Here is a 51,269-nt window from a genome sequence, read left to right as displayed (position 1 = left end):
AGGTGTTTGGCAACTTGATACAATTCTTTAAAGTCTTTATATCAAAAATTATATGATAGGGACAATATCATATGCGTCACTTAAATTGATGACGAGGTGTTTGGCTACAGGAAAAAATCATTTATTTATCGAATCATCAAGCAAGGATAAGCTTCAGTGGATCGCAGTATGGCAGCTGCTCAACCACTTACAACACCTTGCCTGTTACAAAAGTCGTTTACAATGATTCTAGGCTTTGTCATTGTATTAAATAATCTTTATATGTAACTAGCGCGGCATCAGGTGATCGAAGATCCTCCTAATTTACTATGTTACAAATTACATTGGCATCACATCCATTGTCGTTTATAAAATAAATTATAAACTTTAAATGGTTTAGAAGCCATTACAATGCAAATTGCCCCTTATTTATCATTGCAGTCCAGCACTACGATAGGCTTCAGGCATAATCCAACGGACGTAGCTCATACCACTGTTCGCTCGAACAAGTATTGTGCCATTGGTCCGTACCTGCGGTTCCTCTCGTACTACGCAGGAATGCTGTCGCAACAACGTTTTGTCATTAGTAGGGTAAAAACTAACCTGTCTCACGACGGTCTAAACCAGCTCACGTTCCCTTGCATGGGTGAACAATCCAACGCTTGGTGAATTTTGCTTCACAATGATAGGAAGAGCCGACATCGAAGGATCAAAAAGCGACGTCGCTATGAACGCTTGGCCGCCACAAGCCAGTTATCCCTATGGTAACTTTTCTGACACCTCTTGTTAAAAACTCTTTAAACCAAAAGGATCGATAGGCCGAGCTTTTGCTGTCCCTGTGTGTACTGAACACCGAGATCAAGTCAGCATTTGCCCTTTTGCTCTATGTGTGGTTTCTGTCCGCACTGAGCTGGCCTTGGGACACCTCCGTTATATTTGAGAGATGTACCGCCCCAGTCAAACTCCCTACCTGGCAATGTCCTTGAATTGGATCATACCTGAGTAATTGAGTTATACCAAATTTTCAATCAAAAATACATAAATGCATCGTTTTATTAAAGAATTTGTTTGCGAGTATATAACAAACTCGTGATACTTTGATCAAGAAGCTTGCATCAAAACCAATACCATAAGATATAATAAATATATCCGTATAATGGCTAGGAAATGATACACGTTCCATTTAATCAAGTAAGTAAGGAAACAATAAGAGTATGGTATTTCATTGACGATACCAAACCGAGGTCTAATATCTCCCACTTATTCTACACCTCTTATGTCTCCTTACACTGCCAGATTAGAGTCAAGCTCAAAAGGGTCTTCTTCCCCGCTAATTATTCCAAGCCCGTTCCTTGGTTGTGGTTCGCTAGATAGTAGATAGGGACAGTAGGATCTCGTTAATCCATTCATGCGCGTCACTAATTAGATGACGAGGCATTTGGCTACCTTAGAGAGTCATAGTTACTCCGCCGTTGACCCGCGCTTACTTGAATTTCTTCACTTTGACATTCAGAGCACTGGCAGAAATCACATTGTGTCAACACCCGCTAGGGCCATCACAATGCTTTGTTTTAATTAGACAGTCGGATTCCCCAAGTCCGTGCCAGTTCTGAATTGATTTTAATTGATAATCTATAATTGATAAGAACTAATTGGTTTAACCCAAATAGTATTCTTAAAAATTTTAGCAAGAAAGTTCACAATTGGCTACGTAACTAAACTATCCGGGGAACAAGTAACTAACATAAATGCTAGAAACTCTATTTACCCAGAACGAGCACATAAAACCATGTTATTGTTTCCCAATCAAGCCCGACTATCTCAATCTTCAGAGCCAATCCTTATCCCGAAGTTACGGATCTAATTTGCCGACTTCCCTTACCTACATTATTCTATCGACTAGAGACTCTCACCTTGGAGACCAGCTGCGGATATTGGTACGGCCTGTTGAGAAGTTTGCGTGTCCCCACCATAAATTTTCAAGGTCCGAGGAGAAAATATCGACACAACAGTATATGTCATGCTCTTCTAGCCCATCTACCATATCTCTCTGCGAAAGACTTCCATGGTAGTACGGCTATAAAACAGAAAAGAAACTCTTCGATATCTCTCGACGGCTTCTTTATGGTCGTTCCTGTTGCCAGGATGAGCACGAGGCCCTATTTAATAACAAACGGATACTCAACAGGTTACGGAATTGGAACCGTATTCCCTTTCGTTCAAATTATTCAAGTGTATTATATTCGCTTTGTTTATATAGTTAGCATTTTTGTTTACTTGAAAATTTTCGGCTTTCGCCTTGAACTTAGGACCGACTAACTCGTGATCAACCACTGTTCACACGAAACCCTTCTCCATTCAGTCCTCCAAGGTCTCATTCGATTATTTGCTACTACCACCAAGATCTGTACAATGGCAGCTCCATGCAGGCTTACGCCAAACACTTCTACGCATACATTGTACCTTCCTACTCACTAAAGTTTCAAAATTTATATCACAAGTAATATAAATCATCTACTTTAGCGGTAATGTATAGGTATACAACTTAAGCGCCATCCATTTTAAGGGTAGTTGCTTCGGCAGGTGAGTTGTTACACCTCCTTAGCGGATTTCGACTTCCATGATCACCGTCCTGCTGTTTTAAGCAACCAACGCTTTCATGGTATCTGCATGAGTTGTTAATTTGGGCACCGTAACATTACGTTTGGTTCATCCCACAGCGCCAGTTTGCTTACCAAAAGTGGCCCACTGGGCACATTATATCATAACCTTGAACTTCATATCAAGAAAGTTAAGGTTCTTACCCATTTAAAGTTTGAGAATAGGTTAAGATCGTTTCGACCCTAAGGCTCTAATCATTCGCTTTACCAATAAGATTATTTTATATAATATTAAAATGCACCAGCTATCCTGAGGGAAACTTCGGAAGGAACCAGCTACTAGATGGTTCGATTGGTCTTTCGCCCTATACTCAATTCTGACAATCGATTTGCACGTCAGACTGTTTCGGTCTTCCATCAGGGTTTCCCCTGACTTCAACCTGATCAAGTATAGTTCACCATCTTTCGGGTCACAGCATATATGCTCAAGGTACGTTCCAGTTAGAGGCATAAATAATATAATATACATTATACATAACTATATAGAACGCCCCGGGATTGTGTTAATTAGCTATAAATAGCTAAAAAACTAATCCCATTATTAGTCAAGTTAATTACGCTTATTAGGTTTACATCCCAATAACTTGCACATATGTTAGACTCCTTGGTCCGTGTTTCAAGACGGGTCCCGAAGGTATCCTGAATCTTTCGCATTGTTAATCATACAAGAGCATATAATAAACACAAAAATCAATGATAATTATGCCATTATATAATTCCGAAAAATTAACGCTCTGTAATAATATAAATCTATCAGCACTTTATCAAATTAATAACATTTATTCTGTGTTAAAATGCAAGCAATTTAATTGGAATAAACTATAAGTTATATTTTATGATAAATTTGGGATATGCTAATAGATTACAATGTCCTTATATGGAAAAATGCACATTATTCTTAATAATATTATTTAAATATTACAATTTTAATGATGAATTTTCCATAACGGATATTCAGGTTCATCGGGCTTAACCTCTAAGCAGTTTCACGTACTGTTTAACTCTCTATTCAGAGTTCTTTTCAACTTTCCCTCACGGTACTTGTTTACTATCGGTCTCATGGTTATATTTAGTTTTAGATGGAGTTTACCACCCACTTAGTGCTGCACTATCAAGCAACACGACTCTTTGGAAACATCATCTAGTAATCATTAACGTTATACGGGCCTGGCACCCTCTATGGGTAAATGGCCTCATTTAAGAAGGACTTAAATCATTAATTTCTCATACTAGAATATTGACGCTCCATACACTGCATCTCACATTTGCCATATAGACAAAGTGACTTAGTGCTGAACTGTTTTCTTTTCGCTCGCCGCTACTAAGAAAATCCTTGTTAGTTTCTTTTCCTCCCCTAATTAATATGCTTAAATTCAGGGGGTAGTCCCATATGAGTTGAGGTGTATATATAACTATATTTTGCCATAAATTCTTTATATATAAATGATAAAACAATCAATTAAATTCGTTATAAATAGTTCCAATAGTTCTTGTAAGCAAAGTTATTTTTTATCCATTTAACGAACCAACGAAGAATAATAACATAACAAGTTTTTTTTTTTCGAATCATTAATAAGAGACAATTCTAGATGAAAAATATTTCAATTTTTTATGCTAGACATTTCTCAGTATTATTTGATTGAAAAAGAAAATATTTCTCTTCGTTTTTCACATTCAAATGTGAGATAATGTTTTTCATTTCTTTTTTAATATTATGAATAAAATCATTATTTAATCCAATAATATACCATATGCTTATAAAAAATTTATAAACAACTTAATTAGCATAGTCTTACAACCCTCAACCATATGTAGTCCAAGCAGCACTATAAAATTAATTAAAGTACATAACAGCATGGACTGCGATATGCGTTCAAATGTCGATGTTCATGTGTCCTGCAGTTCACACGATGACGCACAGTTTGCTGCGTTCTTCATCGACCCATGAGCCGAGTGATCCACGCTTAGAGTTTTATAATTCATTTTTATATATGTCAATATTGTTTTTATTGAAAGAAATTAAAAATACACCATTTTACTGGCATATATCAATTCCTTCAATAAATTTATTTTTATACCTAAAATAAATGTTGCGAAATGTCTTAGTTTCATATAAGCATTATGTATCATAATAATCTGGTTATGGTTTGCTATTTTGGGTGACACATACTGCAAAATTATATAAAACATTAACCTGATGGATGACAGGTACAAACATTGTATATTTTAGGTTGTGCATTAGCCAACGTATGCTCATAACATAGATGAACAATACATATTCGCAACGCGTGTATATTATGGTCCATATACACACAAACTTATTTCGATTACCACATTCAAAATTATTTTAATTTTAATTCGACTTCCACTTTCGAATTTAGTTTAGTTTCTTCGATTTCCATTTTCGAGAATTTGTTTTTATAGGAAACGCCGTTGTTGTAGTAAGTACTGCCACAAATACGCACAACAACATTAATAATGTTAAAGTCTTTTTATGAGGTTGCCAAGCCCCACATATAAATAAAATAAAAGCCATCTACATTTTATTTTCACTTTAACTTTTGATTCCGTAGAATCATTTTGTAATATTTTTATTTTGGTAAATTGTATTTATTTGTATTATAACAAATGTTTATTAACGGTAAGGATATTATACAATAATGATCCTTCCGCAGGTTCACCTACGGAAACCTTGTTACGACTTTTACTTCCTCTAAATAATCAAGTTCGGTCAAACTTTTGCGAAACAACCGTAACACGCAAGGCGTCACAGTGATCACGTCCGGAGACCTCACTAAATAATTCAATCGGTAGTAGCGACGGGCGGTGTGTACAAAGGGCAGGGACGTAATCAATGCGAGTTAATGACTCACACTTACTGGGAATTCCAAGTTCATGTGAACAGTTTCAGTTCACAATCCCAAGCATGAAAGTGGTTCAGCGGTTTACCCGGACCTCTCGGTCTAGGAAATACACGTTGATACTTTCATTGTAGCGCGCGTGCAGCCCAGGACATCTAAGGGCATCACAGACCTGTTATTGCTCAATCTCATTATTGCTAGACGCAATTTGTCCATTTAAGAAGCTAGTGTCCTTATAATGGGACAAACCAACAGGTACGGCTCCACTTACATAAACACATTCAAACACAATAAACATTTTACTGCCACCATGAATGAAGGCTACATAAGCTTCAGCACCATAATCCTGAAGATATCTATTTAATATATTGAGTCTCGTTCGTTATCGGAATTAACCAGACAAATCACTCCACGAACTAAGAACGGCCATGCACCACCACCCATAGATTCGAGAAAGAGCTATCAATCTGTCTTACACACTTATGTTCGGACCTGGTAAGTTTTCCCGTGTTGAGTCAAATTAAGCCGCAGGCTCCACTCCTGGTGGTCCTTCCGTCAATTCCTTTAAGTTTCAGCTTTGCAACCATACTTCCCCCGGAGCCCAAAAGCTTTGGTTTCCCGGGAAGCGACTGAGAGAGCCATAAAAGTAGCTACACCCAATTGCTAGCTGGCATCGTTTATGGTTAGAACTAGGGCGGTATCTGATCGCCTTCGAACCTCTAACTTTCGTTCTTGATTAATGAAAACATCTTTGGCAAATGCTTTCGCTTAAGTTAGTCTTACGACGGTCAAGAATTTCACCTCTCGCGTCGTAATACTAATGCCCCCAAACTGCTTCTATTAATCATTACCTCTTGATCTGAAAACCAATGAAAGCAGAACAGAGGTCTTATTTCATTATCCCATGCACAGAATATTCAGGCATTTGAAGCCTGCTTTAAGCACTCTAATTTGTTCAAAGTAATAGTACCGGCCCACAATAACACTCGTTTAAGAGCACTAGTGCAGGTTTTTAAATAGGAGGAACATATGAAAAAATACAAGTATTTAATCACATATAAGAACTCCACCGGTAATACGCTTACATACATAAAGGTATAGTACTAACCATAATTGTAAGTTGTACTACCCGTATGAAGCACAAGTTCAACTACGAACGTTTTAACCGCAACAACTTTAATATACGCTATTGGAGCTGGAATTACCGCGGCTGCTGGCACCAGACTTGCCCTCCAATTGGTCCTTGTTAAAGGATTTAAAGTGTACTCATTCCAATTACAGGGCCTCGGATATGAGTCCTGTATTGTTATTTTTCGTCACTACCTCCCCGAGCTGGGAGTGGGTAATTTACGCGCCTGCTGCCTTCCTTAGATGTGGTAGCCGTTTCTCAGGCTACCCGTTGCAACCATGGTAGTCCTAGATACTACCATCAAAAGTTGATAGGGCAGACATTTGAAAGATCTGTCGTCGGTACAAGACCATACGATCTGCATGTTATCTAGAGTTCAACCAATATAACGATCTTGCGATCGCTTGGTTTTAGCCTAATAAAAGCACATGTCCCATAAGGTTCATGTTTTAATTGCATGTATTAGCTCTAGAATTACCACAGTTATCCAAGTAACTGTTAACGATCTAAGGAACCATAACTGATATAATGAGCCTTTTGCGGTTTCACTTTTAATTCGTGTGTACTTAGACATGCATGGCTTAATCTTTGAGACAAGCATATAACTACTGGCAGGATCAACCAGAATAATGTTTTTCCTTCATATTCCATTCATATTTTTTGAATCGAAATAAGCAATATAATAGATATATGGATTTTTCACTTTATATAATTCCATGATTTTTATTATATTGAATAAAATTCAATATTTCGCCTTTGGGTAAAATTTTAAATATATATTTATAAGTAAAATATCCATTCGATTACGGCCATTTTTATATAGCATTCGTAATCCATAATTTCATTTTTAATTTATACTTGTTTTACCAATATAACAAGAATTTCATATAATTATTGTAATATATATGTTTCTATAATTATATCTTTTTATATATACATATTTCATTATAAAATATCATTTTATTTCCAACATACATAATTATTGTATCCACACATGTACAATTTTTGTTTAACCAATATAAATATTAAGTTAAATCATTTGCATTTTGAAGATAAATTTAAAATTTATCTCTTTTCATATATCTCTCTGGTAATATATAACATAAAACCAAGCGCATATGATAATATTTCCACATTTAATATATAATTTTATATTTCTTTCATAAGAATCCATATTTGTATTATACCGTAACGATATAATAATCCAACTATACGGCAGGTAATAAATAAATATTTGCCTGCCTCCAAAAATTAACGATAATATATGGAAACGATTTGTTATTCTATATATAATAGAAACTTGACTTTTGTTTCAACGATATTATCTAAAAAGCGTATATTCCTATTATCCGCGGAGCCAAGTCCCGTGTTCTATAGAACTGAGAAACAAATTTGTACGGATAATAATATACTTTATTGTATGTAACCAATATAAACATAATCCGAAATAAATATTTCGAATAATGCGGGAGGTCGGCAACCACTGCCTACCTATAGTAGTTTTTGAACCCGCTGTCGTCAAAGCGGGTATTTTCAATTCCGTTTGCCACCCAACATACGGGCTATTCTCTTATATATTAAGAGATTATATGAACATTTCATTTTTTTTTCCATTATTCATATATAATATGATTATTTTTTTCTTTATACATATAATACATATTAATTTTCATATGTTTATTATTTAATTTACTCATATTATTGCCAAAATCATATGAATACATAAGTTTTGAACAATATGAGAGGTCGGCAACCACTGCCTACCTATAGTAGTTTTTGAACCCTCTGTCGTAATTCCGGTCGTTTACACTACTATACCCTCTCCCTATAATGGCTTTTCTCTATAATACTAAGAGAATGTGGGAATATTTCAGCATTTTTTTCCTTATACATATAATAATTAATCATTTTCATATGTATATTATTTAATTTACTCATATAATTCCCAAAATCATATGAATTCATAAGTTTTGAACAATATGAGAGGTCGGCAACCACTGCCTACCTATAGTAGTTTTTGAACCCTCTGTCGTAATTCCGGTCGTTTACACTACTATACCCTCTCACTATAATGGCTTTTCTCTATAATACTGAGAGAATGTGGGAATATTTCAGCATTTTTTCCCTTATACATATAATAATTAATCATTTTCATATGTATATTATTTAATTTACTCATATAATTCCCAAAATCATATGAATACATAAGTTTTGAACAATATGAGAGGTCGGCAACCACTGCCTACCTATAGTAGTTTTTGAACCCTCTGTCGTAATTCCGGTCGTTTACACTACTATACCCTCTCACTATAATGGCTTTTCTCTATAATACTGAGAGAATGTGGGAATATTTCAGCATTTTTTCCCTTATACATATAATAATTAATCATTTTCATATGTATATTATTTAATTTACTCATATAATTGCCAAAATCATATGAATACATAAGTTTTGAACAATATGAGAGGTCGGCAACCACTGCCTACCTATAGTAGTTTTTGAACCCTCTGTCGTAATTCCGGTCGTTTACACTACTATACCCTCTCACTATAATGGCTTTTCTCTATAATACTGAGAGAATGTGGGAATATTTCAGCATTTTTTCCCTTATACATATAATAATTAATCATTTTCATATGTATATTATTTAATTTACTCATTTAATTGCCAAAATCATATGAATACATAAGTTTTGAACAATATGAGAGGTCGGCAACGGTCTTTCCTCTATAATACTAAGATAATATGGGAATATTTCAGCATTTTTTCCCTTATACATATAATAATTAATCATTTTCATAAGTATATTATTTAATTTACTCGTATATAATTGCCAAAATCCTATGAACACATAAGAGAATACAATATGAGAGGTCGGCGCAACCATAATATAGTAGTTGATGACGAGGTGTTTGGCAACTTGATACAATTCTTTAAAGTCTTTATATCAAAAATTATATGATAGGGACAATATCATATGCGTCACTAAATTGATGACGAGGTGTTTGGCAACTTGACACAATTCATTAAAAGTTTTTATATTAATTATATGATAGGGACAATATCATATGCGTCACTAAATTGATGACGAGGTGTTTGGCAACTTGACACAATTCATTAAAATTCTTTATATTAATTATATGATAGGGACAATATCATATGCGTCACTAAATTGATGACGAGGTGTTTGGCAACTTGACACAATTCATTAAAGTCTTTATATTAATTATATGATAGGGACAATATCATATGCGTACTAATTGATGACGAGGTGTTTGGCAACTTGACACAATTCATTAAAGTCTTTATATTATTATATGATATGGACAATATCATATGCGTCACTAAATTGATGACGAGGTGTTTGGCAACTTGATACAATTCTTTAAAGTCTTTATATTATATATAGGAAATATCATATGGTCACTAAATTGATGACGAGGTGTTTGGCAACTTGAACAATTTTAAAGTCTTTATATAATTATATGATAGGACAATATCATATGCGTCACTAAATTGATGACGAGGTGTTTGGCAACTTGATACAATTCTTTAAATTCTTTATATAAATTATATGATAGGGACAATATCATATGCGTCACTAAATTGATGACGAGGTGTTTGGCAACTTGACACAATTCATTAAAGTCTTTATATTAATTATATGATAGGGACAATATCATATGCGTCACTAAATTGATGACGAGGTGTTTGGCAACTTGATACAATTCTTTAAAGTCTTTATATCAAAAATTATATGATAGGGACAATATCATATGCGTCACTAAATTGATGACGAGGTGTTTGGCTACAGGAAAAAATCATTTATTTATCGAATCATCAAGCAAAGGATAAGCTTCAGTGGATCGCAGTATGGCAGCTGCTCAACCACTTACAACACCTTGCCTGTTACAAAAGTCGTTTACAATTGATTCTAGGCTTTGTCATTGTATTAAATAATGCTTTTATATGTAACTAGCGCGGCATCAGGTGATCGAAGATCCTCCTAATTTACTATGTTACAAATTACATTGGCATCACATCCATTGTCGTTTATAAAATAAATTATAAACTTTAAATGGTTTAGAAGCCATACAATGCAAATTGCCCCTTATTTATCATTGCAGTCCAGCACGGATACGACCTTAGAGGCGTTCAGGCATAATCCAACGGACGTAGCGTCATACCACTGTTCGCTCGAACAAGTATTGTGCCATTGGTCCGTACCTGCGGTTCCTCTCGTACTACGCAGGAATGCTGTCGCAACAACGTTTTGTCATTAGTAGGGTAAAACTAACCTGTCTCACGACGGTCTAAACCCAGCTCACGTTCCCTTGCATGGGTGAACAATCCAACGCTTGGTGAATTTTGCTTCACAATGATAGGAAGAGCCGACATCGAAGGATCAAAAAGCGACGTCGCTATGAACGCTTGGCCGCCACAAGCCAGTTATCCCTATGGTAACTTTTCTGACACCTCTTGTTAAAAACTCTTTAAACCAAAAGGATCGATAGGCCGAGCTTTTGCTGTCCCTGTGTGTACTGAACACCGAGATCAAGTCAGCATTTGCCCTTTTGCTCTATGTGTGGTTTCTGTCCGCACTGAGCTGGCCTTGGGACACCTCCGTTATTATTTGAGAGATGTACCGCCCCAGTCAAACTCCCTACCTGGCAATGTCCTTGAATTGGATCATACCTGAGTAATTGGAGTTATACCAAATTTTCAAATCAAAAATACATAAATGCATCGTTTTATTAAAGAATTTGTTTGCGATTATATAACAAACTCGTGATACTTTGATCAAGAAGCTTGCATCAAAACCCAATACCATAAGATATAATAAATATATCCGTATAATGGCTAGGAAATGATACACGTTCCATTTAATCAAGTAAGTAAGGAAACAATAAGAGTAGTGGTATTTCATTGACGATACCAAACCGAGGTCTAATATCTCCCACTTATTCTACACCTCTTATGTCTCCTTACACTGCCAGATTAGAGTCAAGCTCAAAAGGGTCTTCTTTCCCCGCTAATTATTCCAAGCCCGTTCCCTTGGCTGTGGTTTCGCTAGATAGTAGATAGGGACAGTAGGAATCTCGTTAATCCATTCATGCGCGTCACTAATTAGATGACGAGGCATTTGGCTACCTTAAGAGAGTCATAGTTACTCCCGCCGTTGACCCGCGCTTACTTGAATTTCTTCACTTTGACATTCAGAGCACTGGGCAGAAATCACATTGTGTCAACACCCGCTAGGGCCATCACAATGCTTTGTTTTAATTAGACAGTCGGATTCCCCAAGTCCGTGCCAGTTCTGAATTGATTGTTAATTGATAATCGTTATAATTGATAAGAACTAATTGGTTTAACCCAAATAGTATTCTTAAAAATTTTAGCAAGAAAGTTCCACAATTGGCTACGTAACTAAACTATCCGGGGAACAAGTAACTAACATAAATGCTAGAAACTCTATTTACCCAGAACGAGCACATAAACCATGTTATTGTTTCCCAATCAAGCCCGACTATCTCAATCTTCAGAGCCAATCCTTATCCCGAAGTTACGGATCTAATTTGCCGACTTCCCTTACCTACATTATTCTATCGACTAGAGACTCTTCACCTTGGAGACCAGCTGCGGATATTGGTACGGCCTGTTGAGAAGTTTGCGTGTCCCCACCATAAATTTTCAAGGTCCGAGGAGAAAATATCGACACAACAGTATATGTCATGCTCTTCTAGCCCATCTACCATATCTCTCTGCGAAAGACTTCCATGGTAGTACGGCTATAAAACAGAAAAGAAAACTCTTCCGATATCTCTCGACGGCTTCTTTATGGTCGTTCCTGTTGCCAGGATGAGCACGAGGCCCATATTTAATAACAAACGGATACTCAACAGGTTACGGAATTGGAACCGTATTCCCTTTCGTTCAAAATTATTCAAGTGTATTATATTCGCTTTGTTTATATAGTTAGGCATTTTTGTTTTACTTGAAAATTTTCGGCTTTCGCCTTGAACTTAGGACCGACTAACTCGTGATCAACCACTGTTCACACGAAACCCTTCTCCACTTCAGTCCTCCAAGGTCTCATTCGATTATTTGCTACTACCACCAAGATCTGTACCAATGGCAGCTCCATGCAGGCTTACGCCAAACACTTCTACGCATACCATTGTACCTTCCTACTCACTAAAGTTTCAAAATTTATATCACAAGTAATATAAATCATCTACTTTAGCGGTAATGTATAGGTATACAACTTAAGCGCCATCCATTTTAAGGGCTAGTTGCTTCGGCAGGTGAGTTGTTACACACTCCTTAGCGGATTTCGACTTCCATGATCACCGTCCTGCTGTTTTAAGCAACCAACGCCTTTCATGGTATCTGCATGAGTTGTTAATTTGGGCACCGTAACATTACGTTTGGTTCATCCCACAGCGCCAGTTCTGCTTACCAAAAGTGGCCCACTGGGCACATTATATCATAACCTTGAACTTCATATCAAGAAAGTTAAGGTTCTTACCCATTTAAAGTTTGAGAATAGGTTAAGATCGTTTCGACCCTAAGGCCTCTAATCATTCGCTTTACCAGATAAGATTATTTTATATAATATTAAAATGCACCAGCTATCCTGAGGGAAACTTCGGAAGGAACCAGCTACTAGATGGTTCGATTGGTCTTTCGCCCCTATACTCAATTCTGACAATCGATTTGCACGTCAGAACTGTTTCGGTCTTCCATCAGGGTTTCCCCTGACTTCAACCTGATCAAGTATAGTTCACCATCTTTCGGGTCACAGCATATATGCTCAAGGTACGTTCCAGTTAGAGGCATAAATAATATAAATATACATTATACATAACTATATAGAACGCCCCGGGATTGTGTTAATTAGCTATAAATAGCTAAAAAACTAATCCCATTATTAGTCAAGTTAATTACGCTATTAGGTTTACATCCCAATAACTTGCACATATGTTAGACTCCTTGGTCCGTGTTTCAAGACGGGTCCCGAAGGTATCCTGAATCTTTCGCATTGTTAATCATACAAGAGCATATAATAAACACAAAAATCAATGATAATTATGCCATTATATAATTCCGAAAAATTAACGCTCTGTAATAATATAAATCTATCAGCACTTTATCAAATTAATAACATTTATTCTGTGTTAAAATGCAAGCAATTTAATTGGAATAAACTATAAGTTATATTTTATGATAAATTTGGGATATGCTAATAGATTACAATGTCCTTATATGGAAAAAATGCACATTATTCTTAATAATATTATTTAAATATTACAATTTTAATGATGAATTTTCCATAACGGATATTCAGGTTCATCGGGCTTAACCTCTAAGCAGTTTCACGTACTGTTTAACTCTCTATTCAGAGTTCTTTTCAACTTTCCCTCACGGTACTTGTTTACTATCGGTCTCATGGTTATATTTAGTTTTAGATGGAGTTTACCACCCACTTAGTGCTGCACTATCAAGCAACACGACTCTTTGGAAACATCATCTAGTAATCATTAACGTTATACGGGCCTGGCACCCTCTATGGGTAAATGGCCTCATTTAAGAAGGACTTAAATCATTAATTTCTCATACTAGAATATTGACGCTCCATACACTGCATCTCACATTTGCCATATAGACAAAGTGACTTAGTGCTGAACTGTTTTCTTTTCGCTCGCCGCTACTAAGAAAATCCTTGTTAGTTTCTTTTCCTCCCCTAATTAATATGCTTAAATTCAGGGGGTAGTCCCATATGAGTTGAGGTTGTATATATAACTATATTTTGCCATAAATTCTTTATATATAAATGATAAAACAATCAATTAAATTCGTTATAAATAGTTCCAATAGTTCTTGTAAGCAAAGTTATTTTTTATCCATTTAACGAACCAACGAAGAATAATAACATAACCAAGTTTTTTTTTTTTCGAATCATTAATAAGAGACAATTCTAGATGAAAAATATTTCAATTTTTTATGCTAGACATTTCTCAGTATTATTTGATTGAAAAAGAAAATATTTCTCTTCGTTTTTCACATTCAAATGTGAGATAATGTTTTTCATTTCTTTTTTAATATTATGAATAAAATCATTATTTAATCCAATAATATACCATATGCTTATAAAAAATTTATAAACAACTTAATTAGCATAGTCTTACAACCCTCAACCATATGTAGTCCAAGCAGCACTATAAAATTAATTAAAGTACATAACAGCATGGACTGCGATATGCGTTCAAAATGTCGATGTTCATGTGTCCTGCAGTTCACACGATGACGCACAGTTTGCTGCGTTCTTCATCGACCCATGAGCCGAGTGATCCACCGCTTAGAGTTTTATAATTCATTTTTATATAATGTCAATATTGTTTTTATTGAAAGAAATTAAAAATACACCATTTTACTGGCATATATCAATTCCTTCAATAAATTTATTTTTATACCTAAAATAAATGTTGCGAAATGTCTTAGTTTCATATAAGCATTATGTATCATAATAATCTGGTTATGGTTTGCTATTTTGGGTGACACATACTGCAAAATTTATATAAAACATTAACCTGATGGATGACAGGTACAAACATTGTATATTTTAGGTTGTTGCATTAGCCAACGTATGCTCATAACATAGATGAACAATACATATTCGCAACGCGTGTATATTATGGTCCATATACACACAAACTTATTTCGATTACCACATTCAAAATTATTTTAATTTTAATTCGACTTCCACTTTCGAATTTAGTTTAGTTTCTTCGATTTCCATTTTCGAGAATTTGTTTTTATAGGAAACGCCGTTGTTGTAGTAAGTACTGCCACAAATACGCACAACAACATTAATAATGTTAAAGTCTTTTTATGAGGTTGCCAAGCCCCACATATAAATAAAATAAAAGCCATCTACATTTTATTTTCACTTTAACTTTTGATTCCGTAGAATCATTTTGTAATATTTTTATTTTGGTAAATTGTATTTATTTGTATTATAACAAATGTTTATTAACGGTAAGGATATTATACAATAATGATCCTTCCGCAGGTTCACCTACGGAAACCTTGTTACGACTTTTACTTCCTCTAAATAATCAAGTTCGGTCAACTTTTGCGAAACAACCGTAACACGCAAGGCGTCACAGTGATCACGTCCGGAGACCTCACTAAATAATTCAATCGGTAGTAGCGACGGGCGGTGTGTACAAAGGGCAGGGACGTAATCAATGCGAGTTAATGACTCACACTTACTGGGAATTCCAAGTTCATGTGAACAGTTTCAGTTCACAATCCCAAGCATGAAAGTGGTTCAGCGGTTTACCCGGACCTCTCGGTCTAGGAAATACACGTTGATACTTTCATTGTAGCGCGCGTGCAGCCCAGGACATCTAAGGGCATCACAGACCTGTTATTGCTCAATCTCATTATTGCTAGACGCAATTTGTCCATTTAAGAAGCTAGTGTCCTTATAATGGGACAAACCAACAGGTACGGCTCCACTTACATAAACACATTCAAACACAATAAACATTTTACTGCCACCATGAATGAAGGCTACATAAGCTTCAGCACCATAATCCTGAAGATATCTATTTAATATATTTGAGTCTCGTTCGTTATCGGAATTAACCAGACAAATCACTCCACGAACTAAGAACGGCCATGCACCACCACCCATAGATTCGAGAAAGAGCTATCAATCTGTCTTACACACTTATGTTCGGACCTGGTAAGTTTTCCCGTGTTGAGTCAAATTAAGCCGCAGGCTCCACTCCTGGTGGTGCCCTTCCGTCAATTCCTTTAAGTTTCAGCTTTGCAACCATACTTCCCCCGGAGCCCAAAAGCTTTGGTTTCCCGGGAAGCGACTGAGAGAGCCATAAAAGTAGCTACACCCAATTGCTAGCTGGCATCGTTTATGGTTAGAACTAGGGCGGTATCTGATCGCCTTCGAACCTCTAACTTTCGTTCTTGATTAATGAAAACATCTTTGGCAAATGCTTTCGCTTAAGTTAGTCTTACGACGGTCCAAGAATTTCACCTCTCGCGTCGTAATACTAATGCCCCCAAACTGCTTCTATTAATCATTACCTCTTGATCTGAAAACCAATGAAAGCAGAACAGAGGTCTTATTTCATTATCCCATGCACAGAATATTCAGGCATTTGAAGCCTGCTTTAAGCACTCTAATTTGTTCAAAGTAATAGTACCGGCCCACAATAACACTCGTTTAAGAGCACTAGTGCAGGTTTTTAAATAGGAGGAACATATGAAAAAATACAAGTATTTAATCACATATAAGAACTCCACCGGTAATACGCTTACATACATAAAGGTATAGTACTAACCACAATTGTAAGTTGTACTACCCGTATGAAGCACAAGTTCAACTACGAACGTTTTAACCGCAACAACTTTAATATACGCTATTGGAGCTGGAATTACCGCGGCTGCTGGCACCAGACTTGCCCTCCAATTGGTCCTTGTTAAAGGATTTAAAGTGTACTCATTCCAATTACAGGGCCTCGGATATGAGTCCTGTATTGTTATTTTTCGTCACTACCTCCCCGAGCTGGGAGTGGGTAATTTACGCGCCTGCTGCCTTCCTTAGATGTGGTAGCCGTTTCTCAGGCTCCCTCTCCGGAATCGAACCCTGATTCCCCGTTACCCGTTGCAACCATGGTAGTCCTAGATACTACCATCAAAAGTTGATAGGGCAGACATTTGAAAGATCTGTCGTCGGTACAAGACCATACGATCTGCATGTTATCTAGAGTTCAACCAATATAACGATCTTGCGATCGCTTGGTTTTAGCCTAATAAAAGCACATGTCCCATAAGGTTCATGTTTTAATTGCATGTATTAGCTCTAGAATTACCACAGTTATCCAAGTAACTGTTAACGATCTAAGGAACCATAACTGATATAATGAGCCTTTTGCGGTTTCACTTTTAATTCGTGTGTACTTAGACATGCATGGCTTAATCTTTGAGACAAGCATATAACTACTGGCAGGATCAACCAGAATAATGTTTTTCCTTCATATTCCATTCATATTTTTTGAATCGAAATAAGCAATATAATAGATATATGGATTTTTCACTTTATATAATTCCATGATTTTTATTATATTGAATAAAATTCAATATTTCGCCTTTGGGTAAAATTTTAAATATATATTTATAAGTAAAATATCCATTCGATTACGGCCATTTTTATATAGCATTCGTAATCCATAATTTCATTTTTAATTTATACTTGTTTTACCAATATAACAAGAATTTCATATAATTATTGTAATATATATGTTTCTATAATTATATCTTTTTATATATACATATTTCATTATAAAATATCATTTTATTTCCAACATACATAATTATTGTATCCACACATGTACAATTTTTGTTTAACCAATATAAATATTAAGTTAAATCATTTGCATTTTGAAGATAAATTTAAAATTTATCTCTTTTCATATATCTCTCTGGTAATATATAACATAAAACCAAGCGCATATGATAATATTTCCACATTTAATATATAATTTTATATTTCTTTCATAAGAATCCATATTTGTATTATACCGTAACGATATAATAATCCAACTATACGGCAGGTAATAAATAAATATTTGCCTGCCTCCAAAAATTAACGATAATATATGGAAACGATTTGTTATTCTATATATAATAGAAACTTGACTTTTGTTTCAACGATATTATCTAAAAAGCGTATATTCCTATTATCCGCGGAGCCAAGTCCCGTGTTCTATAGAACTGAGAAACAAATTTGTACGGATAATAATATACTTTATTGTATGTAACCAATATAAACATAATCCGAAATAAATATTTCGAATAATGCGGGAGGTCGGCAACCACTGCCTACCTATAGTAGTTTTTGAACCCGCTGTCGTCAAAGCGGGTATTTTCAATTCCGTTTGCCACCCAACATACGGGCTATTCTCTTATATATTAAGAGATTATATGAACATTTCATTTTTTTTTCCATTATTCATATATAATATGATTATTTTTTTCTTTATACATATAATACATATTAATTTTCATATGTTTATTATTTAATTTACTCATATTATTGCCAAAATCATATGAATACATAAGTTTTGAACAATATGAGAGGTCGGCAACCACTGCCTACCTATAGTAGTTTTTGAACCCTCTGTCGTAATTCCGGTCGTTTACACTACTATACCCTCTCCCTATAATGGCTTTTCTCTATAATACTAAGAGAATGTGGGAATATTTCAGCATTTTTTTCCTTATACATATAATAATTAATCATTTTCATATGTATATTATTTAATTTACTCATATAATTCCCAAAATCATATGAATTCATAAGTTTTGAACAATATGAGAGGTCGGCAACCACTGCCTACCTATAGTAGTTTTTGAACCCTCTGTCGTAATTCCGGTCGTTTACACTACTATACCCTCTCACTATAATGGCTTTTCTCTATAATACTGAGAGAATGTGGGAATATTTCAGCATTTTTTCCCTTATACATATAATAATTAATCATTTTCATATGTATATTATTTAATTTACTCATATAATTCCCAAAATCATATGAATACATAAGTTTTGAACAATATGAGAGGTCGGCAACCACTGCCTACCTATAGTAGTTTTTGAACCCTCTGTCGTAATTCCGGTCGTTTACACTACTATACCCTCTCACTATAATGGCTTTTCTCTATAATACTGAGAGAATGTGGGAATATTTCAGCATTTTTTCCCTTATACATATAATAATTAATCATTTTCATATGTATATTATTTAATTTACTCATATAATTGCCAAAATCATATGAATACATAAGTTTTGAACAATATGAGAGGTCGGCAACCACTGCCTACCTATAGTAGTTTTTGAACCCTCTGTCGTAATTCCGGTCGTTTACACTACTATACCCTCTCACTATAATGGCTTTTCTCTATAATACTGAGAGAATGTGGGAATATTTCAGCATTTTTTCCCTTATACATATAATAATTAATCATTTTCATATGTATATTATTTAATTTACTCATTTAATTGCCAAAATCATATGAATACATAAGTTTTGAACAATATGAGAGGTCGGCAACGGTCTTTCCTCTATAATACTAAGATAATATGGGAATATTTCAGCATTTTTTCCCTTATACATATAATAATTAATCATTTTCATAAGTATATTATTTAATTTACTCGTATATAATTGCCAAAATCCTATGAACACATAAGAGAATACAATATGAGAGGTCGGCGCAACCATAATATAGTAGTTGATGACGAGGTGTTTGGCAACTTGATACAATTCTTTAAAGTCTTTATATCAAAAATTATATGATAGGGACAATATCATATGCGTCACTAAATTGATGACGAGGTGTTTGGCAACTTGACACAATTCATTAAAAGTTTTTATATTAATTATATGATAGGGACAATATCATATGCGTCACTAAATTGATGACGAGGTGTTTGGCAACTTGACACAATTCATTAAAATTCTTTATATTAATTATATGATAGGGACAATATCATATGCGTCACTAAATTGATGACGAGGTGTTTGGCAACTTGACACAATTCATTAAAGTCTTTATATTAATTATATGATAGGGACAATATCATATGCGTCACTAAATTGATGACGAGGTGTTTGGCAACTTGACACAATTCATTAAAGTCTTTATATTAATTATATGATATGGACAATATCATATGCGTCACTAAATTGATGACGAGGTGTTTGGCAACTTGATACAATTCTTTAAAGTCTTTATATCAAAAATTATATGATAGGGACAATATCATATGCGTCACTAAATTGATGACGAGGTGTTTGGCAACTTGACACAATTCATTAAAGTCTTTATATTAATTATATGATATGGACAATATCATATGCGTCACTAAATTGATGACGAGGTGTTTGGCAACTTGACACAATTCATTAAAGTCTTTATATTAATTATATGATAGGGACAATATCATATGCGTCACTAAATTGATGACGAGGTGTTTGGCAACTTGACACAATTCATTAAAGTCTTTATATTAATTATATGATATGGACAATATCATATGCGTCACTAAATTGATGACGAGGTGTTTGGCAACTTGATACAATTCTTTAAAGTCTTTATATCAAAAATTATATGATAGGGACAATATCATATGCGTCACTAAATTGATGACGAGGTGTTTGGCAACTTGACACAATTCATTAAAGTCTTTATATTAATTATATGATATGGACAATATCATATGCGTCACTAAATTGATGACGAGGTGTTTGGCAACTTGATACAATTCTTTAAAGTCTTTATATCAAAAATTATATGATAGGGACAATATCATATGCGTCACTAAATTGATGACGAGGTGTTTGGCAACTTGACACAATTCATTAAAGTCTTTATATTAATTATATGATATGGACAATATCATATGCGTCACTAAATTGATGACGAGGTGTTTGGCAACTTGATACAATTCTTTAAAGTCTTTATATCAAAAATTATATGATAGGGACAATATCATATGCGTCACTAAATTGATGACGAGGTGTTTGGCAACTTGACACAATTCATTAAAGTCTTTATATTAATTATATGATATGGACAATATCATATGCGTCACTAAATTGATGACGAGGTGTTTGGCAACTTGATACAATTCTTTAAAGTCTTTATATCAAAAATTATATGATAGGGACAATATCATATGCGTCACTAAATTGATGACGAGGTGTTTGGCTACAGGAAAAAATCATTTATTTATCGAATCATCAAGCAAAGGATAAGCTTCAGTGGATCGCAGTATGGCAGCTGCTCAACCACTTACAACACCTTGCCTGTTACAAAAGTCGTTTACAATTGATTCTAGGCTTTGTCATTGTATTAAATAATGCTTTTATATGTAACTAGCGCGGCATCAGGTGATCGAAGATCCTCCTAATTTACTATGTTACAAATTACATTGGCATCACATCCATTGTCGTTTATAAAATAAATTATAAACTTTAAATGGTTTAGAAGCCATACAATGCAAATTGCCCCTTATTTATCATTGCAGTCCAGCACGGATACGACCTTAGAGGCGTTCAGGCATAATCCAACGGACGTAGCGTCATACCACTGTTCGCTCGAACAAGTATTGTGCCATTGGTCCGTACCTGCGGTTCCTCTCGTACTACGCAGGAATGCTGTCGCAACAACGTTTTGTCATTAGTAGGGTAAAACTAACCTGTCTCACGACGGTCTAAACCCAGCTCACGTTCCCTTGCATGGGTGAACAATCCAACGCTTGGTGAATTTTGCTTCACAATGATAGGAAGAGCCGACATCGAAGGATCAAAAAGCGACGTCGCTATGAACGCTTGGCCGCCACAAGCCAGTTATCCCTATGGTAACTTTTCTGACACCTCTTGTTAAAAACTCTTTAAACCAAAAGGATCGATAGGCCGAGCTTTTGCTGTCCCTGTGTGTACTGAACACCGAGATCAAGTCAGCATTTGCCCTTTTGCTCTATGTGTGGTTTCTGTCCGCACTGAGCTGGCCTTGGGACACCTCCGTTATTATTTGAGAGATGTACCGCCCCAGTCAAACTCCCTACCTGGCAATGTCCTTGAATTGGATCATACCTGAGTAATTGGAGTTATACCAAATTTTCAAATCAAAAATACATAAATGCATCGTTTTATTAAAGAATTTGTTTGCGATTATATAACAAACTCGTGATACTTTGATCAAGAAGCTTGCATCAAAACCCAATACCATAAGATATAATAAATATATCCGTATAATGGCTAGGAAATGATACACGTTCCATTTAATCAAGTAAGTAAGGAAACAATAAGAGTAGTGGTATTTCATTGACGATACCAAACCGAGGTCTAATATCTCCCACTTATTCTACACCTCTTATGTCTCCTTACACTGCCAGATTAGAGTCAAGCTCAAAAGGGTCTTCTTTCCCCGCTAATTATTCCAAGCCCGTTCCCTTGGCTGTGGTTTCGCTAGATAGTAGATAGGGACAGTAGGAATCTCGTTAATCCATTCATGCGCGTCACTAATTAGATGACGAGGCATTTGGCTACCTTAAGAGAGTCATAGTTACTCCCGCCGTTGACCCGCGCTTACTTGAATTTCTTCACTTTGACATTCAGAGCACTGGGCAGAAATCACATTGTGTCAACACCCGCTAGGGCCATCACAATGCTTTGTTTTAATTAGACAGTCGGATTCCCCAAGTCCGTGCCAGTTCTGAATTGATTGTTAATTGATAATCGTTATAATTGATAAGAACTAATTGGTTTAACCCAAATAGTATTCTTAAAAATTTTAGCAAGAAAGTTCCACAATTGGCTACGTAACTAAACTATCCGGGGAACAAGTAACTAACATAAATGCTAGAAACTCTATTTACCCAGAACGAGCACATAAACCATGTTATTGTTTCCCAATCAAGCCCGACTATCTCAATCTTCAGAGCCAATCCTTATCCCGAAGTTACGGATCTAATTTGCCGACTTCCCTTACCTACATTATTCTATCGACTAGAGACTCTTCACCTTGGAGACCAGCTGCGGATATTGGTACGGCCTGTTGAGAAGTTTGCGTGTCCCCACCATAAATTTTCAAGGTCCGAGGAGAAAATATCGACACAACAGTATATGTCATGCTCTTCTAGCCCATCTACCATATCTCTCTGCGAAAGACTTCCATGGTAGTACGGCTATAAAACAGAAAAGAAAACTCTTCCGATATCTCTCGACGGCTTCTTTATGGTCGTTCCTGTTGCCAGGATGAGCACGAGGCCCATATTTAATAACAAACGGATACTCAACAGGTTACGGAATTGGAACCGTATTCCCTTTCGTTCAAAATTATTCAAGTGTATTATATTCGCTTTGTTTATATAGTTAGGCATTTTTGTTTTACTTGAAAATTTTCGGCTTTCGCCTTGAACTTAGGACCGACTAACTCGTGATCAACCACTGTTCACACGAAACCCTTCTCCACTTCAGTCCTCCAAGGTCTCATTCGATTATTTGCTACTACCACCAAGATCTGTACCAATGGCAGCTCCATGCAGGCTTACGCCAAACACTTCTACGCATACCATTGTACCTTCCTACTCACTAAAGTTTCAAAATTTATATCACAAGTAATATAAATCATCTACTTTAGCGGTAATGTATAGGTATACAACTTAAGCGCCATCCATTTTAAGGGCTAGTTGCTTCGGCAGGTGAGTTGTTACACACTCCTTAGCGGATTTCGACTTCCATGATCACCGTCCTGCTGTTTTAAGCAACCAACGCCTTTCATGGTATCTGCATGAGTTGTTAATTTGGGCACCGTAACATTACGTTTGGTTCATCCCACAGCGCCAGTTCTGCTTACCAAAAGTGGCCCACTGGGCACATTATATCATAACCTTGAACTTCATATCAAGAAAGTTAAGGTTCTTACCCATTTAAAGTTTGAGAATAGGTTAAGATCGTTTCGACCCTAAGGCCTCTAATCATTCGCTTTACCAGATAAGATTATTTTATATAATATTAAAATGCACCAGCTATCCTGAGGGAAACTTCGGAAGGAACCAGCTACTAGATGGTTCGATTGGTCTTTCGCCCCTATACTCAATTCTGACAATCGATTTGCACGTCAGAACTGTTTCGGTCTTCCATCAGGGTTTCCCCTGACTTCAACCTGATCAAGTATAGTTCACCATCTTTCGGGTCACAGCATATATGCTCAAGGTACGTTCCAGTTAGAGGCATAAATAATATAAATATACATTATACATAACTATATAGAACGCCCCGGGATTGTGTTAATTAGCTATAAATAGCTAAAAAACTAATCCCATTATTAGTCAAGTTAATTACGCTATTAGGTTTACATCCCAATAACTTGCACATATGTTAGACTCCTTGGTCCGTGTTTCAAGACGGGTCCCGAAGGTATCCTGAATCTTTCGCATTGTTAATCATACAAGAGCATATAATAAACACAAAAATCAATGATAATTATGCCATTATATAATTCCGAAAAATTAACGCTCTGTAATAATATAAATCTATCAGCACTTTATCAAATTAATAACATTTATTCTGTGTTAAAATGCAAGCAATTTAATTGGAATAAACTATAAGTTATATTTTATGATAAATTTGGGATATGCTAATAGATTACAATGTCCTTATATGGAAAAAATGCACATTATTCTTAATAATATTATTTAAATATTACAATTTTAATGATGAATTTTCCATAACGGATATTCAGGTTCATCGGGCTTAACCTCTAAGCAGTTTCACGTACTGTTTAACTCTCTATTCAGAGTTCTTTTCAACTTTCCCTCACGGTACTTGTTTACTATCGGTCTCATGGTTATATTTAGTTTTAGATGGAGTTTACCACCCACTTAGTGCTGCACTATCAAGCAACACGACTCTTTGGAAACATCATCTAGTAATCATTAACGTTATACGGGCCTGGCACCCTCTATGGGTAAATGGCCTCATTTAAGAAGGACTTAAATCATTAATTTCTCATACTAGAATATTGACGCTCCATACACTGCATCTCACATTTGCCATATAGACAAAGTGACTTAGTGCTGAACTGTTTTCTTTTCGCTCGCCGCTACTAAGAAAATCCTTGTTAGTTTCTTTTCCTCCCCTAATTAATATGCTTAAATTCAGGGGGTAGTCCCATATGAGTTGAGGTTGTATATATAACTATATTTTGCCATAAATTCTTTATATATAAATGATAAAACAATCAATTAAATTCGTTATAAATAGTTCCAATAGTTCTTGTAAGCAAAGTTATTTTTTATCCATTTAACGAACCAACGAAGAATAATAACATAACCAAGTTTTTTTTTTTTCGAATCATTAATAAGAGACAATTCTAGATGAAAAATATTTCAATTTTTTATGCTAGACATTTCTCAGTATTATTTGATTGAAAAAGAAAATATTTCTCTTCGTTTTTCACATTCAAATGTGAGATAATGTTTTTCATTTCTTTTTTAATATTATGAATAAAATCATTATTTAATCCAATAATATACCATATGCTTATAAAAAATTTATAAACAACTTAATTAGCATAGTCTTACAACCCTCAACCATATGTAGTCCAAGCAGCACTATAAAATTAATTAAAGTACATAACAGCATGGACTGCGATATGCGTTCAAAATGTCGATGTTCATGTGTCCTGCAGTTCACACGATGACGCACAGTTTGCTGCGTTCTTCATCGACCCATGAGCCGAGTGATCCACCGCTTAGAGTTTTATAATTCATTTTTATATAATGTCAATATTGTTTTTATTGAAAGAAATTAAAAATACACCATTTTACTGGCATATATCAATTCCTTCAATAAATTTATTTTTATACCTAAAATAAATGTTGCGAAATGTCTTAGTTTCATATAAGCATTATGTATCATAATAATCTGGTTATGGTTTGCTATTTTGGGTGACACATACTGCAAAATTTATATAAAACATTAACCTGATGGATGACAGGTACAAACATTGTATATTTTAGGTTGTTGCATTAGCCAACGTATGCTCATAACATAGATGAACAATACATATTCGCAACGCGTGTATATTATGGTCCATATACACACAAACTTATTTCGATTACCACATTCAAAATTATTTTAATTTTAATTCGACTTCCACTTTCGAATTTAGTTTAGTTTCTTCGATTTCCATTTTCGAGAATTTGTTTTTATAGGAAACGCCGTTGTTGTAGTAAGTACTGCCACAAATACGCACAACAACATTAATAATGTTAAAGTCTTTTTATGAGGTTGCCAAGCCCCACATATAAATAAAATAAAAGCCATCTACATTTTATTTTCACTTTAACTTTTGATTCCGTAGAATCATTTTGTAATATTTTTATTTTGGTAAATTGTATTTATTTGTATTATAACAAATGTTTATTAACGGTAAGGATATTATACAATAATGATCCTTCCGCAGGTTCACCTACGGAAACCTTGTTACGACTTTTACTTCCTCTAAATAATCAAGTTCGGTCAACTTTTGCGAAACAACCGTAACACGCAAGGCGTCACAGTGATCACGTCCGGAGACCTCACTAAATAATTCAATCGGTAGTAGCGACGGGCGGTGTGTACAAAGGGCAGGGACGTAATCAATGCGAGTTAATGACTCACACTTACTGGGAATTCCAAGTTCATGTGAACAGTTTCAGTTCACAATCCCAAGCATGAAAGTGGTTCAGCGGTTTACCCGGACCTCTCGGTCTAGGAAATACACGTTGATACTTTCATTGTAGCGCGCGTGCAGCCCAGGACATCTAAGGGCATCACAGACCTGTTATTGCTCAATCTCATTATTGCTAGACGCAATTTGTCCATTTAAGAAGCTAGTGTCCTTATAATGGGACAAACCAACAGGTACGGCTCCACTTACATAAACACATTCAAACACAATAAACATTTTACTGCCACCATGAATGAAGGCTACATAAGCTTCAGCACCATAATCCTGAAGATATCTATTTAATATATTTGAGTCTCGTTCGTTATCGGAATTAACCAGACAAATCACTCCACGAACTAAGAACGGCCATGCACCACCACCCATAGATTCGAGAAAGAGCTATCAATCTGTCTTACACACTTATGTTCGGACCTGGTAAGTTTTCCCGTGTTGAGTCAAATTAAGCCGCAGGCTCCACTCCTGGTGGTGCCCTTCCGTCAATTCCTTTAAGTTTCAGCTTTGCAACCATACTTCCCCCGGAGCCCAAAAGCTTTGGTTTCCCGGGAAGCGACTGAGAGAGCCATAAAAGTAGCTACACCCAATTGCTAGCTGGCATCGTTTATGGTTAGAACTAGGGCGGTATCTGATCGCCTTCGAACCTCTAACTTTCGTTCTTGATTAATGAAAACATCTTTGGCAAATGCTTTCGCTTAAGTTAGTCTTACGACGGTCCAAGAATTTCACCTCTCGCGTCGTAATACTAATGCCCCCAAACTGCTTCTATTAATCATTACCTCTTGATCTGAAAACCAATGAAAGCAGAACAGAGGTCTTATTTCATTATCCCATGCACAGAATATTCAGGCATTTGAAGCCTGCTTTAAGCACTCTAATTTGTTCAAAGTAATAGTACCGGCCCACAATAACACTCGTTTAAGAGCACTAGTGCAGGTTTTTAAATAGGAGGAACATATGAAAAAATACAAGTATTTAATCACATATAAGAACTCCACCGGTAATACGCTTACATACATAAAGGTATAGTACTAACCACAATTGTAAGTTGTACTACCCGTATGAAGCACAAGTTCAACTACGAACGTTTTAACCGCAACAACTTTAATATACGCTATTGGAGCTGGAATTACCGCGGCTGCTGGCACCAGACTTGCCCTCCAATTGGTCCTTGTTAAAGGATTTAAAGTGTACTCATTCCAATTACAGGGCCTCGGATATGAGTCCTGTATTGTTATTTTTCGTCACTACCTCCCCGAGCTGGGAGTGGGTAATTTACGCGCCTGCTGCCTTCCTTAGATGTGGTAGCCGTTTCTCAGGCTCCCTCTCCGGAATCGAACCCTGATTCCCCGTTACCCGTTGCAACCATGGTAGTCCTAGATACTACCATCAAAAGTTGATAGGGCAGACATTTGAAAGATCTGTCGTCGGTACAAGACCATACGATCTGCATGTTATCTAGAGTTCAACCAATATAACGATCTTGCGATCGCTTGGTTTTAGCCTAATAAAAGCACATGTCCCATAAGGTTCATGTTTTAATTGCATGTATTAGCTCTAGAATTACCACAGTTATCCAAGTAACTGTTAACGATCTAAGGAACCATAACTGATATAATGAGCCTTTTGCGGTTTCACTTTTAATTCGTGTGTACTTAGACATGCATGGCTTAATCTTTGAGACAAGCATATAACTACTGGCAGGATCAACCAGAATAATGTTTTTCCTTCATATTCCATTCATATTTTTTGAATCGAAATAAGCAATATAATAGATATATGGATTTTTCACTTTATATAATTCCATGATTTTTATTATATTGAATAAAATTCAATATTTCGCCTTTGGGTAAAATTTTAAATATATATTTATAAGTAAAATATCCATTCGATTACGGCCATTTTTATATAGCATTCGTAATCCATAATTTCATTTTTAATTTATACTTGTTTTACCAATATAACAAGAATTTCATATAATTATTGTAATATATATGTTTCTATAATTATATCTTTTTATATATACATATTTCATTATAAAATATCATTTTATTTCCAACATACATAATTATTGTATCCACACATGTACAATTTTTGTTTAACCAATATAAATATTAAGTTAAATCATTTGCATTTTGAAGATAAATTTAAAATTTATCTCTTTTCATATATCTCTCTGGTAATATATAACATAAAACCAAGCGCATATGATAATATTTCCACATTTAATATATAATTTTATATTTCTTTCATAAGAATCCATATTTGTATTATACCGTAACGATATAATAATCCAACTATACGGCAGGTAATAAATAAATATTTGCCTGCCTCCAAAAATTAACGATAATATATGGAAACGATTTGTTATTCTATATATAATAGAAACTTGACTTTTGTTTCAACGATATTATCTAAAAAGCGTATATTCCTATTATCCGCGGAGCCAAGTCCCGTGTTCTATAGAACTGAGAAACAAATTTGTACGGATAATAATATACTTTATTGTATGTAACCAATATAAACATAATCCGAAATAAATATTTCGAATAATGCGGGAGGTCGGCAACCACTGCCTACCTATAGTAGTTTTTGAACCCGCTGTCGTCAAAGCGGGTATTTTCAATTCCGTTTGCCACCCAACATACGGGCTATTCTCTTATATATTAAGAGATTATATGAACATTTCATTTTTTTTTCCATTATTCATATATAATTTTTTTTTTTTTTTTTTTTTTTTTTTTTAGCGTGCGTTTATTTATTTAAAATCTGTCCTAGTGGACAATAATTAAATGGTTTTGCGGGGGAACATTAGCTTAAGGGATACTATTGTACATGTATTTGTGGCGGGTTTTATATGTGTTGTCTATTGTTGTGGAAGATCGAGAGGGTGTCTCCTCATGAGACGTCTGCTTGTTTGGCTATTGTCTAACAGGTTGGTGGCGAGGTGGTTAGGGTGGTTTTCGAGCCTTTTCAGGTATCTCTCGCTGAGCCTGGAGATTTCATCAGCGACTTGTGGGATTCCAAGTTCCCTATGTATGGCGACATTCTCGTGGTAGGGATGCGCATTACAGGCAATTCTCAAGCACCTATTCTGGAACCGCTGTATACGCAGGCGATTCGTGTGGCTTGCCGTGCCCCATAGCTGTATCCCGTAGGTCCAGATGGGCTTGAGAATTGCCTTGTACACCAGGATTTTGTGGTTCTGCCTTAGCTTGGACCCTCTCCCAATAAGCCAATGCATCTGCCTCAGACGCGCATCGGCCTGTATGCGTTTGCTGACGATGTGGGGACGCCAAGTGAGCCTGCGGTCCAGGGTAAGTCCTAGGTACTTGGGTGCGGGTGCGTTGGGAATGATGACTCCGTTTAGCGTGACCGGTGGGCAGTCTCCTCTCCTTAGTGCAAATGTTGTTTGGGTAGATTTTTCCGCGTTCACTACGATGTTCCACCTGCTGAGCCAGGGATGTAGCGCGTCCATTTGCCTTTGGATTGTTTCGGAGGCTTCTCGTGGGTCGGATGAGGAGGCGAGGAAAGCCGTGTCATCTGCATAAGTCGCTATAGTTAGGTTCCTGGAGGGGATTATGGGAAGGTCTGCGGTGTAAAGGGTGTACAGTATTGGTCCGAGCACACTGCCTTGCGGAACTCCAGCTCTGATCAGTCTGGGTAGGCTTATTGCACTTCCGCATCTGACTTGGAATGCTCTTCCCTCAGTGTAGGATTTGAGGAGGGTAAAATGGGGGCTTGGGAGGTAGGATTTGAGTTTATGGAGGAGTCCAGGATGCCAAACTCTGTCGAATGCCTGCTTCACGTCGAGCATTACAGCGCAGCAGTATTTCTTTTGCTCGAATGCCTCGAGGATCCGTTCGACTAGCCGGTGGCATTGCTCTGGTGTTCCGTGGGAGCGCCTGAAGCCAAACTGGTGATCGGGGATCAAACCAGCCTCATCCAGTACTGGCAATACTCTGCGCAAAAATACTCTTTCGAGTATTTTGGAGAGGATTGCCAGCAAACTAATCGGACGATAGGAGGCGAGATTGGCTTCAGGCTTACCAGGCTTGAGGAGGACAATAACCTCTGCTCTTTTCCACTCTTCCGGGAAGTACCCTAGCCGGAAGCAGCTGTTGTAAATGCTGGCCAGCATTTGTGTGCAGCGGAATGGGAGCATTTTTAGGGCCGCCGCATCTATACGATCCAGGCCTGGAGATTTGTTGTTCTTCAGTAGAGCAATCTCCTGCGCAACTTCCTCAGGGTCGACTGGTTCCAACGGGGGACCGGGAGAGCTTGGGCTATTGAGAAACCGGGCTGTTTCAGCATGTTCTTCGGCAGTGCAGCAGTCGAACGGAGAGAAGGCGTTGTAAAGGTGTTCGGCGAAAGCTTCTGCTCTTTCAGCATCCGAACGGCACCAGGATCCATCTGCTTTGCGCACTGCGGAAACCTTTTTGGCTGGTCGTTTAATGTGGCGGGTGACGTTCCACAGATTGTGGTCTGGGTCCCCGGGAGAGAGTTCCTCGAGGAATCTGAGGAAGGAGTCCTGGCGTAGGCTGGAGATCTTGTCCTTCAACTCCTTTGTGGCGTGATTGAGCGCTGTTTTGTCTCTTGGATTGCGCGTCAAGAACCAAACTCTCCTGAGACGCCTCTTCTCAGTCACGAGTGCCGCAATTTCCGGGGACCAGAGGTGGAGGTCCCTGCTAGGTGTTCTCGCAGTCTTTGGTGGCGGTGGGCTTGCGAATTCCGCAGCGTTTTGCATCTGCCTGGTGAGATTCCCGATAGCTTCATCAATGTTCCTGGGTGTGTTGAGGATGGGGTTCGGATTGACGGTGGAGAGCATCCAGGACGCGAACTTGGCGGCGTCGGTATATTTTCCAGTGAGCCTTCTGAGCGGGGTTTTCCTGAGGACTGGCGTGTTGATTAGCACGTTTATTGCACAGTGGTCTGACAGGAGGTCAGCATTTGTTGTGCAGCTGATCTTCGCATGCCCTATGCCTTTCGACACAGCAAAGTCCAGCAGGTCTGGAGTCTTGAGGGGATTCGTTGGCCAGTGAGTGGGCTCGCCAGTGGAGTGGCAGTCCAGTCGGTGGCGTTGCAGGTACCCAAACAGAGTTTTCCCTTTGGGGTTGTTGGCGCGCGATCCCCACCAAGAATGTTTGGCGTTATAATCTCCAGCTGCTATGAAGCGGGGCCCAAAATGCTCGAAGAACTCACTGAGGTGAGATGCTGTTATGCGGTATCTGGGGGGAAAGTAGACCGCTCCAATGTCTAAATCTCCTTGCGGGCTGACAATCCTGATGACAGGACATTGTGCCCAGTCTTGCTGAAACGCGGGCAGCTCTAGGTATTGAATACCGCTCCTGATGAGGATGGCTGCTCCACCGCGTGCTCTGCCAGAAGGATGGTCTGCATGGATGAGGTCATATCCGCTGATATTAAAGTGGGATCTGGGGGAGAAGTGGGTTTCGGCTACGAGTAGGATATCGATCTGGTGGGTCTTCAGATGGTGCTCGACTATGGCCTTGCTGTTCTGCAGGCCGTTCGCATTCCAGACGACTAGGTGGAGCTTTAGTTGCATGACTTGCTGTTGAGAATGGTGGCCACCAGCTGTGTCATCTGGGTGAACATGCGCTCCATCATCCTTTCCATCATTCCTTCCATGCGAGCGAACATCGCTTCTATCTGACCGGAGTGTGGGGTTTCTGTTTGGGTTTGGACTGGGGTTGTGGGATTCTGCGGTGCTGCGTGCACTCCGTTGAGGGCGTCTCGGTAGCTCCTGCCAGAGGTGACGTTTGGTGATGCCACGGGCGGCGCCTTGTTAGCATTAGCGACGGGCCTTGTTTTCGGAGCAGCGAGTGCTTTGGCCCTTTTGTATGCAGGGCATCCCTTGAAAGACGCAGGATGGTCCGCCTGGCAGTGGAAGCAGCACGCTTTGTCGTCCTCCCTCTTCTCACATGCCCTCGATTCGTGAGGGCCTCCACACTTTACACATCGGTATTCCAGGAAGCAGTAACGCTGTGTATGACCGAATCCTTGGCACCTGAAGCATTGAGGCACGTCGTTGAACTTCTGCGGCGGTTCAATGGTTACTACCGACCTGCAGATCCGCTTGACTTGGTAGACGTCTTAGTTGTTGCTGGAAGGCTCCAGGTTGGCGAAGAATATTCCCAGCGGTTCTTTAGTTCTTCTGCCAATGGGATTGTGCAGATCTCTAACAGCGTGCCCTTGTCTGCGAAGGTCTTCAATGATTTCCTCACGATCGGTGGAGTGGTGGAGTCCTTTGATGACAACCTTGTATGCACGTTCATCTTTCGGCTGGAAAGTCCGATGCCTCTTGTTTTGGGCCACAAGTTGGAGACGCAGAGCTGTATAGGACTCTTTGTCCGGCATCATGACACGTACGTTGTTGCCATTCACGGTCTTGTAGGTAAAATTGTTCTTCGGGCCTACAAGAGTCGTGATCATCTTGACGAGTGCCGAGATGTTGGTCACATCGGGGATAAAAATCGGAGGTGGCTTGATGGTCTTCGGGGTGGGCTTTGGTTTCTCGGGGGTCTTGGGCTTGGAATCATCTTTAGGTCCGGGTTCGTCATCAGAGCTCTCTTGGTCGTACTCGTCTTCTTCGGTCGAGAGTAAAGCGAAGGCGTTGTTGGCGAGCTTCTTGCGCAGAGCTGCGCTAGTGCTTGGCTTATCTTCCAGCTCCTCTCCCTGTGCTTTCTTTGCCGGTTTTCGCTTTATCTCGCCCGGCTCTGTATGCGAGGTGCTTCCCTCGCTGCTGGAGCTGCTCTTGCGTGTTCTCAGAGCCTTTTTGCGTGGTGTTGTTCCAAGCTTGTGGGTGCGCGGGGGGGCCTGCCAGTCCATCTTCTCCAAAGTTGATAAGGAGTGAGGAGGGGGGGGGGGGGGAAGCTGGGCACCGTAAGCCGGTGAGCCAGGCAGCACGTGGCTGCTGCTTTGCAATTATACCGCTGCTTCGAGCACTGGGTTTTTTGCGCTGATAACACGCACACTCGGGTGTGCGATGGTGTTAGTGCGAACTACCGTTAGGTACGTTGGCTGGGCCAATCAAAACGCGCGACAAGATCACGCGACGCGAAGTGGCTGGGCACAAGTAACGGGACTTACAACTGTGAACAATTTGCTAACAATTTGCTAACAATTTGCTGTCGATCCGCAGGCACGTCTGCACTCGTCGAGTGTTCGATCGCGACTGGAAATAAAATGATATTTTATAATGAAATATGTATATATAAAAAGATATAATTATAGAAACATATATATTACAATAATTATATGAAATTCTTGTTATATTGGTAAAACAAGTATAAATTAAAAATGAAATTATGGATTACGAATGCTATATAAAAATGGCCGTAATCGAATGGATATTTTACTTATAAATATATATTTAAAATTTTACCCAAAGGCGAAATATTGAATTTTATTCAATATAATAAAAATCATGGAATTATATAAAGTGAAAAATCCATATATCTATTATATTGCTTATTTCGATTCAAAAAATATGAATGGAATATGAAGGAAAAACATTATTCTGGTTGATCCTGCCAGTAGTTATATGCTTGTCTCAAAGATTAAGCCATGCATGTCTAAGTACACACGAATTAAAAGTGAAACCGCAAAAGGCTCATTATATCAGTTATGGTTCCTTAGATCGTTAACAGTTACTTGGATAACTGTGGTAATTCTAGAGCTAATACATGCAATTAAAACATGAACCTTATGGGACATGTGCTTTTATTAGGCTAAAACCAAGCGATCGCAAGATCGTTATATTGGTTGAACTCTAGATAACATGCAGATCGTATGGTCTTGTACCGACGACAGATCTTTCAAATGTCTGCCCTATCAACTTTTGATGGTAGTATCTAGGACTACCATGGTTGCAACGGGTAACGGGGAATCAGGGTTCGATTCCGGAGAGGGAGCCTGAGAAACGGCTACCACATCTAAGGAAGGCAGCAGGCGCGTAAATTACCCACTCCCAGCTCGGGGAGGTAGTGACGAAAAATAACAATACAGGACTCATATCCGAGGCCCTGTAATTGGAATGAGTACACTTTAAATCCTTTAACAAGGACCAATTGGAGGGCAAGTCTGGTGCCAGCAGCCGCGGTAATTCCAGCTCCAATAGCGTATATTAAAGTTGTTGCGGTTAAAACGTTCGTAGTTGAACTTGTGCTTCATACGGGTAGTACAACTTACAATTGTGGTTAGTACTATACCTTTATGTATGTAAGCGTATTACCGGTGGAGTTCTTATATGTGATTAAATACTTGTATTTTTTCATATGTTCCTCCTATTTAAAAACCTGCACTAGTGCTCTTAAACGAGTGTTATTGTGGGCCGGTACTATTACTTTGAACAAATTAGAGTGCTTAAAGCAGGCTTCAAATGCCTGAATATTCTGTGCATGGGATAATGAAATAAGACCTCTGTTCTGCTTTCATTGGTTTTCAGATCAAGAGGTAATGATTAATAGAAGCAGTTTGGGGGCATTAGTATTACGACGCGAGAGGTGAAATTCTTGGACCGTCGTAAGACTAACTTAAGCGAAAGCATTTGCCAAAGATGTTTTCATTAATCAAGAACGAAAGTTAGAGGTTCGAAGGCGATCAGATACCGCCCTAGTTCTAACCATAAACGATGCCAGCTAGCAATTGGGTGTAGCTACTTTTATGGCTCTCTCAGTCGCTTCCCGGGAAACCAAAGCTTTTGGGCTCCGGGGGAAGTATGGTTGCAAAGCTGAAACTTAAAGGAATTGACGGAAGGGCACCACCAGGAGTGGAGCCTGCGGCTTAATTTGACTCAACACGGGAAAACTTACCAGGTCCGAACATAAGTGTGTAAGACAGATTGATAGCTCTTTCTCGAATCTATGGGTGGTGGTGCATGGCCGTTCTTAGTTCGTGGAGTGATTTGTCTGGTTAATTCCGATAACGAACGAGACTCAAATATATTAAATAGATATCTTCAGGATTATGGTGCTGAAGCTTATGTAGCCTTCATTCATGGTGGCAGTAAAATGTTTATTGTGTTTGAATGTGTTTATGTAAGTGGAGCCGTACCTGTTGGTTTGTCCCATTATAAGGACACTAGCTTCTTAAATGGACAAATTGCGTCTAGCAATAATGAGATTGAGCAATAACAGGTCTGTGATGCCCTTAGATGTCCTGGGCTGCACGCGCGCTACAATGAAAGTATCAACGTGTATTTCCTAGACCGAGAGGTCCGGGTAAACCGCTGAACCACTTTCATGCTTGGGATTGTGAACTGAAACTGTTCACATGAACTTGGAATTCCCAGTAAGTGTGAGTCATTAACTCGCATTGATTACGTCCCTGCCCTTTGTACACACCGCCCGTCGCTACTACCGATTGAATTATTTAGTGAGGTCTCCGGACGTGATCACTGTGACGCCTTGCGTGTTACGGTTGTTTCGCAAAAGTTGACCGAACTTGATTATTTAGAGGAAGTAAAAGTCGTAACAAGGTTTCCGTAGGTGAACCTGCGGAAGGATCATTATTGTATAATATCCTTACCGTTAATAAACATTTGTTATAATACAAATAAATACAATTTACCAAAATAAAAATATTACAAAATGATTCTACGGAATCAAAAGTTAAAGTGAAAATAAAATGTAGATGGCTTTTATTTTATTTATATGTGGGGCTTGGCAACCTCATAAAAAGACTTTAACATTATTAATGTTGTTGTGCGTATTTGTGGCAGTACTTACTACAACAACGGCGTTTCCTATAAAAACAAATTCTCGAAAATGGAAATCGAAGAAACTAAACTAAATTCGAAAGTGGAAGTCGAATTAAAATTAAAATAATTTTGAATGTGGTAATCGAAATAAGTTTGTGTGTATATGGACCATAATATACACGCGTTGCGAATATGTATTGTTCATCTATGTTATGAGCATACGTTGGCTAATGCAACAACCTAAAATATACAATGTTTGTACCTGTCATCCATCAGGTTAATGTTTTATATAAATTTTGCAGTATGTGTCACCCAAAATAGCAAACCATAACCAGATTATTATGATACATAATGCTTATATGAAACTAAGACATTTCGCAACATTTATTTTAGGTATAAAAATAAATTTATTGAAGGAATTGATATATGCCAGTAAAATGGTGTATTTTTAATTTCTTTCAATAAAAACAATATTGACATTATATAAAAATGAATTATAAAACTCTAAGCGGTGGATCACTCGGCTCATGGGTCGATGAAGAACGCAGCAAACTGTGCGTCATCGTGTGAACTGCAGGACACATGAACATCGACATTTTGAACGCATATCGCAGTCCATGCTGTTATGTACTTTAATTAATTTTATAGTGCTGCTTGGACTACATATGGTTGAGGGTTGTAAGACTATGCTAATTAAGTTGTTTATAAATTTTTTATAAGCATATGGTATATTATTGGATTAAATAATGATTTTATTCATAATATTAAAAAAGAAATGAAAAACATTATCTCACATTTGAATGTGAAAAACGAAGAGAAATATTTTCTTTTTCAATCAAATAATACTGAGAAATGTCTAGCATAAAAAATTGAAATATTTTTCATCTAGAATTGTCTCTTATTAATGATTCGAAAAAAAAAAAACTTGGTTATGTTATTATTCTTCGTTGGTTCGTTAAATGGATAAAAAATAACTTTGCTTACAAGAACTATTGGAACTATTTATAACGAATTTAATTGATTGTTTTATCATTTATATATAAAGAATTTATGGCAAAATATAGTTATATATACAACCTCAACTCATATGGGACTACCCCCTGAATTTAAGCATATTAATTAGGGGAGGAAAAGAAACTAACAAGGATTTTCTTAGTAGCGGCGAGCGAAAAGAAAACAGTTCAGCACTAAGTCACTTTGTCTATATGGCAAATGTGAGATGCAGTGTATGGAGCGTCAATATTCTAGTATGAGAAATTAATGATTTAAGTCCTTCTTAAATGAGGCCATTTACCCATAGAGGGTGCCAGGCCCGTATAACGTTAATGATTACTAGATGATGTTTCCAAAGAGTCGTGTTGCTTGATAGTGCAGCACTAAGTGGGTGGTAAACTCCATCTAAAACTAAATATAACCATGAGACCGATAGTAAACAAGTACCGTGAGGGAAAGTTGAAAAGAACTCTGAATAGAGAGTTAAACAGTACGTGAAACTGCTTAGAGGTTAAGCCCGATGAACCTGAATATCCGTTATGGAAAATTCATCATTAAAATTGTAATATTTAAATAATATTATTAAGAATAATGTGCATTTTTTCCATATAAGGACATTGTAATCTATTAGCATATCCCAAATTTATCATAAAATATAACTTATAGTTTATTCCAATTAAATTGCTTGCATTTTAACACAGAATAAATGTTATTAATTTGATAAAGTGCTGATAGATTTATATTATTACAGAGCGTTAATTTTTCGGAATTATATAATGGCATAATTATCATTGATTTTTGTGTTTATTATATGCTCTTGTATGATTAACAATGCGAAAGATTCAGGATACCTTCGGGACCCGTCTTGAAACACGGACCAAGGAGTCTAACATATGTGCAAGTTATTGGGATGTAAACCTAATAGCGTAATTAACTTGACTAATAATGGGATTAGTTTTTTAGCTATTTATAGCTAATTAACACAATCCCGGGGCGTTCTATATAGTTATGTATAATGTATATTTATATTATTTATGCCTCTAACTGGAACGTACCTTGAGCATATATGCTGTGACCCGAAAGATGGTGAACTATACTTGATCAGGTTGAAGTCAGGGGAAACCCTGATGGAAGACCGAAACAGTTCTGACGTGCAAATCGATTGTCAGAATTGAGTATAGGGGCGAAAGACCAATCGAACCATCTAGTAGCTGGTTCCTTCCGAAGTTTCCCTCAGGATAGCTGGTGCATTTTAATATTATATAAAATAATCTTATCTGGTAAAGCGAATGATTAGAGGCCTTAGGGTCGAAACGATCTTAACCTATTCTCAAACTTTAAATGGGTAAGAACCTTAACTTTCTTGATATGAAGTTCAAGGTTATGATATAATGTGCCCAGTGGGCCACTTTTGGTAAGCAGAACTGGCGCTGTGGGATGAACCAAACGTAATGTTACGGTGCCCAAATTAACAACTCATGCAGATACCATGAAAGGCGTTGGTTGCTTAAAACAGCAGGACGGTGATCATGGAAGTCGAAATCCGCTAAGGAGTGTGTAACAACTCACCTGCCGAAGCAACTAGCCCTTAAAATGGATGGCGCTTAAGTTGTATACCTATACATTACCGCTAAAGTAGATGATTTATATTACTTGTGATATAAATTTTGAAACTTTAGTGAGTAGGAAGGTACAATGGTATGCGTAGAAGTGTTTGGCGTAAGCCTGCATGGAGCTGCCATTGGTACAGATCTTGGTGGTAGTAGCAAATAATCGAATGAGACCTTGGAGGACTGAAGTGGAGAAGGGTTTCGTGTGAACAGTGGTTGATCACGAGTTAGTCGGTCCTAAGTTCAAGGCGAAAGCCGAAAATTTTCAAGTAAAACAAAAATGCCTAACTATATAAACAAAGCGAATATAATACACTTGAATAATTTTGAACGAAAGGGAATACGGTTCCAATTCCGTAACCTGTTGAGTATCCGTTTGTTATTAAATATGGGCCTCGTGCTCATCCTGGCAACAGGAACGACCATAAAGAAGCCGTCGAGAGATATCGGAAGAGTTTTCTTTTCTGTTTTATAGCCGTACTACCATGGAAGTCTTTCGCAGAGAGATATGGTAGATGGGCTAGAAGAGCATGACATATACTGTTGTGTCGATATTTTCTCCTCGGACCTTGAAAATTTATGGTGGGGACACGCAAACTTCTCAACAGGCCGTACCAATATCCGCAGCTGGTCTCCAAGGTGAAGAGTCTCTAGTCGATAGAATAATGTAGGTAAGGGAAGTCGGCAAATTAGATCCGTAACTTCGGGATAAGGATTGGCTCTGAAGATTGAGATAGTCGGGCTTGATTGGGAAACAATAACATGGTTTATGTGCTCGTTCTGGGTAAATAGAGTTTCTAGCATTTATGTTAGTTACTTGTTCCCCGGATAGTTTAGTTACGTAGCCAATTGTGGAACTTTCTTGCTAAAATTTTTAAGAATACTATTTGGGTTAAACCAATTAGTTCTTATCAATTATAACGATTATCAATTAACAATCAATTCAGAACTGGCACGGACTTGGGGAATCCGACTGTCTAATTAAAACAAAGCATTGTGATGGCCCTAGCGGGTGTTGACACAATGTGATTTCTGCCCAGTGCTCTGAATGTCAAAGTGAAGAAATTCAAGTAAGCGCGGGTCAACGGCGGGAGTAACTATGACTCTCTTAAGGTAGCCAAATGCCTCGTCATCTAATTAGTGACGCGCATGAATGGATTAACGAGATTCCTACTGTCCCTATCTACTATCTAGCGAAACCACAGCCAAGGGAACGGGCTTGGAATAATTAGCGGGGAAAGAAGACCCTTTTGAGCTTGACTCTAATCTGGCAGTGTAAGGAGACATAAGAGGTGTAGAATAAGTGGGAGATATTAGACCTCGGTTTGGTATCGTCAATGAAATACCACTACTCTTATTGTTTCCTTACTTACTTGATTAAATGGAACGTGTATCATTTCCTAGCCATTATACGGATATATTTATTATATCTTATGGTATTGGGTTTTGATGCAAGCTTCTTGATCAAAGTATCACGAGTTTGTTATATAATCGCAAACAAATTCTTTAATAAAACGATGCATTTATGTATTTTTGATTTGAAAATTTGGTATAACTCCAATTACTCAGGTATGATCCAATTCAAGGACATTGCCAGGTAGGGAGTTTGACTGGGGCGGTACATCTCTCAAATAATAACGGAGGTGTCCCAAGGCCAGCTCAGTGCGGACAGAAACCACACATAGAGCAAAAGGGCAAATGCTGACTTGATCTCGGTGTTCAGTACACACAGGGACAGCAAAAGCTCGGCCTATCGATCCTTTTGGTTTAAAGAGTTTTTAACAAGAGGTGTCAGAAAAGTTACCATAGGGATAACTGGCTTGTGGCGGCCAAGCGTTCATAGCGACGTCGCTTTTTGATCCTTCGATGTCGGCTCTTCCTATCATTGTGAAGCAAAATTCACCAAGCGTTGGATTGTTCACCCATGCAAGGGAACGTGAGCTGGGTTTAGACCGTCGTGAGACAGGTTAGTTTTACCCTACTAATGACAAAACGTTGTTGCGACAGCATTCCTGCGTAGTACGAGAGGAACCGCAGGTACGGACCAATGGCACAATACTTGTTCGAGCGAACAGTGGTATGACGCTACGTCCGTTGGATTATGCCTGAACGCCTCTAAGGTCGTATCCGTGCTGGACTGCAATGATAAATAAGGGGCAATTTGCATTGTATGGCTTCTAAACCATTTAAAGTTTATAATTTATTTTATAAACGACAATGGATGTGATGCCAATGTAATTTGTAACATAGTAAATTAGGAGGATCTTCGATCACCTGATGCCGCGCTAGTTACATATAAAAGCATTATTTAATACAATGACAAAGCCTAGAATCAATTGTAAACGACTTTTGTAACAGGCAAGGTGTTGTAAGTGGTTGAGCAGCTGCCATACTGCGATCCACTGAAGCTTATCCTTTGCTTGATGATTCGATAAATAAATGATTTTTTCCTGTAGCCAAACACCTCGTCATCAATTTAGTGACGCATATGATATTGTCCCTATCATATAATTTTTGATATAAAGACTTTAAAGAATTGTATCAAGTTGCCAAACACCTCGTCATCAATTTAGTGACGCATATGATATTGTCCCTATCATATAATTAATATAAAGACTTTAATGAATTGTGTCAAGTTGCCAAACACCTCGTCATCAATTTAGTGACGCATATGATATTGTCCCTATCATATAATTAATATAAAGAATTTTAATGAATTGTGTCAAGTTGCCAAACACCTCGTCATCAATTTAGTGACGCATATGATATTGTCCCTATCATATAATTTTTGATATAAAGACTTTAAAGAATTGTATCAAGTTGCCAAACACCTCGTCATCAATTTAGTGACGCATATGATATTGTCCATATCATATAATTAATATAAAGACTTTAATGAATTGTGTCAAGTTGCCAAACACCTCGTCATCAATTTAGTGACGCATATGATATTGTCCCTATCATATAATTTTTGATATAAAGACTTTAAAGAATTGTATCAAGTTGCCAAACACCTCGTCATCAATTTAGTGACGCATATGATATTGTCCATATCATATAATTAATATAAAGACTTTAATGAATTGTGTCAAGTTGCCAAACACCTCGTCATCAATTTAGTGACGCATATGATATTGTCCCTATCATATAATTTTTGATATAAAGACTTTAAAGAATTGTATCAAGTTGCCAAACACCTCGTCATCAATTTAGTGACGCATATGATATTGTCCATATCATATAATTAATATAAAGACTTTAATGAATTGTGTCAAGTTGCCAAACACCTCGTCATCAATTTAGTGACGCATATGATATTGTCCCTATCATATAATTTTTGATATAAAGACTTTAAAGAATTGTATCAAGTTGCCAAACACCTCGTCATCAATTTAGTTGCGTGCGTTTATTTATTTAAAATCTGTCCTAGTGGACAATAATTAAATGGTTTTGCGGGGGAACATTAGCTTAAGGGATACTATTGTACATGTATTTGTGGCGGGTTTTATATGTGTTGTCTATTGTTGTGGAAGATCGAGAGGGTGTCTCCTCATGAGACGTCTGCTTGTTTGGCTATTGTCTAACAGGTTGGTGGCGAGGTGGTTAGGGTGGTTTTCGAGCCTTTTCAGGTATCTCTCGCTGAGCCTGGAGATTTCATCAGCGACTTGTGGGATTCCAAGTTCCCTATGTATGGCGACATTCTCGTGGTAGGGATGCGCATTACAGGCAATTCTCAAGCACCTATTCTGGAACCGCTGTATACGCAGGCGATTCGTGTGGCTTGCCGTGCCCCATAGCTGTATCCCGTAGGTCCAGATGGGCTTGAGAATTGCCTTGTACACCAGGATTTTGTGGTTCTGCCTTAGCTTGGACCCTCTCCCAATAAGCCAATGCATCTGCCTCAGACGCGCATCGGCCTGTATGCGTTTGCTGACGATGTGGGGACGCCAAGTGAGCCTGCGGTCCAGGGTAAGTCCTAGGTACTTGGGTGCGGGTGCGTTGGGAATGATGACTCCGTTTAGCGTGACCGGTGGGCAGTCTCCTCTCCTTAGTGCAAATGTTGTTTGGGTAGATTTTTCCGCGTTCACTACGATGTTCCACCTGCTGAGCCAGGGATGTAGCGCGTCCATTTGCCTTTGGATTGTTTCGGAGGCTTCTCGTGGGTCGGATGAGGAGGCGAGGAAAGCCGTGTCATCTGCATAAGTCGCTATAGTTAGGTTCCTGGAGGGGATTATGGGAAGGTCTGCGGTGTAAAGGGTGTACAGTATTGGTCCGAGCACACTGCCTTGCGGAACTCCAGCTCTGATCAGTCTGGGTAGGCTTATTGCACTTCCGCATCTGACTTGGAATGCTCTTCCCTCAGTGTAGGATTTGAGGAGGGTAAAATGGGGGCTTGGGAGGTAGGATTTGAGTTTATGGAGGAGTCCAGGATGCCAAACTCTGTCGAATGCCTGCTTCACGTCGAGCATTACAGCGCAGCAGTATTTCTTTTGCTCGAATGCCTCGAGGATCCGTTCGACTAGCCGGTGGCATTGCTCTGGTGTTCCGTGGGAGCGCCTGAAGCCAAACTGGTGATCGGGGATCAAACCAGCCTCATCCAGTACTGGCAATACTCTGCGCAAAAATACTCTTTCGAGTATTTTGGAGAGGATTGCCAGCAAACTAATCGGACGATAGGAGGCGAGATTGGCTTCAGGCTTACCAGGCTTGAGGAGGACAATAACCTCTGCTCTTTTCCACTCTTCCGGGAAGTACCCTAGCCGGAAGCAGCTGTTGTAAATGCTGGCCAGCATTTGTGTGCAGCGGAATGGGAGCATTTTTAGGGCCGCCGCATCTATACGATCCAGGCCTGGAGATTTGTTGTTCTTCAGTAGAGCAATCTCCTGCGCAACTTCCTCAGGGTCGACTGGTTCCAACGGGGGACCGGGAGAGCTTGGGCTATTGAGAAACCGGGCTGTTTCAGCATGTTCTTCGGCAGTGCAGCAGTCGAACGGAGAGAAGGCGTTGTAAAGGTGTTCGGCGAAAGCTTCTGCTCTTTCAGCATCCGAACGGCACCAGGATCCATCTGCTTTGCGCACTGCGGAAACCTTTTTGGCTGGTCGTTTAATGTGGCGGGTGACGTTCCACAGATTGTGGTCTGGGTCCCCGGGAGAGAGTTCCTCGAGGAATCTGAGGAAGGAGTCCTGGCGTAGGCTGGAGATCTTGTCCTTCAACTCCTTTGTGGCGTGATTGAGCGCTGTTTTGTCTCTTGGATTGCGCGTCAAGAACCAAACTCTCCTGAGACGCCTCTTCTCAGTCACGAGTGCCGCAATTTCCGGGGACCAGAGGTGGAGGTCCCTGCTAGGTGTTCTCGCAGTCTTTGGTGGCGGTGGGCTTGCGAATTCCGCAGCGTTTTGCATCTGCCTGGTGAGATTCCCGATAGCTTCATCAATGTTCCTGGGTGTGTTGAGGATGGGGTTCGGATTGACGGTGGAGAGCATCCAGGACGCGAACTTGGCGGCGTCGGTATATTTTCCAGTGAGCCTTCTGAGCGGGGTTTTCCTGAGGACTGGCGTGTTGATTAGCACGTTTATTGCACAGTGGTCTGACAGGAGTCAGCATTTGTTGTGCAGCTGATCTTCGCATGCCCTATGCCTTTCGACACAGCAAAGTCCAGCAGGTCTGGAGTCTTGAGGGGATTCGTTGGCCAGTGAGTGGGCTCGCCAGTGGAGTGGCAGTCCAGTCGGTGGCGTTGCAGGTACCCAAACAGAGTTTTCCCTTTGGGGTTGTTGGCGCGCGATCCCCACCAAGAATGTTTGGCGTTATAATCTCCAGCTGCTATGAAGCGGGGCCCAAAATGCTCGAAGAACTCACTGAGGTGAGATGCTGTTATGCGGTATCTGGGGGGAAAGTAGACCGCTCCAATGTCTAAATCTCCTTGCGGGCTGACAATCCTGATGACAGGACATTGTGCCCAGTCTTGCTGAAACGCGGGCAGCTCTAGGTATTGAATACCGCTCCTGATGAGGATGGCTGCTCCACCGCGTGCTCTGCCAGAAGGATGGTCTGCATGGATGAGGTCATATCCGCTGATATTAAAGTGGGATCTGGGGGAGAAGTGGGTTTCGGCTACGAGTAGGATATCGATCTGGTGGGTCTTCAGATGGTGCTCGACTATGGCCTTGCTGTTCTGCAGGCCGTTCGCATTCCAGACGACTAGGTGGAGCTTTAGTTGCATGACTTGCTGTTGAGAATGGTGGCCACCAGCTGTGTCATCTGGGTGAACATGCGCTCCATCATCCTTTCCATCATTCCTTCCATGCGAGCGAACATCGCTTCTATCTGACCGGAGTGTGGGGTTTCTGTTTGGGTTTGGACTGGGGTTGTGGGATTCTGCGGTGCTGCGTGCACTCCGTTGAGGGCGTCTCGGTAGCTCCTGCCAGAGGTGACGTTTGGTGATGCCACGGGCGGCGCCTTGTTAGCATTAGCGACGGGCCTTGTTTTCGGAGCAGCGAGTGCTTTGGCCCTTTTGTATGCAGGGCATCCCTTGAAAGACGCAGGATGGTCCGCCTGGCAGTGGAAGCAGCACGCTTTGTCGTCCTCCCTCTTCTCACATGCCCTCGATTCGTGAGGGCCTCCACACTTTACACATCGGTATTCCAGGAAGCAGTAACGCTGTGTATGACCGAATCCTTGGCACCTGAAGCATTGAGGCACGTCGTTGAACTTCTGCGGCGGTTCAATGGTTACTACCGACCTGCAGATCCGCTTGACTTGGTAGACGTCTTTGTTGTTGCTGGAAGGCTCCAGGTTGGCGAAGAATATTCCCAGCGGTTCTTTAGTTCTTCTGCCAATGGGATTGTGCAGATCTCTAACAGCGTGCCCTTGTCTGCGAAGGTCTTCAATGATTTCCTCACGATCGGTGGAGTGGTGGAGTCCTTTGATGACAACCTTGTATGCACGTTCATCTTTCGGCTGGAAAGTCCGATGCCTCTTGTTTTGGGCCACAAGTTGGAGACGCAGAGCTGTATAGGACTCTTTGTCCGGCATCATGACACGTACGTTGTTGCCATTCACGGTCTTGTAGGTAAAATTGTTCTTCGGGCCTACAAGAGTCGTGATCATCTTGACGAGTGCCGAGATGTTGGTCACATCGGGGATAAAAATCGGAGGTGGCTTGATGGTCTTCGGGGTGGGCTTTGGTTTCTCGGGGGTCTTGGGCTTGGAATCATCTTTAGGTCCGGGTTCGTCATCAGAGCTCTCTTGGTCGTACTCGTCTTCTTCGGTCGAGAGTAAAGCGAAGGCGTTGTTGGCGAGCTTCTTGCGCAGAGCAGCGCTAGTGCTTGGCTTATCTTCCAGCTCCTCTCCCTGTGCTTTCTTTGCCGGTTTTCGCTTTATCTCGCCCGGCTCTGTATGCGAGGTGCTTCCCTCGCTGCTGGAGCTGCTCTTGCGTGTTCTCAGAGCCTTTTTGCGTGGTGTTGTTCCAAGCTTGTGGGTGCGCGGGGGGGCCTGCCAGTCCATCTTCTCCAAAGTTGATAAGGAGTGAGGAGGGGGGGGGGGGGGGAAGCTGGGCACCGTAAGCCGGTGAGCCAGGCAGCACGTGGCTGCTGCTTTGCAATTATACCGCTGCTTCGAGCACTGGGTTTTTTTGCGCTGATAACACGCACACTCGGGTGTGCGATGGTGTTAGTGCGAACTACCGTTAGGTACGTTGGCTGGGCCAATCAAAACGCGCGACAAGATCACGCGACGCGAAGTGGCTGGGCACAAGTAACGGGACTTACAACTGTGAACAATTTGCTAACAATTTGCTAACAATTTGCTGTCGATCCGCAGGCACGTCTGCACTCGTCGAGTGTTCGATCGCGACTATCAATTTAGTGACGCATATATAATCATATAATAATAAAGACTTAAAAGAAGTGCAAACACCTCGTCATCAATTTAGTGACGCATATGATATTGTCCATATCATATAATTAATATAAAGACTTTAATGAATTGTTCAAGTTGCCAAACACTCGTCATCAATTTAGTGACGCATATGATATTGTCCATATCATATAATTAATATAAAGACTTTAATGAATTGTGTCAAGTTGCCAAACACCTCGTCATCAATTTAGTGACGCATATGATATTGTCCCTATCATATAATTTTGATATAAAGACTTTAAAGAATTGTATCAAGTTGCCAAACACCTCGTCATCAATTTAGTGACGCATATGATATTGTCCATATCATATAATTAATATAAAGACTTTAATGAATTGTGTCAAGTTGCCAAACACCTCGTCATCAATTTAGTGACGCATATGATATTGTCCCTATCATATAATTAATATAAAGACTTTAATGAATTGTGTCAAGTTGCCAAACACCTCGTCATCAATTTAGTGACGCATATGATATTGTCCCTATCATATAATTAATATAAAGACTTTAATGAATTGTGTCAAGTTGCCAAACACCTCGTCATCAATTTAGTGACGCATATGATATTGTCCCTATCATATAATTAATATAAAGACTTTAATGAATTGTGTCAAGTTGCCAAACACCTCGTCATCAATTTAGTGACGCATATGATATTGTCCTATCATATAATTAATATAAAACTTTAATGAATTGTGTCAAGTTGCCAAACACCTCGTCATCAATTTAGTGACGCATATGATATTGTCCCTATCATATAATTTTTGATATAAAGACTTTAAAGAATTGTATCAAGTTGCCAAACACCTCGTCATCAATTTAGTGACGCATATGATATTGTCCATATCATATAATTAATATAAAGACTTTAATGAATTGTGTCAAGTTGCCAAACACCTCGTCATCAATTTAGTGACGCATATGATATTGTCCCTATCATATAATTAATATAAAGACTTTAATGAATTGTGTCAAGTTGCCAAACACCTCGTCATCAATTTAGTGACGCATATGATATTGTCCCTATCATATAATTAATATAAAGACTTTAATGAATTGTGTCAAGTTGCCAAACACCTCGTCATCAATTTAGTGACGCATATGATATTGTCCTATCATATAATTAATATAAAGATTTAATGAATTGTGTCAAGTTGCCAAACACCTCGTCATCAATTTAGTGACGCATATGATATTGTCCCTATCATATAATTAATATAAAAACTTTTAATGAATTGTGTCAAGTTGCCAAACACCTCGTCATCAATTTAGTGACGCATATGATATTGTCCCTATCATATAATTTTTGATATAAAGACTTTAAAGAATTGTATCAAGTTGCCAAACACCTCGTCATCAACTACTATATTATGGTTGCGCCGACCTCTCATATTGTATTCTCTTATGTGTTCATAGGATTTTGGCAATTATATACGAGTAAATTAAATAATATACTTATGAAAATGATTAATTATTATATGTATAAGGGAAAAAATGCTGAAATATTCCCATATTATCTTAGTATTATAGAGGAAAGACCGTTGCCGACCTCTCATATTGTTCAAAACTTATGTATTCATATGATTTTGGCAATTAAATGAGTAAATTAAATAATATACATATGAAAATGATTAATTATTATATGTATAAGGGAAAAAATGCTGAAATATTCCACATTCTCTCAGTATTATAGAGAAAAGCCATTATAGTGAGAGGTATAGTGTAAACGACCGTTCGACAAGGTTCAAAACTACTTATATGTTATTCATATGATTTTGGCAATTATATGAGTAAATTAAATAATATACATATGAAAATGATTAATTATTATATGTATAAGGGAAAAAAATGCTGAAATATTCCCACATTCTCTCAGTATTATAGAGAAAAGCCATTATAGTGAGAGGGTATAGTAGTGTAAACGACCGGAATTACGACAGAGGGTTCAAAAACTACTATAGGTAGGCAGTGGTTGCCGACCTCTCATATTGTTCAAAACTTATGTATTCATATGATTTTGGCAATTATATGAGTAAATTAAATAATATACATATGAAAATGATTAATTATTATATGTATAAGGGAAAAAATGCTGAAATATTCCCACATTCTCTCAGTATTATAGAGAAAAGCCATTATAGTGAGAGGGTATAGTAGTGTAAACGACCGGAATTACGACAGAGGGTTCAAAAACTACTATAGGTAGGCAGTGGTTGCCGACCTCTCATATTGTTCAAAACTTATGTATTCATATGATTTTGGGAATTATATGAGTAAATTAAATAATATACATATGAAAATGATTAATTATTATATGTATAAGGGAAAAAATGCTGAAATATTCCCACATTCTCTCAGTATTATAGAGAAAAGCCATTATAGTGAGAGGGTATAGTAGTGTAAACGACCGGAATTACGACAGAGGGTTCAAAAACTACTATAGGTAGGCAGTGGTTGCCGACCTCTCATATTGTTCAAAACTTATGAATTCATATGATTTTGGGAATTATATGAGTAAATTAAATAATATACATATGAAAATGATTAATTATTATATGTATAAGGAAAAAAATGCTGAAATATTCCCACATTCTCTTAGTATTATAGAGAAAAGCCATTATAGGGAGAGGGTATAGTAGTGTAAACGACCGGAATTACGACAGAGGGTTCAAAAACTACTATAGGTAGGCAGTGGTTGCCGACCTCTCATATTGTTCAAAACTTATGTATTCATATGATTTTGGCAATAATATGAGTAAATTAAATAATAAACATATGAAAATTAATATGTATTATATGTATAAAGAAAAAAATAATCATATTATATATGAATAATGGAAAAAAAAATGAAATGTTCATATAATCTCTTAATATATAAGAGAATAGCCCGTATGTTGGGTGGCAAACGGAATTGAAAATACCCGCTTTGACGACAGCGGGTTCAAAAACTACTATAGGTAGGCAGTGGTTGCCGACCTCCCGCATTATTCGAAATATTTATTTCGGATTATGTTTATATTGGTTACATACAATAAAGTATATTATTATCCGTACAAATTTGTTTCTCAGTTCTATAGAACACGGGACTTGGCTCCGCGGATAATAGGAATATACGCTTTTTAGATAATATCGTTGAAACAAAAGTCAAGTTTCTATTATATATAGAATAACAAATCGTTTCCATATATTATCGTTAATTTTTGGAGGCAGGCAAATATTTATTTATTACCTGCCGTATAGTTGGATTATTATATCGTTACGGTATAATACAAATATGGATTCTTATGAAAGAAATATAAAATTATATATTAAATGTGGAAATATTATCATATGCGCTTGGTTTTATGTTATATATTACCAGAGAGATATATGAAAAGAGATAAATTTTAAATTTATCTTCAAAATGCAAATGATTTAACTTAATATTTATATTGGTTAAACAAAAATTGTACATGTGTGGATACAATAATTATGTATGTTGGAAATAAAATGATATTTTATAATGAAATATGTATATATAAAAAGATATAATTATAGAAACATATATATTACAATAATTATATGAAATTCTTGTTATATTGGTAAAACAAGTATAAATTAAAAATGAAATTATGGATTACGAATGCTATATAAAAATGGCCGTAATCGAATGGATATTTTACTTATAAATATATATTTAAAATTTTACCCAAAGGCGAAATATTGAATTTTATTCAATATAATAAAAATCATGGAATTATATAAAGTGAAAAATCCATATATCTATTATATTGCTTATTTCGATTCAAAAAATATGAATGGAATATGAAGGAAAAACATTATTCTGGTTGATCCTGCCAGTAGTTATATGCTTGTCTCAAAGATTAAGCCATGCATGTCTAAGTACACACGAATTAAAAGTGAAACCGCAAAAGGCTCATTATATCAGTTATGGTTCCTTAGATCGTTAACAGTTACTTGGATAACTGTGGTAATTCTAGAGCTAATACATGCAATTAAAACATGAACCTTATGGGACATGTGCTTTTATTAGGCTAAAACCAAGCGATCGCAAGATCGTTATATTGGTTGAAC

The 51,269-nt window shown here is 38.0% G+C and overlaps 10 non-coding genes and 1 pseudogene across 10 annotated transcripts in view; 4 read left to right on the top strand and 7 right to left on the bottom strand.

Moving 5' to 3' along the window:
* Nucleotides 1–128: 128 nt before the first annotated feature.
* Nucleotides 129–4,043, bottom strand: LOC120285525. The gene has a single exon (XR_005544814.1). It is a non-coding gene; the product is annotated as a large subunit ribosomal RNA (ribosomal RNA).
* A 391-nt stretch (nt 4,044–4,434) lies between these two features.
* On the bottom strand, nt 4,435–4,611 carry LOC120285529 (annotated as a pseudogene).
* A 10,207-nt stretch (nt 4,612–14,818) lies between these two features.
* On the bottom strand, nt 14,819–14,997 carry LOC120285528. Its single transcript, XR_005544817.1, has one exon. It is a non-coding gene; the product is annotated as a 5.8S ribosomal RNA (ribosomal RNA).
* Nucleotides 14,998–15,686: 689 nt separating this feature from the next.
* Nucleotides 15,687–17,681, bottom strand: LOC120285518. The gene has a single exon (XR_005544808.1). It is a non-coding gene; the product is annotated as a small subunit ribosomal RNA (ribosomal RNA).
* Nucleotides 17,682–21,454: 3,773 nt separating this feature from the next.
* LOC120285523 lies at nt 21,455–25,416 on the bottom strand. The gene has a single exon (XR_005544813.1). It is a non-coding gene; the product is annotated as a large subunit ribosomal RNA (ribosomal RNA).
* Nucleotides 25,417–25,810: 394 nt separating this feature from the next.
* LOC120285527 lies at nt 25,811–25,989 on the bottom strand. Its single transcript, XR_005544816.1, has one exon. It is a non-coding gene; the product is annotated as a 5.8S ribosomal RNA (ribosomal RNA).
* A 689-nt stretch (nt 25,990–26,678) lies between these two features.
* On the bottom strand, nt 26,679–28,673 carry LOC120285521. The gene has a single exon (XR_005544811.1). It is a non-coding gene; the product is annotated as a small subunit ribosomal RNA (ribosomal RNA).
* A 5,820-nt stretch (nt 28,674–34,493) lies between these two features.
* On the top strand, nt 34,494–36,488 carry LOC120285520. Its single transcript, XR_005544810.1, has one exon. It is a non-coding gene; the product is annotated as a small subunit ribosomal RNA (ribosomal RNA).
* Nucleotides 36,489–37,177: 689 nt separating this feature from the next.
* Nucleotides 37,178–37,356, top strand: LOC120285526. Its single transcript, XR_005544815.1, has one exon. It is a non-coding gene; the product is annotated as a 5.8S ribosomal RNA (ribosomal RNA).
* Nucleotides 37,357–37,750: 394 nt separating this feature from the next.
* LOC120285522 lies at nt 37,751–41,712 on the top strand. Its single transcript, XR_005544812.1, has one exon. It is a non-coding gene; the product is annotated as a large subunit ribosomal RNA (ribosomal RNA).
* Nucleotides 41,713–51,015: 9,303 nt separating this feature from the next.
* LOC120285519 overlaps nt 51,016–51,269 on the top strand; it is a 1,995-nt gene continuing 1,741 nt past the window's right edge. Inside the window, exon 1 of the ribosomal RNA XR_005544809.1 lies at nt 51,016–51,269. This exon is cut by the window's right edge and continues 1,741 nt beyond it. This is a non-coding gene — a ribosomal RNA (small subunit ribosomal RNA).

The sequence above is a fragment of the Drosophila simulans genome, unplaced genomic scaffold, assembly GCF_016746395.2.
Source record: "Drosophila simulans strain w501 unplaced genomic scaffold, Prin_Dsim_3.1 Segkk39_quiver_pilon, whole genome shotgun sequence".
Taxonomy (NCBI): domain Eukaryota; kingdom Metazoa; phylum Arthropoda; class Insecta; order Diptera; family Drosophilidae; genus Drosophila; species Drosophila simulans.
This window is presented reverse-complemented; position numbering and strand designations above follow the sequence as displayed.